Source organism: Haliotis cracherodii, unplaced genomic scaffold, assembly GCF_022045235.1.
Source record: "Haliotis cracherodii isolate W230 unplaced genomic scaffold, xgHalCrac1.p SCAF_2, whole genome shotgun sequence".
Taxonomy (NCBI): Eukaryota; Metazoa; Mollusca; class Gastropoda; order Lepetellida; family Haliotidae; genus Haliotis; species Haliotis cracherodii.
This window is the reverse complement of record NW_027266275.1, coordinates 55,078,109-55,150,197: the sequence shown is the minus strand read 5'-3', so window position 1 is coordinate 55,150,197 and position 72,089 is coordinate 55,078,109. Positions and strand designations below refer to the sequence as shown.

The following is a 72,089-nucleotide window of genomic DNA, read 5'->3' as shown; positions in this document are numbered from 1 at the left end:
CGTCGAGCACGAGCAGAATCAGTAGCAAATGTAAACAAGGGCGAATTTGTGAAATATTTCTCGGCTTCATGGCTTATCGTCAAAAGTGTATTACATTCAAATCTAGTACTAGATGATAACGTATAAGTCAATTCTTGGCTGTACGTATCTGTTAATCTGGCTTGACTAAAGGTTATTAAAATCAAATATACATCCAACATCTTGGTAAACCCAGGGATACTCAAAACCTGAACTAAACAGAATAAGTCTTACATTACTTGCCCAGTTCTGCTTACCTCCTCAAGTCTAATAGTTTGCGTATGAAGTAGTTAATGCTTTAACCAGTATTTAATGCTTTATCCACATTCCCCCTAGGACATTACATTTGGAGTGTTCATACTAGTACCAAAGATACTCTCCAAGCTAGATATTGGACCCTTTCGCTTATCTCAAATATTTCATTTACTTATATGTCGCATCATTAAACTGGATGGGGTTAATTTGGGAATAAAATATATTGAAAACAAATTCAAATTGGGATGATGAAATATGTGAAAACAAATCTTAAATCATTTAATAGTCACCTGGAGTCAATAATAGTCGAAGGTACTCATATTCTGATACAGCATCTATAGTTTCAATACGATTTCCTTTTGCATTTCTAACAAATTTGAACAATTTCACCTTTACGAAAAGCAATTATTTTTGTTTTCGATTGGATGACATTTAACTTCGATGCTGAACAATGATCACCTGGGATATTCAGTTGCTTTTGTAGCCCACTTACTCGGCAGAAATACAAATAACATGAGCAGCAAACATCAATGGAAACAGTTCATGTCTTCAAGTCTTCTAATATGATGCAAAGATTGTTCTTATAGTTTGACAATAGGTCTTAAATGATATCTTTCTAAGCGATGTATACCATTTCAATCTGGTTGTCTAAAATGGCGAAGACTTCGGAGGTATATAAACACACGAGTGGAATGTATATATATTTATATAGGATAATGATTTATCACGCATTAAAATATATCTAAAGTGCGTGTATACATTGGGATGATAATATGACTAATTGTTTTTCTCACTAATGCTGTGACCCACTCGAACTCTTCCCAACTTGTGCTTTACGTCAAAGGTTAGAAATACATGTGAACAGTCTAGTTGCTGTGGCCGTGCTTCCGCACAAGTCCTACGAAATTATAATAAGAAATGTACTCCATGAAGTATCTAGTATCTAGTTTCCAATGGAGTCCTTTTATTGCCATAGTTACAAAACGTGCCTTTGGATAATCAGTTTATGTGTCTGGTTGTGAGCATGTCACTTTGTGTAAGAAAACAATTGTGTTTCCTCGGAATAATAACACAGGATACGATTTTTAAACTGACAACTTCTTTTGAAATATACAGAAGCGGCGCTGAACCTTTTGTCAGGTGGATGATAAAAATATTTATATGTCTGCCAGGGTCTTAATGGCAGAATATCTGTTTGTCTTAATCTCCGGCTACACATTGTCAATAATGATCATTGACTAAAAATGGTGTAGATCCTGTCGGGGTACCATGCAGACATCTTCCAGAGTCAAGTGAGTTAACAGACTATGAAAGTCCAGTTTCCACCCTTCCCGAACTAGGCTGGTATTATGGAGGTACATTTTGGCTGGACAAACGAGTCTATGCATAGTCCAATCAAAATCGCGCACCGAAATCGAAATCCGGTTCGTAAACTGTCGTGCAGATTTCGGTCGATTGCAGGATTTGCAAAACATGTGCACCGCCAACTCATTGTCAACAGATATTTTCGAAACCTTTTCATGTTTTTAATCAAGGTGCTCGCGTGATTTGATGCACATCGCGATGTTAGACCCGGTTTATCACAATATAGATCTTGATTATCGATCAGATCGTCTTGACCGGGCGCCGCCATTTTGTTTGAACCTAATGCAAGTGATGGGATGGGATTGGTCCATAGGAGAGGCTCAGAAGTGACATAACTCATAATAACCACTGGTGGCGCTACGATCGATTCAAGGAATTCCAGCCTAGTTCGGCAAGGGCCGAAACTGGCCTTTTTAAGTCACCTCTTGCCTCGGGAAGATGCATGCAGGTAGCAGGTACTGTAAGTCCTAGTGGTACTGTAAGTCCTAATGGTCCCTGGCATGGTGGCCAAACTTTGGTTGCTGGTGCTCTATAGCCCGTTTTTATAATGTTTTGTTATAAATAGTCATGTTTTATGGTTACGTGCTAGTTTTAAGTACACATCTGTGATACTCTAGTTGTATTACTGCCCACCGACGACAGGTTTAATTAGTCTTAATGTATTTATTATTAATGTATGACTTCTCGTGACGATATGGCTGAAATATTGCCGATGTGACATTAAGTTTTAACTCACTTACTCACACCAGGTGTATGGTTAAGTTCACCAAGAAGTAAAGCACTCTTCACTCGAGCAACCTACATGCACGTACGTTAGTGGTTAAATCGTTCGATCGACACTCCGAAGACCATGGTTCGATTCCCCACATGGGTCAATGTGTGAAGCACATTTTTGGTGTCTCCCGTCGTGATATTGCTAAAAGCGGCGTAAAACCATACTCATTCACGTTATGTGTTCGAAATGATAAAAGAAACCAACAATGTCTCACGTATTTTGTTCACATATTATTCATAAAATGCATCTACACATATATCAAACCTACAGTATGTAAGTTTGTCCGAAGTTAATAAAAGGACCAAAATGAGTTGATTGTACAATGCCGACCATATCATGAGCATACGTCCATGAATAACTATCAAAGGGTGATGATACCAGGTGTTCGCGAAGAGATAAGTGTATAATATCCCACAGGTGATACCCGTCACAGACACATGCAAAAGCAAGTCAATTGTTCACATAAAAACAGGGAATTGAATCGAACATAATTTTTGTCGCTGATGCCTCAAATTTGGTACGTCATCCACATGACTACCATACATCCTTTTGAAAGTTTACCGCTAAAGGACAGGTTTCATAAGTGCAAAAGTTTTCATTATAAGACAGATTAGGCATTAGTGCGTTATTATTTCATAGAAGCCAAACAGGAAATCAAAAATGGTTTTATTGTTAATGATTCACGTTTCGTGATCATTCATAATCATTGCGTGAACACCTTGAAACGTTCCAGGACCTATGTACTCAATATGTAGTACAGACGAACGTAATGCGATAACGATATATCGCAGACTATCGATCTTTCTGACACACGTAGTGTTGTCTGATGCATATAAACTCTGCTCTTTGCGTTTACTTTACATGAAGGGTTTCCATTTTCGTTTTAACGGGAAATATGTCTGTCAGTGGAATCTGCACAAGCGTACCTGGTACAAGCAAGAGCCCTCAGACACACTGTATTGTCACTCCGGTCCACTCGCCCTTATTCCGATACATACATCTTGCCTCAGACAACTCTGTAGTTCGTATAACGTGACCGACGTTTTTGAAGACAGATTATTCCGTGCTTACTTAGATAATGTACACACTTTGATTTGAAACAGATAAAGCAAAAAGCTGAGTGATCATGTACATGTTTTTATCACACACAAAACAATAATTTGTCAAAATTGAACTCGGTCGTGTCGGGTTAATAATTTAAATCCTAACATTAATACTTTATTATTGTGTCATGTGTAGACTAATCTGAAAACATGTGATAAAACACATAATAAAAAATACGGTACATCGGACAAATTGCGGTCTAAAAGACACTGTTTTACATGTCCTTTCGTATACACATAGTGTGAAGCTGTCTGAACACAGTCACCCATCCACCTCCTCTCCGCGACCGCCTGATTTGTGACCTGTGCGTTCACGGGACCACGTGTTTCCCCTAAGGACAAACGTTAGTTAGATACCTACACCCATTTGATTGTACATAGATGCCATGCTGGTCAGACAACACAGGGTATAAAGTACGAACAACGTATATTCTTCAAAATTAGCTGGGGATGCTCGGAAATAACTAAGTCTTAATATTCCCAAACTTGTATAACACATGGTTCAAAACATTTTAGAACCGGTAGTGAAAAATGACAGTAGATGTTATTATAGCCAACAATTTTGAAGGACTCTAGGATTAAGATTGACAATTACAAAGTTGACGTTTTTGGATCAACAATGAGTGAGTGAGTGAGTGAGTATGGTTTTACGCCGCTTTTAGCAATATTCCAGCACTAGCAAGGCGGGGGACACCAGAAATGGGTTTTACACATTGTACCCATGTCGGGAATCGAACCCGGGGTTTCGTCGTGACGAGCGAACGCTTTAACCACCAGGCTACCCGACCGCCCCTGGATCAACAAACTCGACGAGGCATATTGCGTATGGGGCTCCCAATAGCGATTTGAGGGGGTCTGTCCCCCTCGCCAGTCAGTCAACGTGGTCGGCGGCCTATGACGTTGACGCACACGTCTCCCTATCATGTCGCAGACGTGTTCCATTGGGAAAAGGTTTGGATTTATTGCTGGCAATGGCATTTTATAGATGTTGGGCTTCTGGAGGTGATCATTGATGATTCTTGCACGGTGAGCACGGGCATTGTCATCCTAAAAGACAAAACGACGGCCCACTCGCCTTGCTAACGGGACAACAAAAGGTGTCAGTATGTTGTCGCGATAGTACCGTCCAGTGACCCATCCTTGCACAATATGGAGTGGGGTTCAGTCAGTCAAAGTGATGCCACTCCACACCATAACCGATCCACCGCCTAATCTGCCATGATGTCTCAGGTTGACATTGGCTTGACGTTCATTTCAAGGTCGCCAGACACAATCACGCCTATCAAGGAAGGGCAAAGCGAATCGAGACTCAACTGGAAACAAGCCACGTGACGGTTAACCTAATTTCGACGTTGTGTACACCATTGACGTCTGTTTGCAATAAGACGATTTGTGAGGGGCGGCACAACACGTGGCCGTCGTACATGGGGTTAATCTGCATGTAGTCGGTTTCTAATCGCCCGACCCAAAACTCGTACAGTACCCTGATAAAAGTTTGCCTAATTCGCCGTTCGAGCTCGATGGAATAGAGCCTGCTTTCGGATCAATTGATCCTGTACTCTTGTCGTTGACCCGGGACGCCCTGAACGGGGTCGATCGTCAACCTCTTGGGTTTCGTGTACCTGTTCCATAGTCTGCTGACTAAAACAGGGAATGTATTGGCCACTGAACGCTGACTTCTGCCAGTTTGCAGCGTGACAACAGCCCGTAGGCGTTCAGAGCGTTGTATACAGGAACAATGAATGTAATTAGGTAAATCACATCTGTATGATAAGCAGGATTGATAGGATTGATAGAAATAATGGTCCACAGAGATTAATCGACTTTTCTTGAAAGTATTGCAATCAGGAATGAAACCCCACGCACGTCTGGCGCTACTGAGCGAGGCACATGCAACCTCCATGTGTTTTGGTGTAAAGTGTAACAGGCATGGGGTGTTTGTAGTCAACAGGTATCTTTGTTCTAATACTTCGTATTTACATTTATATTTCATGAATCCGTACTATTTTGATAGAATATATAGCACAAACGTTTTTATCTGACGGACGCCGTTATTATTCGGAACCTTCCGAATCAAATCATTTTCGATATACAAAGATAGAACTCAGATATACCGCCCCGACTTCTTCGCTCGCTCCACAGTGATTCGATAATAAAAAAAAAGGTTCAGGTGACCTCCTATCGTTGGTGTGTCACATCCTGATGGAGAGACTTTAATGACGATGTGCTGTGAACAATTAGTTTTTAGTCGCTCCCAAAGACCAAAGTCCAAAATACTCCAATATTCCAACTACATCACGGCGACCTGTAAAAGATCGAGTCTGGGGAAACTACATTTAGAGACCGAGCGTTTTATATTCTGTGTGGGTGGGGGCTGAGATTATATGTAAAAAAAATAGTCACCGAAAATGCTTTGAAAAAAAACTGTGCTTACTGTTGATAAAAAGAAAATACATTGCTGCAAGCTCTCTCTCTACGATCCCTGGCCGCGTCATACCAAAGCATCTTAAAAGATGGTACCCCTTGTTGCCCTGTCTTGCGGGGCTTAAACAAGGACTGGTCGGTTCGGAGTCAGTATACTGTGGGACATTCGTGTTAAGCTGCATCATGGTGTCTCAGTGGGCACACACACGCACGCACGCACGCACGCACGCACGCACGCACGCACGCACGCACACACACACACACGCGCGCGTCGCTATATAAGTGCTACCTCACGTAACATTCCAGTATGTTTATGTCAACATAGGAAGCTCATCGTGACCAGTTGCTAGAATCGAATCCACATATCACTGTTTTTCTATCCAGGAATACATTTCTATCCCGGCTTTCATTTCAACGGGAATGAAGAAACATTTTTTTATTGAATATTGACGGATATTACCGTCAGTATCTCGTCTCATGTCCATCTGTTGATTATTCATTGAACAGATAGACCGAGAGACGTAAACATTGAGAGTAACCTTATCATCTACTGGTTTCACTCCAGAAAACCCCATGACTATCAAACATGGCTTTTATCGATTCAAACGCTCATGTCATTTTGAAACGGTTCTTCTGTTGAATGTTATGGGTTGATAGTCGATTATACAGTCTTTTACCGCTATGACGTCAGTCGCATCCCAATTTAATACATGCTATCAAATATTTCCTGGCTAATATTGGTTCGTTTCTTTTCATGAGGTCACTGGTCTTGAGAGGATGTGGAAATGAAGTAAGTTTCAATACTAAGAGCAGCGAAGTGAGCCTTTCAATTATATACGAGTGGGTTTAACGCCGCTTTGAACAGTATTTCAGTTACATCACGGCGTGTCTGTTTAATGTGGGAGGAAAGCCCGAAGTGATGCAGGTTTTGTGAACCCCACGAGCACGGGTATAGATCTAACAAACCTGAAAACACATCAGGGCGACCGGGGTTCACACCCATGATTATATGTTTCGGCGCCTCGGTGCGTGAGTGAGTGAGTGAGTGAGTGAGTGAGTGAGTGAGTGAGTGAGTTGGGTTAAACGCTGCTTACAATATTCAGTTATATCACAATGTGTCAGCTTAATGTGGGAGGAAAGCCCAAAGTGATGCAGGTCTCAGACCTTGGTAAAAAACACACGAGCAGGCGTATTGTGCGGACAAAGGTAGAAACATAATGGGGGTGAACCGGGATTTCACCCCCCCTACCCTCGCGCGCCTTAGAATACCTGTGCCCCTTTGTTATTATAATACGACCCAAGTACACATAATACAAACAGACAATAATTACACAATGAACAAAGTACAATGCTTATGACTAAGAGGTGTTGACGTCAGTATGACCTGTGAAGATCCGGGGTAGAATAGGTCTTCAGCTTGTCGTAAGAGGCGACTAACGGGATCGGGTGGTCAGGTTTGCTGACTTGGTTGATGAATGTCATCGTATCCCAATTGCGTGGATCGATGCTCATGATGCCAATCACTGGATTGTCTCGATTATTTACAGACCGCCTTCATATAGCTGGAATATTGCGAAGTGCGGCGTTAAACAACAAACAAACAAACATCATTATTTCTATCACGTAAAAAGACGGAAAAAACCAGCCATGGAGGAATCTAAATACAGTATGTATGACATCTTACATAGATCTTGGTTATACAACATGGAATTCAACAGAACACACGCACTTACACATACACAAACACTAAAGCACGTGCCACATGTGTTGTCCCCCCAGACAAGTGCCCCTGTCCACTCAGCAGTGAATGGGGTACGCGGTAGGATGAGCTCGAAATGGTAATGATAACCTTCTACGCCTAATAAGACAGCTTGGGTTGTATGGTCCACAGGGAGCTGAGAATGAAAATCTAGTACACACTGATCATTGATCTGGTAATAATGGTTTTCCGCTTTGAGCATACACGAGTTTACCCCCTATGTAGTATCATCATTATAATCATTTATTAGATTTTTACGCTAGTATATATTTTTGTGCTTTTGACTCCATCAAATTTTTGCTCGGTTAAGAATGACATGTGACTAAAGGGATCATTTCATTTGAATATGGGGGTGGTCGGGTAGCCTGGTGGTTAGAGCATTCGCTCGTCACGCCGAAGACCCGGGTTCGATTCCCGACATGGGTACAATGTGTGAAGCCCATTTCTGGTTCCCCCGCCTTGATATTGCTGGAATATTGCTAAAAGCGGCTTAAAACCATACTCACTCACTCATTTGAATATGAGCAATGACTTTTCTAATTCCATTGAAAATTATGGCACTGAGTAATTTCTAAGCTGAACTAGATAATTACACTTTAGGCCCCGAATTTAATATGGCTGATAACATATGCCCTTTCAAAGGTGGACTTTACTCCACGGTAAGGGGATCATTTGAAAAACTAGTTCAAGGCTTATTAACGACTACTGTCGACCTGAGATATTGTATGCATGACAGTTTTGTCAGTAATGTTATCAGAAAGACACACATTTTAAACTGAGAGGCAAAAGACAGAATACTGAATTTGTTTTTTTATGTTATTGAAAGTTGGGAAAAAAAATGTTGTTAAATTTGATTATGTCTATTTTACCATCGCTCATGCCTGCAACGGTTTTGTAAAAAAGTAATCTATGCATTCATATGTTTGCGTAAAATTAAATGGGTTCATTGAAGACTGGGGTAAGAAATAAATATGAAACCACATGTTTGAGTGAGCTAAAATGAAACGTCACATCGGCAATATTTCAGCCATGTCGGGGCGTAACATGATCATGATCCCTTCCATTTTTTAAATGTTGTAAAATTGTGCCAAAAAATGCAAAGTTTTTTTATTTTCAAAGACGTCTAAGATACACATCAACAGTTGTGTATTATACGATTGTTTTTTTATATTTAAAAGTTTTAATTCAAATTATATTGAAAAACATTATAACAAAACATGTAGAAGTATTCTTTGAGTGCTGATTGAGCGCCAATACAAATAATTATTTGGATATTATATCGCTAACGTAATATATTTTCAATTGAGAATCAAACATATTGATAAAATCAACTGAGAGGTATAGGTTTTTTTTGCCCCTCAGTTTACAATATTAGATTAAAGATAAACGTTGGGTTTGAATGAATTTGAATTAAGTTGGCCAGGGTAGCCAACTGGTCATCTTCCCAAGGCAAGTGAGTTAGTTAACTGACTATAAAAGTCCAGTTTCCACCCTTGCCGAACTGGGCTGGTATTTTTTTAGGTATAACTTTCCAAACACAAGGCAAGCCTACACACGTTTATGCTCCTATCACAAATGGCCATTTGATGGAATATCGAAATGGATAGTATGAACTGTAAATAACATTGAATGCAGTGGGAGATCGTTTTTTTCGATACGTCTATACAAGTTCGTGTAGGTTTTTGTATGCTGCGTGATTATCACGAACATGATCTTGGATCCCTTTATGCCTGAAGACTACGATAACCCACGTGTATGCGACAGTGCATACTAATCGATATGTCTGTTTGGTCGCCTTTTCAGAAGTACTGAGTCTTCAAATACGTGTTGTCATCACGGATCCTCAGTGACCCATTCATAATTTTTTCCCCGCTGTTGTTCTTTTACGCGTAATGGAATCGGCTTCGGTGGCTATCCCAGACTGGCTATTCTCTGGTGTTGACGTGTTATATTTAAACAAATATGTTTACATGACACGATGGCGTATTTATGAGTAGAAGCCAAAGAGTAAGAGACAGACGTTGACATTTGGCGCAGTCATTGTGTTTATGAACAAAAGAGTCATGCCTTCTTGACAGTTCCTGCGTGATCCCTGGGAAAGAGATTAGCTCTTTTTTCCATGTGTTCAATATGCAATTTCTAATACGAAATAAATACTTTTCTTTTCTCCTGTTACCTTCAACACTCCCTCGTAAAACAAGGGCGAAGTCATGTATCATGTAACCAGTGTAGATTCGGGTTAGAATAGATCTTCAGCAACCCATGCTTGTCGTAAGAGGCGACTAACAGGATCGGGTGGTCAGGCTCGCTGATTTTGTTGATGAATGTCATAGTATCCAAACTGCGTTGATCGATGCTCATGATGTCAATCACTAGATTATGTGGTCCAGGCGTCATTATTTGCAGACCGCCATCTTATAGCTGGAATACTGCTGAATTCGGCGTTAAACAACAAGCAAAAAAAAAAAAAACAACACCCCAGAAACATATCATATATCATGTGGGCACTCAGCGAACTTTGACCACCCAATCTGAATGAAGGATTCGTGTTTTTGAGCCAATCAGATCTCAGCTTCCTTAAACGATTCGGCTTCATGTTATTATGCAAATTCTGTGAGTGACGGATGCTACTACTACTTGGCCTTTAAGGCCTATTGGAAACGGATGGTAATTGAGACTATTATTCTAAGGCGTTGACGTTTTATATTTTCCACCTCGATTCGCAAATTTCGATTTGTTTAATCTTGTATAGTTTGTATAAGATTTGGTTGACTTGTTGTTTTATGCCGCAGTCAGAAGTATTCCAACTGCATCACGGCGACCAGTAAATGATCGAGTCTGGGGAAACTAAATTTAGAGACCGACCGTTTTATATTCTGTGTAGGTGGGGGATGAGATCATATGTAAAAACAAATAGTCCCTGAAAGATACTTTGAAAAAAATAACTGTGCTTGCTGTTAAAAAAAGAAAATACATTGCGTCAAGCTTTTCTTGTCAACAAATATTTAGGCTTACTTAAATAAACAGGGCATAAAAATATATTTAGTGTTGCAGATGTAGCTGAAAAAATAGCTAGTCTCTCTCTCTCTCTCTCTCTCTCTCTCTCTCTCTCTCTCTCCCTCTCTCTCTCTCTCTACTTCATGTCAAAGAGCTGTGTCAGACCAGTACGATCCCCGGCCGCGTCATACCAAAAGATGTTAAAAGATGGAAGATGGTACTTCTTGACTACTTGTTACCGTGTCTGGCGCTCGGTATTAAGGGGTTTAAACAAGGACTGGTCGGTTCGCAGTCAGTATACTGTGGGGCATTCGTGTTAAGCTGTATCATGGTGTCTCAGTGAGCATCAGTCCGGACGAGGGCAAGCTAACACACACACACACACACACACACACACACACACACACACACACACACACACACACACACACACACAAGTTCTGTCTCTGTGTCTGTCTGTCTCTCTCTCTCTCTCTCTCTCTCTCTCTCTCTCTCACACAGTATTTCTATCACATCACTGCGTGTCAGCTTGATGTTGGAGGAAAACCCAAAGTGACGTTGTATTACTTTGGCGAAATCAAAGAGCACGGAGATGGTGCTGATATTGGTATTAGGGCGAACAGGGACTCGAATCCACGATCACCGGATCCTAACACGCCTAAGGGACGCAACTCTGCACAACGAAGTGCACTGCGCATGAAACGAATGAACCACCTGTGCCCCGACACAGCTTATGACTTCATTACTGATTACAAACACGCAATCTTGAGAGTGGGATTCCTTAGTACGCACTGGCATTTTCTCCGAGTGAATGCGTTCGTTGCGAATCTCTGGCGATATTGTACTACATAAAATGCAATTTATCGGATATAAAGGAATTTGCTGGCTTGGTAAAGCATGATCCTATTACGAACCTGCACGCAATCTTGAAATTCTCCCAAACCGTGGCGCTACTTACGTGTTGCTATACGTCAGTTCATTCCCTATATATAATCATTATCATCAACGTATTGCAGTAACATATTCGAAGCGAAGCTTAAAACGTTACTGTGCTTGATAGTCTGGAGTCTATTACAAGTCAAGGCCTAGACGTTGTAATTCGTACTGTATGTGAACCTTAGACACGTGTCTGTATGATTAGCCGTGTAATCATTAACTGATTTATTGATATATACTGGGGGAAAAACGTTCCTGTGCATCACTGACATAATAAATAAACTCAAACAAAGAACGATTTTGTAAGGGGTAGAATAAGTCTTCAGCAACTCATGCTTGTCGTAACAGGTGACTATGCTTGTCGTAAGAGGCGACTTCCGTGATCGGGTGGTCAGGCTCGCTGACTTGGTTGATGCATGTCATCGTATCCCAATTATGTGGATCGATGATCATGATGTCAATCACTCGATTGTCTGGTCGACTGGATTACTTACAGACCGCCGTCATAAAGCTGGAATAATGCTGAGTGTGGCGATACAACATACAAACAGACACCTGAGGCTGAAAGTGGCGTGGGGTCAATTTTCAGTCTGGCCAAGGGAATATGGGGATGCTATTGTCCAGTAAAGTCTGAGGGCGCGAGGGCGTACATTGTCCTGCTGTAAAGTGATGTGACGTCCATGGGTCCGCAGCAACGGAAGAAGGTGAGGATTGACACCTTTACACGGTACTGCACACCTGTCAAATTGCCATCGATGAACACTAGAGCTGTCAGTGATGTGCAGACATGCCTCCCAATCTCCCACCATCGAATGCAGAACGTTGAACAACACATGCGTCAGATTAACATTCCATCCGACGTCGATAAACACACTGACGGCCATCACTGCTGTCAAGATGAAACCTGTGAGCAGGACTGACCTCCATGCCGGGCCATTCGTGACCAACTCGTGTTATTCCGGGACAAGCCGAACAAGGTTACGGAAAGGGGCGAGTGGTGACGAATGCATGCCGGGCGTGCAGTTCGATGACGTGGCGGCAACACTCGACGTACAGCTGGACGTCGCGGTCGGGTGTTGTGCGCTCGTAATCGATTTCTCACAGTACTAATCGGGCGTAAGCTAGGCATAATGTGTGCTGTCAAAGTTGCAGTCTGAAACCGATTTCGCAGGTGAACAGATGATTATTATCTTGACGACGCCGACGTGACGTTACCCATGGACGTCTAGGACGCGGTCAGTCCCTGCTGTTTCCAGTCTGTTGCCAGAGTGACCATATAGTTTTACGAAGAACACCAAAACGCCAAGCAACATCATTTTGTGCAATTTCGGTTTAAACATTCCAATTGCACGCAATTGTTCAATTTGCGATACTTTTTCAGTAGGCTAGGCAAAACGTCAAAGAGGTTTGTCCGTCAACGGAGTTGCTTTTCACAGTTAAAATCCTTAACGATTTACTCTCTGTTTGAGACCGCCTTCGTGGCCTAGTGGCAGAATGACCGCCCGGAGAGCGGAAGCTCCGGGGTTCGATCCCCGACCGCGTCATACCAAAAGACGTTAAATGACGGTACTTGTTACCCTGTCTGGCGCTCGACATTAAGGGGCTAAAACAAGGACTGGTCGGCTCGGAGTCAGTATACTGTGTTTGAGTGGGATATTCATGTTAAACTGAGGCATGGTATCTCAGTGAACTAGCACTATAAATCGGCATTATCCCGGACTAGTACAAACAACCACACACACACACGTGCATGCACGTCGCATGCAATAATCTTGGACGCGACGTTAAACCCCATTTTACTTTCACCTGTGTTTGAATCGACTCGGTTCCACGTGGACTGTGAATGTGTGACGAATATCTTACTCGTTCGATTCTGTGCATGCAGTGACCGGGATGCAATTCCTGGGTCATCATGAGTAACCATGACCATGTTTTTGTACATGCGTTTATCATGCATGATTCTAAAAAAAATCCAGGGTATTTGTATTTTAATGGGATTTTTATGGTGTACAGGAGTTCCCGCGAGTATACATAATACAATTTAGTGCTAGAAGCAGACAAACCAAATGGTGTTTGAAGGGATCGAATTAAACGTGGCAGAACTGCCACCTGACCCGAATATAGCACTAAAGTACACTGTTTAATGTCAGCTGAAAATAAGCAGTCTCGTCATCAGTGTCGTTTACGTCATAAAATGTATTTATAAACTCCCGTGTAATTAAGAAAAGTGTATAAGTGTGGAGAATAAGTGATGAATTCACAATGCCATTAGAATAAGTGCGTTGTTAACAGTACTGTAGTTACATCACATTATGTCTGCTATAAAATGGCCCCGTCGTCTAAGGCGCCGCAACTCGTTGAAACGTGTGACCATGGGTTCGAATGCCCTGAATCTGTTATACATCCAGGTTTATCTAACAACTGCATCGCTTTGGGCTTCCCCACATCAAGCTGACACGCCGTTATATAACCGAAATAGTGCTTAACGCAGAGTTAAACCAAACTCACCCTCTTATGTTGTCTCCTTGAGCAAGTGACTTTGTTCGAATTGTGCCTCTGTTCACCCAGCAGTGAATGGGTACCCGGTAGGATGACCGGTTGTTTACCTTCTAGCGCCTAACAGGTTTGTATACTCCCTAGGGAGCTGAGAAAGATTGTTGAGTTCACACTGATCCATTGACCGTGTTAATACATGTCTAAGTGCTTTGAGCATGCTTATGATTGGAGTACAGTGCATATAAATGGAATATCATTATTATTATTATTGTTATTATTATTATTATTATTATTAGTTGTTCGAGAGAAGCTCGGATTCGAACCGTCGATCATAGGATCCTGGTACAACTGCCCTGTCCAGCACCTTGCACACTTTGTAACCTGTCCCCCATTTTGGACGTTATCGTAGCGATTTACGATCCTTACCGGAAATTGTAGACTTCAAATTTAGAAATTTGTTCATTTTTAAACATCTTATGTGTTTGGAAAATTAAGATAAAACAAATAACACTGCTTTTTCTTTTTATTGTCGCCAACTTTCTTCTGCATGTACAATTATGCTGACGTAGCAGCATGAATGCATGTATGGCGTTTGGAATTGAAATTTAAAATGAAATATGCGTTGCACGTTGCAAATGCATAAGATCATATTGTACTGATGAACACGTCAGAAGATGGTTCCAGTTGACAAGATACCACGATTCAATGTGATTTCTATAAAGTTGGTCATCCAAAAATCCAAATCAGATCCTTCCTTTGACATTACTAGGTCGCAAGTTTACAAGTGACCTCATTCTGGGAATTAATCGATAAACATTCTGCGGCAGTGACGATTTGCACTAAATGAACCCGAAAGGGCAATGTTCTGAGGCCCGCCATTGCTGATCAATAAAACAGCCGACAACAAGCTGCTTCGGCCGCGATATGTACAGACTTAAAAAAGTCTTAAGACGAAGCAGATCGATTGCGTCGCCATGTCTGTATGCTGTCTGCTGTTGGATGGGGAGTGAGGCCCTCAACCTTCAGTGATTAATTAACCTAGATCACGGGAACACTTTAACCTAACATTTTTATGTAGTTCTCTGTTGTGTGGAAGTTTGTCGGTAACTACACATGTCTGTTTCAGCGTCGTCGGTAAACAGCTTGCAACGTCCTCGACACATAATGTCTGTGGCAATAGTATTATGACATCGCTAACCCTTGCTCTTTAGCTCCATGAAAGCTCCGGGCATTACGAGGCCTGGATTAAAGAAAGTTGAAGATCTAAGGAGGGCGCGGTACGGATACCCTATATAACGACGGCCCTATAGCACGTTTGACGTGACAGATGTACTTACTAATGGGTGTGAACGGGTGGACGGGTACAGTATGTATGTATGTATGTATGTATGTATGTATGTATGTATGTATGTATGTATGTATGTGTGTGTAAGTATGTATTTTTTAAATGAAATGTTTGTTGATTAATTATTGTCTTACATCAAATTTTGAATACTTTCTGAACTCCTCGATAATCCATCATTACATCTCCATGTTGATAAATAGCCTGGACTCATCCGTCACCAAAGCGTCGTAACTTTACCACCAGCCTCTCTCCAACACCAATACAGAACACATGTACACGAGTCAAAGTATCAGAATCACCTTCACCTGGGATTGTTCTTCCTGAGTATAAAACGTTTGAAAATCACTTCACACATACACAGTTTGAAATTTGCTGTGAACCCATGTTGGGGCCTGAAGTTAGCAGCGGGTTCGTTATTCGGTATTCAAATGCTTTAATCTCTTCTTGTTGTGTTGTGATACGACTTATTTTTCACAAAATTGTACACGTGCACATCTCTGTGCATACATGTCTGCATTTTTATACTTGTATATGTACAAAATTGTATATATATAATGTTATTGTATGTATATGGGCCTATGGCCAGAATACAATAAATGATGATGATGATGATGATGAACAACGAAAAACAAGCCAGCACCGGGTTCGTTATTCAAAAGCTGTATATTAAACAACTGCAGTAATGTGGTCAAATACACTGAAACTCATTTAATATATAACAGCAGGTTCGTCTTACATAATCATCCAAAAGCTGTTTAGTTATTCGGTACCTTTGAATAACGAAAAACAAACCAGTACCGGGTTCGTTATTCAGTTGATGTCCAACAATTCTATTAAATATAAGATAGTGTCACTCTATAGCCTATCGCCCAGCAACTGTTAAGCTATTCAGTACTTTTGAATAAGGGAAAACTAACCAGCACTGGGTTCGTTATTCAGTTGATGTCCAACAATTCTATTAAATATAAGATAGTGTCACTCTATAGCCTATCGCCCAACAACTGTTAAGCTATTCAGTACTTTTGAATAGGGAAAACTAACCAGCACTGGGTTCGTTATTCAGTTGATGTCCAACAATTCTATTAAATATAAGATAGTGTCACTCTATAGCCTATCGCCCAGCAACTGTTAAGCTATTCAGTACTTTTGAATAGGGAAAACTAACCAGCACTGGGTTCGTCATTCAGTTGATGTCCAACAATTCTATTAAATATAAGATAGTGTCACTCTATAGCCTATCGCCCAACAACTGTTAAGCTATTCAGTACTTTTGAATAGGGAAAACTAACCAGCACTGGGTTAGTCATTCAGTTGATGTCCAACAATTCTATTAAATATAAGATAGTGTCACTCTATAGCCTATCGCCCAACAACTGTTAAGCTATTCAGTACTTTTGAATAACGAAAAACAAACCAGCACCGGGTTCGTTATTCAGTTGATGTCCAACAATTCTATTAAATATAAGATAGTGTCACTCTATAGCCTATCGCCCAACAACTGTTAAGCTATTCAGTACTTTTGAATAGGGAAAACTAACCAGCACTGGGTTCGTTATTCAGTTGATGTCCAACAATTCTATTAAATATAAGATAGTGTCACTCTATAGCCTATCGCCCAGCAACTGTTAAGCTATTCAGTACTTTTGAATAAGGGAAAACTAACCAGCACTGGGTTCGTTAACGAATAACGAATAACGAACTGCTGCTAACTTCAGGGCCCTAACCCATGTATACACTATATAAGAGAGAAGTTGTATGATATCCGGCATTCCCAGCTGCATAACTGGCTATCTGAAGTAAGGAATCTATTATTTACATGTTTTTTTTTCTTTTGTATGGATTGCAAAGGATATAGTTAACATTCAAGTGTTTGTGGGAAGATTTATGCAGCGATTGAAAGATATATTTGTACAAAATGAAATTAACGGTCACTCCATACATGCACAGATTGGAATTATCAGTCACTCCGTACATACAACATTTATCGCTCAAACCTATAAAGTTTAGAATCAACGGTCACTCATACATACAGAGTTTGAATAAGCAGCTCTCGTAAACATCAAAGTTTGAATAAGCGGTCCTCGTAAACATACAAAGTTTGAATAAGAGGTACTGGTATACATACAAAGTTTGAATAAGCGTCTCTCGTCTAATACAAATTATGAATAAGCGGTCTTGGTATACATACAAAGTTTGAATAAGCGGGCCTCGTATACATCCAAAGTATGAATAAGCGGTCCTCGTAAACATCAAAGTTTGAATAAGAGGTCCTGGTATACATACAAAGTTTGAATAAGCAGTTTTGGTATACATACAAAGTTTGAATAAGAGGTCCTGGTATACATACAACGTTTGAATAAGCGGTCCTCGTATACATACAAAGTTTGAATAAGCGGTCTTGGTATACATACAACGTTTGAATAAGCGGTCCTCGTATACATACAAAGTTTGAATAAGCGGTCCTGGTATACATACAACGTTTGAATAAGCGGTCCTCGTATACATACAAAGTTTGAATAAGAGGTCTCCGTAAACATCAAAGTTTGAAATTTGCGTTCACTCCACACATACAAACTTTGGAATAATAACTCCATGTCTCGTTTCAGCTTGGAAAGAGAGCCTGTTCTTCCGGCGCGACGCATAAAGAACACCAGGCCACGCATAATCCGAGTATTCACATTTACCCAGCATTGTCACGACTTTGATCTTTGACATACTAAAGAACTGACAATCAAGTACGAATATATAAACATGTACTGGTATCAATATCCTACTGATAAAAGTTAGACGTGAGTAAGGGGCCGATACTTTAATCCTAATGTAGATTTTGGGGGAGTGGGCTGTTGGATGTATGTAACGAGGCGCTGTTTAAAAGGTTCTAACCCTGACCAACTTTCAAGTATAGGCCATAACAAAGTGAACTAGTCAGTGTAGAACATTGTTCCAGTAGTTCATTGCAAGTGTCTTTGGAGAGTGAAGGCCGTCTGTTTATATTAGTGACAGACAGTTGAACGTGATAGGGGTCCAAATGGACACAGAAATGGAAAAGAACAAGTACCGAGCAGTCATCAAGTTTTTGACTTTAGAGATAAGCAATTCCCAAGAAATTCATGACTGCATGTCACATTGATGGGGATAAGTGGCCAAGCTATTCCACTGTTAAACGTTTGGGAGCTATGGCTGGGAGAACAAGCCTTGATGATGACCCTAGCTATTGGTCTGGACGTCCCTCAACTTCCATCAATGAAGATTCAATCAAGGAGATTGAATAGCTTATACTGTCAGATAGACGTATTATCATTGCTGGACTTAAGGAAGACACAGATCTAAGCCATGGACCCTTCGAAACTATGATTCATGAACATTTACAGATGAATAATATATCTGCTCGCTGGGTGCCAATGTTTCTAAATTCTGATTTTATAGAAAGAAGAACTGACATTGCCAGGGAAAAAGTAGAGCTAATTGAAGAGGATTTCGTTAAATTCAAACAGAGGTTAGTAATGGGTAATGAAACATAGATCTGCCACTATGATCACGAATGAAAACGTCGATCAGTAGAATGGCACCATTCCACTTATCCGACACCAAAGAAATTGAACTCTTGTAGATTAGTGAAGAAATAAAGCGACAAAACCCTTTCCATATCCAATAGAAATCTCTGCACAAAGCAGAGTCGATTGTACGATTCCGTCTACATCATGATCATGTGTTTATGAATCAAATACATAGTAAAGCTGAGCGTCTCCTGCCCCATAGGTGTCACCCGTCACAAACACATGCAAAGGCAAGTCAATTGTTCTGAAAAAAACCACACGGGAACATATGGTACAAGTCAAAATAGGGCCACTGTATTCTAGGATGCAAAGACTGTGATCTTTGTTGAATACTTAGAAAGTCAAATGACGACTGCAGGTGCCAGCTATGCTGATTTGCTTCATCGTCTGAGAGATTCTATCAAAGAAAAGTCGCGAGGAATGCTGACTGCTGGAGTTCAGTTCTACTACTTCATGACAATCTTGTTACACCTCTCGACTTGCAAAGGCTGCTGTGCGACAATCTCCATACTCGCCAGACCTGGCACCTAAACTGAAAGAACACCTTCGTGGAAAGCGCTATAACGACAACGATGACCTCAAAGCTGCCGTGAGTGGGTTTTTCAGGGTGGCTTCAGAAAACCTCTTCCTGACTATAATTGAAAAGCTTTACTATCGATATGGGAAATGTATTGATAAGCAGGCAGATTATGTTAAATTAAAAACACTTTGTTTTGTTTGTTAAACTTAGAACTTTTTGACCAGCCCTCGTACCCACCGGAACTGGACATAAAGGAGACCATATTTAGATCTTCAGAGTGTCAAAACACTCTCCACAAGACTGTATGGCAAGAGGGATGACTTCAACTTTCCAACAGTCAACTTTTCATTTATCTCGATCAATATTCCTGCAGCTTCCACCACATGCGTCTAGATTTCAAAACTTTTGAGGTAAAACAAACCATGACATTTCTACCAAGGTTTCAAATAACGCCATGCTCAGAAGTTGTTTGATCAATGTTACAACATTTAAGGCCTCAGTAAAGCTTTCAAAAAGTGTATGGGAGACATGTGGAGGACACATCCAAATTTGACGTATCAGTGACAAAAATGATGTCGGATGCTATGCCCTATTTTTATTTTCACCATATGTTCCTGTGTTTTTTCAGGTGAACAATTGACTTGCCTTTGCATGTTTTTGTGACGGGTGCCACCGGTGGGACAGGACTGCTTTTATCAGAGATTTCTTATGATTCTGATAGTGATTCATAAACACATGCTCATGATATGTTCGGAATCACACAATCGACTCTGCATTAGGCAGAGAATTCTTATTAATATGGAAAGAGTTTGTCTCTTTTATTTACAAACAGGATATATTTCTGTCAGTGTCACTGAAAATTTTATTTCTCTGAAAGGAGGAACAGAACATTATTTTTGGTCACCTATAAGTCCAATATGTTAACAGAGGAAGGCATCTGCCAAATCCACGCCTCAGCACCATCAACTTTGGCTTGACTCTACAACCTGAAGACGTGTACATTCCTCTTTTGTATTGGATTCCAAAGCCCCATAAAATCCGCTCAAAGAGCGAGATATTTCTGGGTCCAGCAAATGTGCCACCAAATTCCTTTCTAAAAGATTAAGCAAAATCCTTAATACAATCAAGGGAGGACTTTCTTTATATTTATAGAATGTATTTGAGACAAGTGGAATTCATAACATGTGGATTCTTTAAAACTCAAAGGATTTGCTTGAATGTTTGCAATTTCAGAAAAAGAATGTTCAATAATCACAACTATCCCAAACGATAAGGAAAAGACGTAATACTGTTAAACCTTCGGGATTTTGCCAGTAAATGCACTGAATATAGATACAGTTCAATCTTTACCTTCAAAGAGTCAGGGCAAATGAAAGCAAAGTGCATCTGCAGTGAAATTTGGGGATAAGACATTTTGTCAAGCAGGAGGCATCCTCTTGTGCACCAGTTGTGCTCCCCTCTTCAGTGATCTGTTTCTTAAGCACACGAGTCAGAATTTCCAGCAGTATTAAGGCAGCTTCAGCCCTTGGTGTGTACATTTCACAACCTTTAAGTTACAATCGATCATGCCCTTTCTACGAAGATTTCAAAGAACGTCATACGACTCTGGCTCAAAAGTTACAACATTCAAGGCCTAAGTAAAACCTTTCATGGTAGAAATGTGGAGGACATTTCCAAACTGGACGCATCAGCGAACATTTGACTTCCCCTAAATATTGTTATTGACGGATGTCACTGATAGGACAGGATTCTGCTTACATCAGAGATTTCTTATGATTACTGATATTCATTTTTTCAAAACTCATTTTTGTCCGAAAATCCAGCATGTTGGGCGAGCAATGTTCATTCTGGAAACGGTTGCGGAAGGGGTGCAGACTGTGTCTGCCATATATGCATTGGGTGAAGTATTCAGTGTCAAGTTCAGACAGTCTTAAAGTGAAACTTCTCTTCGAAAACAACTCACGCGTTTGAACATGAGCCATTTAAGTGGAAACGTTTCTAAAATCACTGAATCTGTATATCACTAAAACAAGGGACGGAAGAGGTTATGTTGAAGATTAAATGAAACACAAATCCATATACATTTGGAACATCAACAAATATTATTAGACTCGGTTATAAAGTCATTATTTGATATTTCTTTGTTCCGCCGAACCTGAACATTATGACAAAGGTTTACTACAATCAAATATTGATGGTCCTATTTTTGTAGAAAAATCTCAACAGTTGGAAAGAACGATTCTCATTCAACATTAATAGTTATAGTATATAGTTATATTTTGTTATCAGTTTTGTATCAGAAGATATAGCGAACATTCAACTATGTCAACTGTCGTGAATGCCTTTTTCACCCCAAAAGGTCAAATATATAAAGGTGATGTTTGTTGTTTACCATGGCTTAGTTTCTTATTGAACGCAGAAACCTTTCTCCACGTTACATTTGAAAACACTCTTCTTTCTGCGTGACATTTAGGCTTGTTTGTCCAATCATATCGATTGCTGTCGAGTACATTCGATGTCCGACCTTAAGTGTAGTGACATGCAGCACCCAAGGCTTATCTTCCGGGTTGATGTTTGTGTGCTATCAAATTATCCATACCTATCACTGTTGTGTTCACCGACAAGGTGTAAGAGGCGTCGGAATGATAACTGTTTTGACATAAACATAAGGAGTGTCAGTATTTTCCGCACAGAGAAATTAGAGGAACACAGATCCCACGCTTACACGGAGTATTGACGTAAAGCGTGTGGGCTACCTAAAAATGGACGTGAGAGAACATCCAACCGACCTTTACCTGGATATACTGCGCAGATAAACATATGCTGAACAACAAGAATGAGTGTTTCTCCGCAGCCGTTATTTGCGTTGTATTAAAGACGCAAATGAAAAACAATGTTCAGGCCTACGCACATTTATATGCTTCTTATTCATTTCTGTGAGTGAGGTGGATTTAGTGCCGATACGTCTATAATCTTCACGTCAACTCATAGGACGTCAAAAACTGACGTGTTCCGGTTCGGGGAACCCATCTCGAGTTTGATTTCCCAAACGTGTAAGGTGTTTAATGCTTCCTCCTTGTATCCCCTGCGTTATTTTGGTGAATAAAGCTAAAAGTAATTCAGAATAGAAACAGATATTCTCATTTTGATTTCGTTATGTCGCAGGATTAATATTGTTATTGACAGATGACCTTTATATCAGCGACGGACGCCGGCACCTGAAGGAACAAAGCACGGAGACAACAATTTAGCTGTTAAAGCTCTACTTTCAAACTTTCACGTAAAATTTCGAATATATGTATGTTCACAAACACCTATCAAGATGAATAGCCCCTTTTCCTGGTTGATAATTACGTGTCATATTAACTCATTCTTTTTCCAACATGGGTGCATTGTGTGAAATCCATTTTCGGTGCACCCCGTTTTGATATTGCTAGAATACAACGTTCAGTCCCTCACACTCACTACAACTACTACTGCTAATACAACCTCTACTACTGCCTACACGACCACGTTTCCTACTAATACCAAACCTAACGCTACAACAATTAAAGCAACTACAACTACTACTGCATCCACTTATACCTCTTCTACAACTAGTAGTACATTAACTAAAACCTCCTTCAACTTCTACTCCTTCAACTACTACTACTACTACTACTACTACTACTACTACTACTACTACTACTACTACTACTACTACTAGTAGTAGTAGTGTTCACTATTTATTGTTGCTGCCACATATGTTCGATCATCAGTATTAGTATTTACAGATTAAAATAAAAATATGCAGCGAAGAGGGTTTAGGTGATCCTGGCACAGTCAGGCTGGTTAGGGTCGTCGTCAGCTCAGGGCCCTTGACGGCTCTTCACGCAGCCGAGACAGCGAATGGGACTTCTACCCAGGAAGCGCTGCCTTGTCAAACCCACCCAGAAGAATCCCCAACACTGCAGCCTTCTGCATTACCCAGATTGTCAGAAAGGAAGTATTCCTGGCAGCACACCCGGGTCTCTCCCAATGTCCGTCAACATATTGGGAGGTACCAGACCTAAGGCACCGAGAACAATTGGGAGTCGGACAACTTGGTACCTGAGATGCAAGCGTGACATTTCGAAATCGAGGTCCGCATATTTGCCATGTTATTCCTCAATCTTGTCAATCATATTAGTGCCAAAAAGTCAATGATATACATGATTTCATTGGAATTGTCGAAAAGGACAAGATCAGGTCTGTTGGCCTGTATACGTCTGAGGCTGTGAACGGGCCTATTCCAAAGAATTTTGTATTTATCAATATCCATGGCGTCCTTTACATATTCCGGGTCGTACGGCTGATGGACCTCTGTGTCAAAACCACAAGCATGGCGCAGACGGTAATTAAATGATCATATCGTTTAAGATACTGTGTTACTGTGTTCGTGCATCCACTGACAATGTGTTGGACAGTCTCATCTAATTCATTGAATAATCTACATTTCGTATTTACATTTTGATGTAAAATCTATCAATTACTACTACTACTACTACTACTACTACTATTACTACTACTACTACTACTACTACTACTACTACTACTATTACTACTACTACTACTACTACTACTACTACTACTACTACTACTACTATTCTTAGTATTATTACAACTACCATCGGGGCGGTCGGGTAGCCTAGTGGTTAAAGCGTTCGCTCGTCAAGCCGAAGACCCGGGTTCGATTCCCAACATGGGTACAATGTGTGAAGCCAATTTCTGGTGTCCCCCGTCGTGATATTGCTGGAATATTGCTAAAAGCGGCGTAAAACCATACTCACTCACTCACTACTACCATCAGTACTACTGCTACTACTACTACTACTACTACTACTACTACTACTACCACCACTACTACTACTACTGCTACTACTACTATTTCCACTAAACATGTTACAAGCTCAGAGCAATAGTTTGTAAGAAACAAAGATGTTTATGGCAGAAACACTACACTCTCACATTTAAACATAGTCTTTTTTAAATCTCAGCGATAACGACATGTAATGTGAGAGAACATGGCAAAGACTAACATGACCCACTTGACATCCATACGCCAAGCTCACAGATGATTGAAGACTCAATGTCACAACGGGATCCAGCAGGCAACAACCGATGTTCCTGTTGGAAGCCTTGCCTTGTTGTCTTTGATAATGTACTAGGATTTTTGAATGACGATGAATAAAACTGATGTTTGTTATTGATATCGGTAACATTTAAAGTTGTAATCTATTAATTTCAACCTTGTGTCCATATACCTATATCCGCTGCTGAACGGTACAGCTCGTATCATGACATTAATGAAACGCCACAATACGTGTATTATAGTTATACAAATACTGTTTTATAGAACCAGCTCAAAGGAGATATCCATTGTTGTTTTTTCGGTTCCATTAAAACGGTTGTTCCTCTTGCGCGGTTTACATAACTACATATTGAACCAACTGTGAAGATTCGGGTTAGAATTGGTCTTCAGCAACCGTTGCTTGTCGTAGTAAGGCTTGCTGACTTGGTTGATGCATGTCATCGAATCGCAATTCCGTGGATCGATGCTTATGATATCAATCACTGGATTGTCTAGTCCGGACTCTTATATTTACAGACAAACAACGTGAGTGAGTTCCGTTCAACGCCGCTTTTAACAGTATTTCAGTTATATCACGGCGTGTCAGCTTAATGTTGGAGGAAAGCCAAACAACAAACAATCTCATTAAAATCAGATCTTAGTTCTCGCGAGAACTAAGATTTGATTTTAATGAGATTGAACAACAAAGGAACGAACAAACGACACGAACAAACTGTGTTTTTTTATCACCACAGTCATCAACGTTAAAAAACCCCATGTCAAACCAGTGATTGATATTATAAGCAACGTGCCACGCCGTCTGGGTATACAGCCGCACAATGCACCAAATTCCGAATGCCTGGCCACCGGGTCCATTTTACCGCTCCTCATGATAAACAATGATAATCTTGAATCCCCAAGTTAGAGTAAATGAATATGGTTTCGTGCAGCTTTAATCAATATTACACCTCCTCGAAATTATACCTATTGTACCCAAGTTTGGAATTGTTTTATATGTTGTTTGTTTGTTGTTTGAGGCGGTCGGTTAGCCTAGTGGTTAAAGCATTCGCTCCTCACGTCGAAGACCCGGGTTCGAATCCCAACATGGGTACAATGTATGAAACCCATTTCTGGTGTGTCCAGCTGTGATATTGCTTAAAATATTGCAAAAAGCGTCGTAAAACCATACTCACTCAATTGTTTGTTGATTAATATTCAATAATTCCGGCTATTTGGCGGCGGTCTGTAAATAATCGAGTCTGGACCAGACATCTATCTATCTATTTGTATATATCTACATATCTCCTCCAGAGCCACTCCTCCAGAGCACTTTTGTGCTAGAGCGTTCATCAGCTCATCAACTCATCAACTCATCTACAGGATGTCTGTCTTGGTCTTCATTTAATTAACAGGACGTGTCTCGAGATGTTTATGCACGACAAGTCCAAATCTGTTCAACGTTTTACATATTTCGTAACCATCACTTATGTTTTTCTAACAATTTTCAACAGCAAGTCATGTCGAGGTTAACACAATAGAACTTCCTGTGAACGGGAACGTTATGGGAACGGAAGCAAATATATTTAACACTTCAAATACGAGCATTGATCTAGTGAAACACTGTCGGAGTTCAGGTAGCAAAGTGGCTTGCACATTCACCTTACAAACAGATGGTATTTGTTCGATTCCAAGTCCAGATAAGCAATATACCAAAAATCGGTGTCGATGGATTTGTGGTGAGTATATTTGAAAAACAGTGGATAAGTGTTGTGTATAAACGGGAGGTTATCAATGGTTAGTTCATAAGGGCAATGTTGTAATAGTGAGTATATTCGTGTAATGGTTGTATTTTCGTAAGCCTGGTATGGTGGTTAGTTTTTCAAGATATTGGAGTCATCTTGAGAGACCGCCTTGATAATTTTCATATTTAGATCTAAACATAAAGATTCAGTGACAGAACACTCTTAACAAGACATGACAAGAGGAATGACTTTAATTCCAACAGTCAACTTTCCCTTTACGTCGAGCAATATTCCAACAGCTCTAGCCTTTGGTGTCTACATTTAACAACTTTTGAGTTATAGTCGAGCATGTTCTATCTCATCTTCCCCAGAGAAAGGGAGTTAACTGGCTGTAAAAGTCCAGATTCCATCTTTGCTGAACTAGGCTGGAATGTCAGGGCTCGATGGTAGCGCCATCAGTAGCTACTACGAGTTATTTCCCTTCTATATCTCTCCTATTGACCAATCAAATTCCAACTCACACATGTCACTTGCATTTGCTTCAAACAAAAAGGCGTCGCCCGGTCAAGACGATCTGATCGATATCAAAATCAAAAATTGTAATGAAACGGGTCTTACTTCGCGAAATGCATCAAATCAAGCGAGCATCTTGATTAAAAACATGAAACGATTTAGAAAATATCTATTGACGCCGAGTTGGCGGTACACATGCTTTGCAAATCCTGCAATCGACCGATATCTGGACGGCAGTTTACGAACCGGGGGTCGATTTCGTTACGCGATTTCGATTGGACAAGCATAGACTCGTTAGTCCCCAAAATATAACTCCATAATTCCAGTCTAGATCGGCAAGGGTTGAAACTGGACTTTTGTCCAAAATAAATTTTACACCATGTTTGAAAACTTTCTTAACAGAAAAACGTATATAGAAATTCAATATGTATATAATTCATTAGAGTAATCATTGACCAACAAGTAAAGAAAATTTCATTTCATTCAATGATAAACTTCCGGTCTGACTGAGACACAAAGACACGTGGGGTCAAAAATGACAAAATTTACATTTCGACAGTTGTGAGAAAAAGCTTTATAAGCAGTAAAAGCGTGTCTAATGTCTAGTTAATAACGTGTGTGTCCACCTTGGGCATTCATACACGCCACAACACGTCGACGCATTCATGACATTGGACGTCGGATGAAGTTAGGCGGGTTTCTCTGCCATTCGTCAATGAGACATTGTTCCAACTCCTGAACGGTGGTTGGTGCCACGATTCGTTTTCTCAACTGTCGGTCAAGATGGTCCACATGTGTTCAATCGGATTCATATCTGAGGATCATGCGGGCCAGTGTAAGACATGCATGTTGACGTTATTCAGAAAGTTGGTTGTTAGCCTTGCAGTATGCGGCGTAGCATTATCATGCTGAAAAAGAAACAACACGTGGTTGTTGTTGAATATATGACTGCACTGCAGAACGTGGTCCCTATATCGCTGAGCAGTCAGGTGTCCCCGAATAACACTCAGCCTCGTTGACAGATCACCGCAGATGAGATGCCAGCCCAGATCATAACGCTACCGCCTCCATATGCTCGAACATGTTGGACACAATTTGGCGCTAAACATTCACCCTGTCGTCTGTGTAAACGAGCCCTACCATCCTTTCTGTACAGACAAAATCGGCTTTCATCAGAAAACGTCACTCGACTCCAGTCACGCATATGCCAACGTCGAATTCGGCGGGCCCATATCAACCGGTTATGTCGATGTTGATGTGTTAGTTTTACCTCGTGGTACGGTCGACAAGCAAGAATACCGTATTTCCTTAATCGTCGGTATACAGTCTGTCGACTGACCCGGTACCCCAGTGCCGTCGCTGCCGTTGACGTCGCTGTGGTGAACCGGTTGCGGAAATACGTTGCCCGGATGTGACGGTCTTCAGCGGGCGTAGTCACGGGTGGTAGACCGCTTCGTGGCCTGTTGTAAACGTTGCATTAAATTGCTGACGGTCTTCTGGCAATGTCGGCGTTGGAGGCGCCTTGTTGAGACATTCCGATTGCCCCCCTCTCCTTTCTCTCTCCCTAGATTTCAAAGAGCATCATACGACTTTTGCTTAGCAGGTTTACAACATTCAAGGCATCAGTGGAGCTATTAAAATGTTTTTTGGTAGACTTGTGGGGGACATTTCCAAATGTGACGCATCAGGGACAAAAAAAAGATGACATTCCTAATTTCGACTTGTACCCGTGTTTTTTCAGGTGAACAACAGACTTTCCTGTGCGTGTGTTTGTGACGGGTGCCACATGTGGCGCAGGATACGTTCACCTTCTCGCGAACACCTGGTTCTATTTGTTAGCGATTCATAAACATATGGTCCTGCTCGCGAACACCTGGTTCTATTTGTTAGCGATTCATAAACATATGGTCATGATGTAGTCGTAATCGTACTGTCCACTCTTTTGCAGAGATTACGCATGGCTATGGAAAGAGGCGACTATGCTTGTCGTAAGAGGCGACTAATGGGATCGGGTCAGGTTACCTGACTTGGTTGATGCATGTCATCGTATCCCGAGATGCTCATGATATCAATCACTGGATTGTCTGGTCCAGACTCGATTATTTACAGACCGTCGTCATACAGCTGGACTATTCCCGCGTGCGGCTTCAAACAACAAACAAAAAGGACATGGAAAGGGTTTTGTCCGTTTATTTATTAGTATAGTGGTTAACGTATACGGGTAACTGTGTTTAGTTTATTCGGTTTTAAGTATACTCGGGTCTTGGAGTTATTATACTCTGGAAATATTGGTTTCATAGTTAGTATATTCGGGTAACGGCGGCATAGCATTATCGGGTCAGTTGGCTATGGTGGTTAGTATATTCGGACACAAAACACAAGGCATGATAAATTAGAGTTCAACTTTATTATTCATTGACTTCAATTACAGGGACTACAACTGAGGCAACGGACAGAATGACATATTGGTGGTAACGTAACGAAAATGGATTATTCTCACACTGGAGGCTATGTTGTGGCTATAGTTCACCATATCTGAACAAAGTCCAGCTTGATATAACGAACCCTGGATATAACGGAACCCTGATATGACGATCTCGTGGACATAACGAACCCTGGATATAACAGAACCCTGATATAACGAATCCCTGATATGACGATATCGTGGACATAACGAATGCTGGATATAATTCAATCCATGGAACCTTAACACTAATTTCGCTAAAACCAAACCTCACTATTCAAATTAACAATAAGCGCTTTGTCCCAGAACGCCTCTCATTCGTCACCACTCGCCCCTTTCCGTAACCCGGAAGAAGTCTCCCCCCCTACCAATGAATGTTATGTGCGAAAATACGACAAATCAATGAGAATGTGCATATGAATTCAAGTACTTCGGTCAAAGAATCCCTCAGGAATAATATTTGCTTTTACAAGTCTTGCATTTAAATATTCTATATATCCCCAAGATACAGTTAAATGTGTTCAATCATACACACTAATACTGTAAGACTCGACATGTTTTCAATAGCATCTTGAATATATATGATATATGGGGGGAATATATGTGAATCATTACGCAACAGGTTGACAATTCTTTTAGCTATGCCCGTTGGCGATTAGGCGGAACCCAGTTGCAAAAATGGCTACGAAAGGGGAACGAGTTGCTATTCGGCCTGTCCCGGAATAACACGAGGTGGGCACGAATGATCGCCTCGTTTTATGAAGAAAACACCCATGACCTGCGCCCCTGATACCTTGATACACCCGAAATGCTGTATAAAATGAGCGTTAAATCATCTTTCATTCACTCGCTACTGAACAACCGCGGACAAACACTTTAGAAAAGGTGTAAACTCTACACTCATTTGTATCGGCACTAAAAACAGACATACTGGGACTTTCGCCGGGAAGTAATCTTCGTTTGTTAGCCAAACCTAAGTTGTCTAATTGCTATTTCTAATGCAAACACGACACCAAATGATTTAGTTTCATGTATATTCTTTTTATACGTCAACATGATGAATTCTTAAAAAGGGGTGGGTGTCCCTGTTCCCTCTTCTTAATGCGTGTGACTGAAGCAACGTAAACCAATATTGAGGCACTATCTATGGGTTTGTGTCCTATGAGCTCTGTGCCGCGGTGCCAGCGTAAATTCTGCCTATTCGCAGTGTCTGATCAAAGTAAGTGAAATGTTTCAATTCTGTTATTGTGACAGAACTCCAACATCAGAGCATGTCAATGCAAATGAAATAAGAAAGAACGTAACAAGTCAGAGAAAAGTTCAGTAGTGATGTGTTTCAAACCATTATCAGTGTATTGATGGGTTGAATAAGGCTCAGAGGATATACGATATTAGGGGTTAGCGTGCAGCTACGTTTCAGCATGTGGAGGGTCCAAAATATAATTAGCGCACATTGCTCATCAAGAAATACAGACAAGTAAGCGTCTTCTTGTGAGAATTCTCAAGTGAACAGAGATGTCTGAACGTTAGAGTTACTGCCTTAATGCGTTCGATGGAAACCATAAGAAAAACGACGACCACCATTATTTTGCCGGAGCTTTCTTGGTTTCAAAGGAAAAGAAAATGTTTTGATTACAACGCTTCCTCTCTCTAGAGGACATAGAATTTACTGTATTGCCTTGTACAGAACAACTGCCTAGATTCTCCCTATAAGTATATACGATGTCAATAATTCACCTTGAAAAAAGCAGTATTGAGTGAGTTTGGTTTAATGCCGCTTTGAACAGTATTTCAGTTATATCACGGCGTGTCAGCTTGAGGTGCAGGAAACCTGAAGTCACACAGGCCTTAGACGTTAAACACCTTTGGTGAAACCCACGAGCACGGGTATGGCGCTGACAAACCTGGAAACATAATTCTGGCGTGCCTAAGGGACGCAACTCTGCACAGCGAATCGCGGCGCCTTAGACGACTGGGCCACCCGTGCCCCCTTATAAAATTATTAATGGTGTTTAACGTGAAAACCGACAGCCGGGTATGGTGCTGACAAACCAAGAATCTTAATCAGAGAGACTCGGATTTGAACGCTCGATCATACATTTTGTTATTCTGACTCGGATGTTGTACAAGACATCGATGGGGCGTTTTTCAATCAAGGAGGAAAATACCAGATGGCACAAGCAGGTGAATGGCGTGTAAAACCGTCAGAACAATCAAATCTATGTAACGCAAGGCGATTCGTTGGTTGACAAAATTAGCAACGATCAAAGTCGTCAAGTCGCGATGACCTTGGCCTCATAATGCGAGTTGCCGATCCCCATGAGTCGAGTGTTACAAGAATTGGGATATATTCGGGGGAATGAAGTAGCTTTTTTATTTTGGTACTCTTGATTTCAGTCCAGTAAACTGGATATCGCATGTCGTGTTGCGCGAGAATAGTTAAACAAATGAGCATTCCCAACACAGTTATAGTCCGAAAATAGATAATTCATATTGCAGCACAGAGACACGGGAAACAGTCATACACGGCTGAAATCTGTGTGACACGTTCACTCTATTGGTTTGAAGCAAGATAAATTCTTCACAATTTGTGCATACAATCAGCCTACCCCATATCAAATGACGCTTGAAGAGGTGAGGGGAGGTGACATTGGGTTTAACGTCGCGTCCAAGATTATTGCACTTATATAGCGACGTGCATGCACGTGTGTGTGTGTGTGTGTGTGGCTGCTTGTACTAGTCCGGACTGATGCCGACTTATAGTGCTTGCCCACTGAGATACCATGCCGCAGTTTAACATGAATACCCCACTCAGACACAGTATACTGACTCCGAGCCGACCAGTCCTTGCTTTCGCCCCTTAATGCCGAGCGTCAGACAGGGTAACAACAAGTACCATCTTTTAACTTCTTTTGGTATGACGCGGCCGGGGATCGAACTCTGGACCTTCCGCTCTCCGGGCGGACGCTCTACCTCTAGACCACGGAGGCGGTGAGACGCTTGAAGAAGACGCGATTAATTCAATACATTAAGTGATCGAGAATGAGTAAGAAGAAAACCCCAAATATATTGATGGTATAAACGCCAGAGCTCTTTCTTTTGTTGTTTAACGCCGCACTCAGCAATATTCCATATATTCTATATGACGGCGGTCTGTAAATAATCGAGTCTGGCCAGTCAATCCAGTGATTGATATGCGATGACATGCATCAATCAAGTCGCGTTAGTCGCCTTTTACGGCAAGCATAAGTCACCTTTTATGACAAGCATGGGTTGCTGGAGACCTATTCTACCCCGGATATTCACGTGTCTAAAGATATGTACATAATACAGCAAAGACAAAATATGAGGACAAATCCGTTGTTCCTCTTTCAGATGCTCTGTGTTGATGAGCGGGGATTTAAGATATGGACAATTCACTCAACCTGACGCTCCCGGGTCGTACGTTCCAAGAAACCCCTGCTATGAGAATCTGTGGTAGGGCGGTTGAGCTCACTCTTTACTGTTATCTAATGCGGGTAAAAAATATTTTGCCTTTGGTTTAAAACACACAAGAAAACATTGTTCGCTCGACATACTGGTCTTCCTGACAAAAATGATTTGTGAAAATAATAATAAAATCAATAATAAAAGCGAAAAAAAACCTTTCTATATTCATAAGAAACCTTTTCCAAAAACAGTCTCCGACTATACCATGAACATGTGTTTATGAATCATTATCAGAAACTGATGATACCAGGTATTCGCGAAAAAATGTGAGCGTACCCTGCCCAAACGACTGCACCCGTCACAAACACATGCAAAGGCAAGTCATTTGTTCATCTTAAAAACAGCGGGGAACATATGGTACAAGTCAAAATAAGGAATTGCATCCGACATAATTTTTGTCACTGATGCGTCAAATTTTGGCATGTCCTCTACGTGTCTACCATAAAACCTTTTTTAAAAGCTTAACTGATGCTTTGACTGTTACCTTAATCAAACAGCTTCTGAGCTGTATGACGCTCTTTTGAAATCTTGGTAGAAAAATCATGTTCGATTGTACCTCAAAAGGATTGAAATGCATACACCAGGGGCTGGAGCTGCAGAAATATTGCTCGACATAAGGGAAAGTTGACTATAGGAAAGTTGAAACCACCCCTCTTGTCATACAGTCTTGTGGACTGTGTTTTGTAGCTCTGAATCTTTATGCACAGATCTAAATATGAAATCCTTGTTTCGTTTATTTCTAGTTCAGGTGGGTAAATCATTGGAAGGGTATTGGCTATTGTTTATTGAAGGATATCATATCATGGTTTTACCTGAAGCTTTAGTTAAACTTCTTGGCCAAATTACCTTGTTTTGACTTGCCCAATCCGAGCAGAAATTATGATTCATATGCATAAAGAACAGATCAGCTAGGAAGGGAGCTCACTTGGTGCCCATGGGGATACCTACTTCTTACCTAAGTGGCTTGCTTACCCCCAGGTTTCACAAAGACGTTATCAATGTGGAAGTCCAGTATTTCACATATCGTTTTCTCAGTAAACTTCAGATGGCATTTGCTTTCATTTTTGACAAAATGACCTGAACCCCTGAACGTAGATATGTAACTATAAGAGATATCGGCTGAAAGGAGAGTCTATTGTACGATTGTGATTATATCATGAGCATGTGTTTTTGAATCACTATCACTTTTTAAGTGATGACACCAGGTGTTCGCAGAGCGTGCCATGCCCCACCGGTGGCACCCGTCACAAAGACATGCAACATTTGTTATACTTCTTTATATGTAAGAAACATGCTTCTTTACATGCTCAAAACTATTGGAAAACCTTTTTCAATACTCGTACACAAGAGTGGATTGTAAGGTAAAAAGGTCCACATGTACAGTGTCAGTACTTATTGCAAAGAACCGATCATTTGGGGACTCTTGTTAGAGACAGAATACTTTTTCAGTCAATCCTGCAAAACATACAAACAATTTCCTATAGGGATTTGATTTTCATTACATCCACGTGCATCGAACCTGAGGCAAAGGTACTTTTTGAAGACATTTTCTTTTTCAATTTCCGCCTTTCAAACGGTCATTCCCTAAGAAGTGAACAAAAAAGAAGCGGTGTAAAAACACATCACCCCCCCAACCACCCCCCCACCCCCACCACCACACACACACACACCCTGTACCTATGGCGCACGAAATTGCTGTCATCATATCTGTCACACTGTCATTCAGTAAATGATAAGTATCCATGTTGGCTAGCTAAGTTGCCGCACTGGTATAAAAGTAATTCTTACACGACTTACACGAACACCTTCCCATCAATGCGACTAACGGGATCGGGTGGTCAGGCTCGCTGACTTGGTTGAAGCATGATCATGATCATGATATCAGTCACTGGATTGTCTGGTCCAGACTCGATTATTTACAGACCGCCGTCATATTGCTGAGTGCGGCGTAAAACAACACACAAACCAAAAATCTCACAAAAATCAATCGCATGCGTGGTGCAATGGATAGAGCGTATGCCTTGAGAGCGGAAGGTCGGTAGTACGAACGCGACGTCAAACCCCATTTCACCTCACCTCATAGAAAGCGGTCTTCCCCCAACGTTACTAACTCAGTGATTTTACTCCTCATCGGTATATAAGGTTCAAAATCACATGCAGTGAGACCCGTGGGGATCCGGGTCAGAAATGTCTTCATCAACTCGTTTTGGTTTTGTGTTTAACGCCGCACTCAGCAATATTCCAGCTATATGACGGCGGTCTGTAAATGATCGAGTCTGGACCAGACAATCCAGTGATTGATATCATGAGCATCGATTCACGCAAGTGGGATACGATGACATGCATCAACCTTTTACGGCAAACATGGGTTGCTGAAGACCTATTTTACCCTACCCAGGAATCTTCACGGGTCTCATCAACTCGTAAGAAGCGACTATTCTTGTCGTAAGCGGTATTAAGATAATAATTTATTGAGATATAATAATGATGAAATAAATAACACATTTTAGTCATCATCCACATAGATTCGACTTAATGTTTCTGAGTAAGCGTGGGGCACGGGTGGCCCAGTCGTCTAAGGCGCCGTAATTCGCTGTGCAGAGTTACCTATGTTTGTGGGTTCGAATCCAGGTTCACTCCGATTATGTTTCTAGGTTTGTCAGCACCATACCCATGCTCGTGGGTTTCACCGAAGTGGTAAACGTCTGAGACCTGCATCACTTCGGGCTTTCCTCCCACAATAAGGTGAGACGCCGCGATATAACAGGAATACTGTTAAAAGCGGCGTTAAAAACTAAACTCACTCACTCTGAGTAAGCGCATACATATACACAGTATAATCTTTCAAGTCACTAAGTTTAATTAGAAGGCCTACAGATCCACGAATTGGGTGGGTGTATTTAGTTCCTGGATCAGTTGTTCCTTCATCCGACACAGACGAATCTCTGCCTCACGGTACACGCGTTTTAGACTTCTGCTCAGTGTATCATTTCCTCTGTACAATGAGGGGCGGTCGGGTAGCCTAGTGGTTTAAGCGTTCGCTCGTCACGCCGAAGACCCAGGTTCGATTCCCGACATGGGTACAATGTGTGAAGCCCATTTCTGGTGTCCCCCGCCTTGATATTGCTGGAATATTGCTAAAATCGGCGTAAAACCATACTCACTCACTTACTCTGTACAATGAATGGTGTTTGTCATGTATATTTAGCATGAACATCTTTCATCACAGCCAACAGATAATAGCCTCGGTTTATTCGTTCTCATTTTATCTGTACTCTCGTGGGTTAATTAGCTTTATCCTTCATTGGACTGTTCTGCTATTACAAAACATAAATACCCTTTGTTGTTTTAACTAAGCGTAGGGGTATTGAGCTGTAGGGGTTTTGAGATGTAGTTTTCTTTTGACAATCCATATTCACGATTATTTCCTAAAAAAACATAGATCTGGGGGAATAACTAAGTTTGTTTTCTGTCGTCTGCTATAAATGCCTAACTATGGTATTCTTAGCGATTTGGACCAAAACATGTATGCATGAGACATACCTGCATCATTAGTGCAGCCGTTACGTGGCAGATATAAGGTAAATAGTGCACGTGTGCTTAAAGCATGAAACTTGGCACAGTTGTAGGTATTGACATTCCAAATATTTTCAGGTATAGCGCCATCCCCAAAAATCCAATATGGAGGAATACAATTTAAAATTTAGTATGTCCATGAGAACATGACCCAGAACCTAAATATATATTGAAAATGAACATTTTGGAATGTATTTACTCCACATTACTTCTGTAAATTAAATAAATTTATCATAATAGATTATGTACCTTGATTTAGGTCCTCGAAAGTGTAAAAAAACAAACAAACAAAATGTGCATTTTTTTCTTCTTCGGCATATCTTTAAGATAAACATAATTAAAGCTAATTAACTATACAAGTACTGTGTATTCATATGGGGAATACAATGACTACACATTATTGAAAAAACCCAACAAAATTTGTATTTATTGAAATATGCTGTAAATGGATAATGGTTTGGTTGGTTATTGACAATTAAATGTGATCAAAGTCGACACAACATTTGCAAAGTGGTGTACTAATAAAATGTGGCACGACATAGTTACACTTTGCTCTACACCCACTCTCTTACAACTACATCTCATAAGACCCGTGAAGATCCGAGTTATAACAGGTCTTCATCAACCCATGCTTGCCGTAAAAGGCGACTATGCTTGTCGTAAGAGGCGACTAACGGGATCGGGTGGTCAGGCTCGCTGGCTTGGTTGATGCATGCCATCGTATCCCAGTTGCGTGGATCGATGCCCGTGATGTCAATTACTGGATTGTCTGGTACAGATTCGATTATTTACAGACCGCCGCAGTTCATTTTTATGATATATTTACGTTGTGGGTAATGATCACATGAGATATACTAGAATGTCATTCCTCCACCACGAAACGGCTGCACTATATAATTAGGTGTGAGGTAAGATATGGGACCACCAAATAGAGTATGGATATGGCTGCCAAATTGGGTGACCCCGTATCAGAAAATATTTGGAATGCCATTAATTACAGCTGTGCCAAGTTTCATGCTTTTATCACAAAGTGCACCATTTTTTTCACAAAACGGCTAAACTATACAATTAGGTGTGTGGTTTGATAAATTCGTTGTCCACCGGTCCCTGGGGGGACTTGGGGTTATGTACCCTCCATGTCAGCTCGTGTTCGGGCTCGAACTCGGAACACTAACTTACATATTCTGACACACAGGTCACATCAACCCATGTTCCCCTCTAGACCGGCGGACAACTTACATTATCTACATCAATCTGTGAACCTGAAACATTCCTCATGTGCCCTGATTGACGGTGTCAACCCGGCCCCGCTAGGCATTCAGCATACCACTCAATATATTTTGTCATCCAATTTAAGAGCTCTTGAGTTAATAAGTCTACACATCTGGTGCAAGGAAATAAGACTTTTATTTTCACATAGACCGATTATTTTACAAACCGCCGTCATAAAGCTAGAATATTGCTGAGTGCGGCGTGAAACAAACAAACAAACAAACAAACAAATAATACGTGTTTTCTTGTTTGATCAAGTTCAAAGTCCCGGACCACAGGGTTTCAGAAGATATGAAACTCCATCCTACCCAGAATCCCGAACACCATCCACGTTTTTTCTCTGAGTCGCATTTCATCACCTCTGAATCCCGCATACTACACAAATCTCAAAGGCATTGGGTAAAAGATGCGATTAGTCAAGTAAATGTACCCAAAAAGGGGAGTTGGTCGCCTCAAGGCATGACCAATTTTAGTCAACCGAGATTTTGCGTAAACAGTTAACATTTAGCAACAGTGGCCAATCAAAGTAAACTTGTGCTATCCCTCGGTCAATTCGGATTAGGTATAAAAATACCTGCCCAGGTGAATCATTGTATTTGTTGATAACTTTATACATTCATATGATCGTAGTTGCCTTCACAGTTAAACAGAGCAGCACGTTATTAATCACCAAAAAATTATTAACATCCAGCTTATGATGGAACATCTGTTGGAGGTGTCACTTGATAGTGTGCTGCTGGAACAGGATGTTTACTAGTCTGTCTCACAGTCCCTGAACCATATTATTTTCCCTCCCGCCCATCCCTTTCTGTACTGCAAAAGCCCGAAATGAAGTAAGTCTAGATTTTCCTCCCAACTCACTGGGGCTCCTTTTGAATGTGAAAGGAGTTAATATCAAAATTCTATATTTCAGACACTAAGAGCTAGTCGTCTTGTTTACCAGGTGTGACCAGCAAATAACAAGTTATATAGCTTTCCGCGTATCGACGATGTGTGCTTGAATCTGTCACGCGTGTCACGTGACAAACATCACGAGGTCTGTTTACATCCGTGTAACGGCGAACTTGGATCTGTGTGTCTGTGACAGTGTATCCCCCGTTTAGGCAGACATGTTAATCTCCTGGTAATAGGAAACGTATTGTGGATATTGACAAGGATAGAACGATGTTCGTGTACCTATTTACCAGCGTTGTCGTGTCCGTTGTATATGGTAAGATATCTTACATTCATATTGTGCATCAGAGACATAAAATGATGTCCTATGCAGTTCCCTATTATCACTTATGTACTATTTGTTCCCGTTATATTTGAGATCAATTGACTTGCCTTTGCGTGTGTTTGTGACGGGTGCTATTGGAACAGTATACGCTCACCAGTATGTAAACACCTGTCATCATCAATATCTGATGGTGATTCATAAACACATGATTTAGCCGGAATCCTTCAATGGTTATGGCTAGGGATTTGTCGGTCTTATTCACATTATCGTGCCATTAATTTTCCTCCCACAGGTTGTTCTACACATACGTCCTTGTGCAAGATGTTAACAAACAAACAGCAACTGGTGTCGTGGAATTCCATTGTGACGCACTTCGGTCACGTGTTACTATAGGTCTTCCAGCCTTTGGGTGTCGTTCGATGGCTTCCTTTAAGGCATAACACTAAACGAAAAGGCGTCCACGCATCGTCACCTTGAAAATTAGAGATCCAAAGACACATCATCATGTTTGGGAAAATATACTTTTGTATATATTGTGAGTGTGTTGTTTCAGGTGGGGATGTACTGTCAGGCAGTGTTTACTGTAAACACCGTGAATGCGCCTTTACAAAGGGGCTCTCGGATAAACAGGGGGCCACAGCCTATGGTGTGTTTAATGATACCCTGGAAGAAAAGGGGTGGGCGCAGCTGGACATCCGAGCAGGTTATGGTCGCCAGGCAACCGATGCTGACGTCATGTTTGCCGCAGGGTATCTGGAAGGAGTCTTAACATCACGGTAAACCAGTCATTATGTATAGCTCAAGACTTCTGATACTCTGACACAGTTCACTCGGTAAAGAGCGAGATATTAGTACTTCAAACCTACAACATCAAGGGGTATTCAATATGGGACATTCTCGAATATCCAGTGTGTTATCTCCGTGGACTGAGGAACATCTTGTCAACAACTCCATTAAGCTGTCATGACATAGTTGTCATTGTGTTGTTGTTATTGTTGTTTAACGCCGCACTCAACACCATTCAAGCTATATGACGGAGGTCTGTAAATGATCGAGTCTGGACCAGACAATCCAGTGATTGACATCGTGAGCATCGATCTACGCAATATTGGGATACGATGACATACATCAACCAAGTCACCGAGCCTGACCACCTGATCCCTTTAGTCGCCTCTTACGACAAGCACAGTCGCCTTTTACAGCAAGCATGGGTTGCTGAACACCTATTCTAACCCGGATCTTCACGGGTCTCATTATCGGGTAACGGTGGACACTCCCTACACACCCCATCACTCCAAGGTATCGAAGTTTAATGTTAATGTTTTTTATGCAACATGTGCATTTACAACATTTATTGGACTTTGCTGCCATTTGTAGAATTAGAGATAGGCGAACGTTGGTCATTGTCGCTGCAATCGATTTCACTGATGTTACCTATACCGTCAGCTGTATGAGCATCAATAGGTATCATCCATGTTATTCGTTGTTACAAAGATATTAACGTCACGGGATTGGGAGCCCTAATTAGTTTGTAACAGCTGGGAATTCATCATACAGAGACGTTCTCTCTTGTGTTTCATAAAACACACTTGTTCCAGAAAATACTGGGACAAATATATATTGTCCCAGGTTTAACAAAAACAAATAGTTCACTTGACATGCTGGATGCTCGAGGTATTTATCAGGATATAATAGGGGTGACGGTTGGTCTGGAAATCACTATTGCGATAACGAGTGATATTGAAAGAAACTATTGCGATAACCATTGATATTGCAAGCAACCATTGCGATAAATATCGATAGTTTTTTTTATGAATTTAAGCGTTGAATTAAACCTTGAAACTGAAGTTTTCTTTGAATGTGATTACCATAACAACAAATAAAAAGTAAAGTTTGTGATATGACTGATTTGTTTTTTCTTTACCCTAATAATTTAAGAAAAAGAAACTTCCACATTAACATTTGTAAATTACTACCTCTCATAATCAAAAGAAAATCAAATTTGAACAGCATTACATTATTTTATTGAAATGGTAAATACAACCGAAACTATCGATATTCCTAACTACTATTGATCGGAAACTGATTTAACAATCGATTTATTGACTAAAAGTGCCTACCAGTAGCAATATATCGATATTTCGATTTATCGTGACACCACTAGTATGTAAGGGATATTATACACTAAATAATCGTGTGTGTTCCATAGTGAACACTCCAAAAGTATTTAATGGTCGGTTCCTTACCATTCCATCGCATATTCATTTTGCCTTTTCTATTTTCAGGAGAATATACCAGCACTTCCAGAATGTGCAATACCCGTTCTTCCTCTCGCAGACCGAAGCCGCAGTTGCGTTTGCGCGAAAGTTTTTGTACGAACAGGACAGGTGGACACGTGACATGATCTTACAATTCTCCTCGACGGACTCATTTTGGCGACAGGTTGGTCACGTGACTGCCCAGCTTGACGGCTTGTACACTGGCTACAGTTCAGTGTCCACGACCGAAGAAGAGGTGAGAAGTAATTAATAGTTTATTATGGATTCTCTTGGGATTCAGGTTGGGGTGAGGTGAAATCGAGTTTAACGTCGCGTCCAAGATTATTGCACTTATATAGCGACGTGCATGCACGTGTGTGTGTTAGTCAGCAGTTGTCCCCCCCCCACCGCCCCTGGATTTTTTAAATATAGGAAACAGATTTATTTGAATCATGAAAATACAAGTTGGCGACAAGTGATACCTGTAACAAATATTTGCCCCCCCCCCCCAACCCCCCCCCAACCCCCCCCGCCCCTGTCAAAAAAAGTTGACTACGGCCTTGCTTGAGATTTATTTGTTCAATCTTACTCCATGTAATTTATGACATTACAGGTCAATCCTCGAGTCTGAAAATGTAGGATTTGACCATGCTTACCTTGCTGTGACATGTTTATTTGTTTGTAATTAACTTATGTCAAATGGCTATTAGAGTATTTTGGTATCGATGTGTCGCACTGACCTCTTAATAGTTTTATGTCTCCGGGAGCGTAGTTCCGGGATTTCCAGTTTCATCAAGCACAAGAAATGTTTTTTAAAAATTATTTTCTCCCAGTAATTCCTTGCATTTTCAAATATAGTAATCTCTTTCAGTTTCTCATTTTTGACAAAAAAGAACACATGATGAACTTCATGATGATGAAACATTTTTATTTTATTAATGCGCATCGAAACGAGTGTAGTGACAAAGTGGGTGAGTATTGTTTTAAGCCGCCTTTAGCAATATGCAAGCAATATCACAGCGGGGAACACCAGTAATGGGTCATATGGGAGATTCGAACCCGGGTCTTCGAGGTGACGAGCGAACGCGTTTACCATTCCCCCACCGACCCGAAACAAATGTAATTTCATCGCGGATGTGTCATAAAGCAACATTTACTCACCACTGAGGTTCAGTCTGCTGTAAGAATGTATCTTAAACCGTTTGTAGAAGCTGGATTTCTTCATCTTCCAAGCCCTCAGCGCATCGGGAGATCTTTCCGACATCATGACTGCCAGCAACTCCTCACAGCGCCCTGACTGGAGAACCATGACGAGAGCAGAGGTTGACCGGTTCCTTCTCATGGGAAGTCGTTGTTCAGCCTTGGTGAAGGTGAGATAATATGTACATATATTCTACCAGTTGGACTGGGTTATCAGCATCTCTTGCCATGCAACATAATATCACTTCGAGCACGGATGGTCAGGCTTCAGCAGCCCATGCTAGCCGTAAAAGGCGACTATGCTCGTCGAAAGAGGCTTACGGGATCGGGTGTTCAGGCTCGCTGACTTGGTTGATGCATATCATCGATCCCAACTGCGTGGATCGATACTCATGATGTCAATCACTAGATTGTCTGGTCCAGGCTCGATTATTTACAGACCAACGTCATATATCTGGAATATTGCTGAGTGCGGCGTTAAACAACAAACAAACAAACGAATGGTCAGGTCATGTAAGATTCCAAACTTGCTGATCGGAGTTACGTCCCTTAGGTGCCTCAGATTCGTCTCAACTACCGTCCGTTTGGCTCTAAATGAGAACGATGAATTACAAAATAACTCAAATTTGGAATAGTATAGTAAATGTCAGTACACGGCAATGAATACCCTGTACCAAACAATATCTGATTGTTGTTATTTTTATCCCAATCACTGTAAAAAACTGTTTAAGAAACCATGTTGTGATGTGTTGACATCTTGAACGGACGGGGAGCACAACTGTCGTAGGAACAGTGCGCAACAGCAGATATTGTTGATATTGGAAATGGCTTTTATAATTTTCAAACCATTTTATTTGCTATTTCCAACATATTCATCAGATGCTCTTTGCATTCATACTGAGAAAACTAGACTGTTACTTTAGCCCCGCCATCTTTAAAGCACGGGATGATTGCCTAAAGCCAGACACATCTGTGACTATAGTTTCTATTTGGACAAATATTTGCAGATTGCTTTAATGTTATTCATAGCAAGGAGCGGACTGCACATCATGAAATATTTTACGCCGCTTTTAACAATATGTTAGCCATCGCATGGCAAGTGACGCCAATACATTGAACCAATGTGGGGAATTGAGCTCCGAAAACGTTTATCAATAATGCCACCCACCACAGCTAGGTTATACATAGCTCAGTTCAATAAATCTCAAATACTGTGCTCACCGACAGGTATATATGGATAAAATAGTTTGAGGCTCTATATATTTCCCATGTAATATTTTAGTCATCACAGTTGAGCAAGGTCGTCTAGTGTATAACCGTGTACTGAACTTATTTAAGGGGCGAACAATTGATATTTTAGGTAAGTGTGAGGCGAGGCTTTTTTGTTTTGTTCTCAAAAGAACCCAAACAAGGTGGAGTAGGCCGTCTGGTTCCCTCTTTCAGAGACAAAGATTGATTAAAAAGCCTTGTCCCTTGACCCGCTTGGTTTAAAATAAAACGTTTTAATAATAGTGCCATGGAACTCTGTGCAACAGCTACATCCCAACTGATACGTGTTACACACTGACATCTATTTGTTATGTCAATAAATTATGGTTGTGATTGTATTTGTCTTGGCAGTTTGGTCTGTTTAAACTGAAATCACAGTATGAGCTCATTGTAGTCTTCTTTAAACCATAAAGAACATTGTTATCGTAAAAAAACATTTACAAATGGTTACATTATAGTAGCTTGCCTGAAAAACGATTTATTGTTATCTACAAAGTAATTGAATATTCGGGTAGATTTAAAAAAAAAAGTAACTTAAAATCTAAATAAAATGATTACACATGAGGCACATTATAGTGCTACACGTGCTATCAGCATTTCTGCTGTCTGAACTGTTTATTTCTGATGTAACGATGCTTTCCCCAATTAAGAATTATATTTCCGATGAATACACAAAATATGTTCTTCAATTCCATGCCCAAACTCATATAGTGGTCCTGCACATCAACTTAAAGGCTCAGCTCTCTGGACCGTATTTTTCTTACGAAATAGATTCTTAAAGATCTTTTTCATTTCATAACATTTTCATTTTACTGACAATGCATTGATTGTGTTGCTACACATTATTTCAATGTTTAAGATCCCACGACTTTATGGTGTCGAATGTTCTTAAAATAGTCAATTGTTTTAGCCACATTACAGTGAAAGGCATCCTCCGGAAGCGTCATCCTCTCTGAAACCCTCTGTTGGGACATCTTCCCGAGGCAAGAGAGTTAACTGACTTTAAAAGTCCAGTTTTCACCCTTGCCGAACTAGGCTGGTATTATGGAGTTACATTTTGGCTGGACTTACGAGTCTATGCATAGTCCAATCCAAATCGCGCACCGAAATCGAAATCCGGTTTGTAAAGTGTCATGCAGATTTCAGACTACAGAATTTGCAGAGCATGTGCACCGCTAACTCGTTGTCAACAGATTTTTCCAAATCTTTTCATGTTTTTAATCAAGGTGCTCGCGTGATTTGATGCACTTCGCGAAGTAAGACTCGTTTTATCACAATATAGATCTTGATTATGGATCAGATCGTCTTGACTTGGCGCCACTGTTTTGTTTGAAGCAAATGCAAGTGATAAGAGAGGTTGAATCTGATTGGTCAATAGGAGAGGCATAACAAGGACATAACTCGTAATAGCCACTGGTGGAGCTACGATCAAGCCCGGGAATTCCAGCATAGTTCGGCAAGGGTGGAAACTGGACTTTTATAGTCAGTTAACTCTCTTGCCTTGGGAAGATGCTGTTGGGAGCGGTCGGAAGGAAGGCCTACGGCTATGTCAGGAAAATAATGTTCATTCGAATGAACGCTAGCATATAATTTTAATTATAACACCAAATGTAGGACTAAGGCTAACATTAGCTTGGTTTAGTTGGTTGCTAATAAGTTGGAGTCATGCCTAAGTTCTGATAAATTCAAACCAAGGTTTTACCTTGTAACAGTAACATTTGATGGGTGTTGTGAAAACTTCGGTACTATTTACAGTTTTGTTTTAAAGGTGAGTTGGTAAAATCGTCAGTGGATGTACAAGAGTTACATCCCTTCAACTAACAAAAGATTGCCCGCCTTGACTGAGTTAGTGGCAGCTGAACACCAGTGGGGAGTTCGGGTTAGAGTCACTGACTGCGGCGTAAAACAACATACAAATTACAATAATTACAATAATTTCATGTTCCTCTCAAGTATCTTTGAATATCATACCCAATAGCATGGCGTCTGTCTATTCCACCATGCTGTGTGTGTGTGTGTGTATATGTGTGTGTGTGTGTGTGTGTGTGTGTGGCTGCTCTTTCTAGTCCGGACTGATGCCGATTTATAGTGCGAGCCCACTGAGATACCATGTCGCAGTTTAACATGAATACCCCCTTCGGACACAGTATACTGACTCCTTGTTTTAGCCCCTTAATGCCGAGCGCCAGACAGGTTAACAGCAAGTTCCATCTTTTAACGTCTTTTGGTATGACGCGGCCGGGGATCGAACCCCGGACCTTACGCTCTCCGGGCGGACGCTCTACCACTAGACCGGCGGTCTCGGCGAAACCATTGATCTTTGGCTCAAACCCAGGATCCTTGGTTTGTCATCATAATATTCGTGGTCTTGGGTTTTACAAAAGTTGTGGCGCCCAGGACCTGCATTACTTCGGGCTTTCCTCCCTTTCCTCAAACTGACACGCTGAGATATAACTGAAACACTGTTCATTCACTTGGTAATCTGTAATTTGAGTAGTATGTAGGGGTGTTTACTGCCGCTGGGAACAGAAAGTCTGTTAGCTTTAAATCACGATGTGACAGCACAACTAATGGGCAATTAATAGTGATGCCTTAGACCACGAGGCAACCTGTGTTAGCGCGGTGTGCATGTATTAGCACCCTTGTCTATAGATCTAGCTAGCAACATTGCATTGGCTTTATTAACTGACTTCCCGCATACGTGATACGAGTATTTGTACCAGCAGGCACGGGTGTATAGTGTTCAGGCAAAGTAATCACAGGATGGGGAGCCTAACCCGGGTTACGCATGATATCATTTCGTACCGTCACTCGACAAAAACTTCAACATCTGAGTGAGAAGAGTAAGAGAGAGAGTGAGTGAGTGAGTGCAATATTCCAGACAGTGATGTCCGTGAAATCAAACTCGAGCCTTCGGCGCCACAAGCGAACACTTTAACCACAATGCCTCCACACCGCCCGTCAGTACATAGACAACACACAATGCAACTTGATTGACAGGAACTATATTTATTCCCTCAGGTAACTGACAACTTCGATGACATTTTCATGGGCCATTCGACGTGGTTCCTTTACCAGACAATGTTGAGGATTTACAAGTACTGGACCTTTAAACTACGGGACGAAACCACCAAGATGTCCTTCTCGAGTTATCCGGGTTAGTCTGCCTTACTTACTGGTAATACCCCCCTTACTCCGACTTCCCGAGGCAAGAGAGTTAACTGACTCTAAAAGTCCAGTTGCCACCCTTGCCGAACTAGGCTGGAATTCCTGGGCTCGATCGTGGCGCCATCAGTGGTTATTACGAGTTATGTCCCTTCTAAGCCTTTCCTCTGGACCAATCAGATTCGATCACTTGCATTTGTTTCAAACAAAATGGCGGCGCCGAGTCAAGATGATTTGATCGATAATCAAGATCTATATTCTGATAAAACGGGTCTTACATCGCGAAGTGCATCAAGTCACGCGTGCATATTGCTTAAAAACATGAAAAGGTTTGGAAAATATCTGTTGACAACGAGTTGGCGGTGCACATTCTTTGCAAATCCTGCAATCGACCGAAATCTGCACGACAGTTTACGAACCGGATTTCGATTTCGGTGCGCGATTTTGATCTATGCATAGACTCCAGCCAAAATGTAACTCCATAATACCAGCCTCGTTCGGCAAGGGTGGAAACTGGACTTTTACAGTCAGTTAACTCTCTTGCCTCGGGAAGATGCCCTTACTCCTGACAGTACCTTCTTTACAGGCTATCGTAAATACGGCCGCTGTACGGTGTAGTAGATATACGTATCTATTGTTAGTAAGGTAATGGCATGAGGTTTGGAATATACCTCAAATGAGCCCTTCTCCCTGTCAGAATATGACACTGAAGCAAAGTGTAGAGAGTCGATGGCTGCACAACTTTGTAACCCATGGTGCACGAGAAATATTGCCGATATTATTTGAGGGTTCATTGGTATGGACAATACGATGGTGTCACTTCCGGAAGTGAAAATAGTGACTTCACCGCAAAGCGGCCGTGAACGTTAAAATATAGTCTTGCCGTTAGACACAGTGTTAATCTCTCTGTTTCCCTTTGGTTTCTGTGCATGAAGACATATGTCTCGAATTTCATCTGACATATCTTTTTAGTTTTATGACCAGTGAAGACCCGGGTTAGAATTAGTCTGAAACAGTTAAAGTTGACTAACTTAATGAATTTCACTGACCACTCAGACACTTACATGTTACTTGACTTTATTAATCAGTTAGTATTTGTTTTACTATGTGGGAAAACTAACACGCAACTAAAAACGGTTAAGCAGTAATCAGATCTACCATCAATGTCAGCTTCCTGTAGGAGAAAATACTGTTAGTCATACACCAACAACACATTGATGAAAACAAAGAATTTCTTACCTCGATGGGATTCGAACCTGCAACCTCTTGGTTTGTAGTCCATCATGCTACCATCTGTGGTACGGGGACTGTTGTCGTTACAAGTGTCAATTTCCTAGTCACTGTTCACTTGGTTTGTTTGTACATTTTAATGTTAATATTGTACCAAGTTCGTTGTAAGCCCTGGTGGTATATGTAATATGGAAGTGCCTGTGAATCGGATTTGAACATCTAATTTCAATATATATTTTAGATCTCAGCCATGTTTGAAGTATAGCCTGATGGTATGCACTTTATGTAACATGTTTAAAGATGTTTAAATTCTAAACATGTTTAAAGGTGTATACATTCTAAGCACGTTAAAGGTGTTTAAATTCTAAACATGTTCAAAGGTGTTTCCATTCTAAACACGTTAAAGGTGTTTAAATTCTAAACACGTTAAAGGTGTTTAAATTTTAAACACGTTAAAGGTGTTTAAATTTTAAACACGTTAAAGGTGTTTAAATTCTAAACACGTTAAAGGTGTTTAAATTCTAAACATGTTTGGATTATGGGGTTGTTTTGTTTAGGTGAGGTTTAAGCTATGAGGCGATAGCTCATTTCATGTGTTTAGACCCTAAGCGTGTTTAGATGGAATGTGCAAACCGTTTCGTATTGAAACACATTCCTAAACATGTCTTGTATGTTTACATTCTTAACACAATTTAATAAGTGATATTTTCTAATCCTCAGCACCTTCGTACAGTCTACCAGACAGGGTAGTAAATTCGCTGTTGACCAACTTTCTGACCTTTGTTACTTATTAAGTTACGAGAATTTACTTTGCTTTTTCATACGTAGACTAACGGGATCGGGTGGTCAGGTTCGTTGACTTAGTTGATACATGCAATCGTGTTCCAGTTGAGTAGATCTTTGCTCTGGATGTCAATGACTGGATTGTCTGGTCAATATTATGTACAGATCTTCATCATACAGCTTGAATATTGACGAGTTCGTCCTTAAACAACAAACATCAAACACCGTTTTAGTTATATTTGACTAGTTGCCACATCAGTGCCCACTTACATAAAGCGAAACCCGTGAAGATCCGGGATAGAATAGGTCTTCAGCAACCCATGCTTGCCGTAAGAGCCGACTATGCTTGTTGTAAGAGGCGACTAACGGGATGAGGTGGTCAGGCTCGCTGACTTGGTTGATGCATGTCATCGTATCCCAACTGCGTGAATCGATGCTCATGATGTCAATTACTGGATTGTCTCGTCCAGACTCGATTATTTACAGACCGCTGTCATATAGCTGGAATATTGCTGAATGCGGCGTTAAATAATATACAAACAAACAAAACATAAAGCGACATCAGTGCTACGACGACCGTCAGTCACTGTTAAAGTATGGGATGATCGTAACGCTAAGACTGCTTTGTGTAACACGATCCATGTTGCTTGTATCCCATCCTTTATCGTAATAGAAAGATGTAATAACCGGCTGTTCAAAACGTGTGAACCTCATTGGGTGTGTGTCATCATATTGTATAAAGTGCACGTGCCACCTTGATATAGCTATAATATTGACGTTTATGAACAGATACACTTACCTTCATACGATAGACATGCATTGTACCACAACTGGCGAGTGGGCTTATATCATCGCCAGTTTATCCGTCACCCATTGTCCGTAGCCGTCATTTACTCATTTAGCTGTTAGAATCACGAAGTGGAGATTTGACATGCATGTTCAAACCCCTAAAACAATATACTAATTCTTGTTCAAATTACGTATTCATTAGTTCCAAATAATTATAAAGGTGTAAAGAGACGTTCTTTAATTCTGTCAGATGTTTCAGTGCCAGAAAGATGAGTATTTTATTTCAATGCTAAAAAGCATTTCAGGTATCAAGACCATAGTCTGCTGATGAAGATAATGACGTAAAAAATACCTATTTCTTTTCTCGCTTGTTCAGCTGCTTAAAGTGAACCCGTAATGAAAGTGTGCCATCGTGAGAAAGTTGAACTATAAGCAGGACTGCAAAATATCAACTTTCTTTTAAACTTTACGAAAATGATATGATGACATTTAATAAGTTGATGTGTAACCAAAGCATCATGATCTCCGTTTTAATCTTTTCTCAATTTTCCTCTGAACCAACATGTGCTGAATGGAACCTTACACGTATACACTAGCGGGAAATATGTAACTGTGCTTCATATAAAGTGGGATAAATGATATAGTTTTGAAAAAAACCAGCATGATATTTGGTCATTCGTCTGATCAATTTACAATTCGATTAACTATGTCAATATCGGTGTAACCATCATTTGCCTTGATTAAAGATTGATCAACTGAGCTAGCTGGGTCAGATTTCGACTGGGTCTGGTCCTGTCGTAGGCGTCCTCTATCCCATCCCTGACATGTGCTATAGAAGCGCGATCTGGAGAAACACCAGTCATGGAAGTACAGCAATGTAATGCTGCCTCAAGAAGACTGTTACAACTTACACGTGGAAAATGTTGGCGGGCAATGTCCTGCGGCAAAGTGACGTTACGTCACTGAATTTGTAGAACAAAAGTGCTGAACGATCTGAACATGATCTCGAACGATGTCGTCACGGTAGCGTACGCGATACAAATTGCCATAAGCAATGATGAGTTGTGATGCCATCCCATTTCATTACACTTCCACTCCCAAATTGACGACGTTGAGTAAGACAACCTTCGCTAAAACGTTCTCCTGGACGCCTAGCACGACCACCAGGGCTGTCCAGATGAAACCAGGACTCATCTGTGAACAGTATACTGTCCCAGTCAAGTCTTTTGAACGTCATATGTCTACACCAAGCTAGGTGTGCCTGACTGTGTCGTGGGTGCAAAAATAGGGCGTATCGCTGGACGTCGGGGTCAGATGATGTGCTCCCTCAACATACGGTTTGCCAGTTATTGATCTCCACCCAGGACTTATCCGAGCTATTAATGTGGCAGTTTTCGTAGATGCACAAACTGGTTGTCTTGTCTTGTGGACGACGAGACCGTGGCAAGTCACGTGGTGCCAGGCTGTAGATAACGTATCCAAAGAGATGATTGTATTTCGATGAACATTAAAATGTCTGGCACCTTCGTTTTTCGCCATTTCTGTTGGCAGATTCAACAAGTCGTGTCATAGTTCAAGCGATATTTACGGTCAAACGAAAGTATTTTTGTGAGCACCTGATAGCTGTACAATCATTGTGTATGAGTATCATGCTCCAAACCAACACTCCAACATCCAATTTGTGCGTCATGCATTAACACGTGAATCACGACAATAAAGTCGAGGAGAGGACTTGAAAGATGCATTCAGACTAAATTTATATTTGTTTAACTTTATATGAAGCACAGTTATTTTTTTCGTTCCCATATGGGTATTTACATCAATATTTGTTTACAAACTTAAACATTTGAATTTGTTCAACAGTACGGTACCCGTAACAATGCGCGCAGAAATGGCAAAATGCAATGAAGCATAGCCAAAACATCACAGGTAATGAAAAAGTGCAAAATATATGCCACGTTTAGCTGCACAACTACCGTCGAAAAATGGCCTTGACTTTTGAATATCAACTGACAAGACGGCACTGAACAAGGACAGTAAAACGCTGGCAGATTGGCGACTGACAGAGAGTGCGATTTACCGACGAAAGCAGGTTCTGCTTATTCCATAATGATGGTCTAAATTGTCGTCTTGGGTGGCAAGACTAGCGCCAGACTGGTGTTCCATTTGGTGGTGGTGTGATAACGGGTTTGGAGAGGAATTTGTGGCAACCAATGGACGGGTTTTATCATCATCCGTGGCAACCTCAACCGCCAGATCTACAATAATGACGTTGTTCAACCCGTGGTGTTACCATTCCTTCGCCAACAGCAACAGGAACACTCTCACTTCTGCAAGGGTCGTCCAGGATTTCTTGGCTGTGCACAAAGTCGCCGTTCTTCCAGACTTAATCGCCAATGAACAGTTGCCGGATCAGGAGGCGTACTCATTCACCTCACAACAGCTGGACGCCGCACTGAGGGACGAGTGGCAACGGATCCCCAATGACGTCATCAGGCTTTTTTTTGAAGGGCAATCTATAAATCTACAGCAAACAAGATACTGTTTGGTAAAAAACACCACACAAGTTATTTGTGTAAATTAATTCAGACGTGATTGCAGGCACATTAGTGTTCTGCGTGAGATGATTTATGTGAGGTAATGCTGCTCTCGCGCAGGAAGGAACAATCATAATAGTATCTGAATATAAATATTCTACTCACTGACATTTAGATGTAGGAGACTTTGTGTCTTTCCTTATGTTACTTAATGCTCCAGTGTTTATGTGTGTTCTTCTTTAAGATCGATTTTAATATTTTGTACTCGCATATTTATAGTCGATTTTCCTGATAGTAAGTATGCATATCTTTGACATTTTCTTTGATTCTTTGACATGATAATCTCCTATCTTTGATCAACGTTTTCTCCGATACGCAAATAGCACATCAATAGGAAAAAAAGGCGACAAGAACATTTCCATACTCCTGAGAAATCTCTTCTCAAAGCGATTTCGACTACTTCATACGTATTCGTTTAAAGGTGAGCATCTGCTGCCCCACCGGTGGCACCCTCACAAACACATGCAAATGCAAGTCAAGTGAAATGGGAAAAGTCCACCCACATGTCTACCACAAAACATTTTGAAAATATAATTTATCAATGCAAGAGAATAACCTGTCCAGATTATACCAATAACATACCAATACCTTACATGCTGATAACATCCATTTTCTTATCACAAATAAAAGGATTTTTTTACATATGTGGGGTCCCAGACAACAATATGACATACTTGTATATGTACGTTCAATCTAAATCACGTTTTGTGATCCATTTCAAAATTTGGTATGGTTTGACTGTCACGTGACAGTATAACTCAGAATTTGCTCAAGGTATTACCGGGAAAAAAGTCCTGATTAGTAGCTATCATCATCATCATCATCATTGTGAATATTAAGCTGTGTTTACATACAACGTGTATAAAGTTATAATATGCTCGGATTCCTTTGCTATTTTTCATCCTGACATCGGACCTATTTCGGCATGGTCATGAGACCTTTGACCTATTTCTAAGTAATTTAAAAAAATCAAATTTAACAAAACAAATAACAACAATATTTCATAGTAACCTTACCATTTCGATACCAAAGCGGTTTACATGACGACAAATGGCAACCAGTTGAAGTAATAAGAAGAATATGTCGTGTTAGGCTAATAGAGCATATTTCTTGGGTTAAGCAAACCTGATGCCATGGTTCTACATTTGTCCCACTCATCTTCTGTTCCACTTGGTTTTCCGGATTTGAATAGCCCCTAGCAACCTATGCTTGTAGTACCAGCCAACGGAATGGTTCGGGTGGTCTGGCTCGCTGATTCGGTTGGTTGCGTGTCATCTTACCCCGACGGCGTGGATCGTTGAACATAACATCAATCATTTGTGTGTCTGATCCAGACTTCATTATTTATTGGCCACGGCCATATAGCTGTGTGCGGCGTTTCACAACAGACAGTCAAACAGACAGACACACAAAATACTACAAAAGAACCAACCAACATATTATCTCTATTATTATACGAGAAAGACAGCGAACCCAGGTGTGATGAGGAAGCAGGAACGAGACATGTTAGACTACTGCATCTGACCCTATTCACTCACAGCCCGTGTTTGCCATGCAGTCTATATCTTATCCTCGCACAAATACTTGTTTCAGGATTATTGGTATCCGTAGACGACTTCTACGTGATGAGCGACACGTCAATGGTGATGCTGCAGACTACCAATGACATCTTCAACACATCTTTGTTCAGCCTCATACAACCTCATTCCCTTCTTGCCTGGCAGCGAGTACGAGTCGCCAACATGGCGGCAACATCAGGACCGGAGTGGGCCGAAATGTACAAGAGATATAACTCGGGTATTGATCATGACTGCACTCAATTTGCCGTGGGGATCCAGGGGCACAATAACCCGAAAGAGTTGATTATATATATTAAGAAGAGGAGCTGCTTGTAAAAATTGTTTGGTCTGGTTGATTGTATGTTATCGTACCACGACGTCATGGGTCGTTACTCACACTGTCACTGATCACGTGGTTGTCTGTCCCAAACTCGATACTTAAATCGTTATAAGGTTGTTATATTACTGACAGGGGCGTAAAATCATTCAGTTTAATTCGTATTAAGTATGCTTGTCGTCACATCCAGAGATGACCCCTAAATGTTTCCGGTCAACTTGCGTTTGAGGGACATGCATCTGATGTAAAATAAATGAGTCAACTTACTCTTGACGAGCACCAAGATCTCACATAACAGTATAGTAAATCATGAACCTAGTCAAATAAAGGAGTTTCTACTCTTCGCTCAGACGCCATAAAAGAGATAATTTTCAAGACGCACAAGAGGATCTGCCACAGAGCAGCTCTTGCTTCCCACATAGAACATGAAGTCAAAATGGGATGACCTTCCAAACCATGTGTGTATTTGTAGGCACTTACATGAATCAGTACATGGTGATCGACTTGAAGCGCTACCAGCCTAGGAAACACCTTGAGGACAACCTCCTGTGGGTAGTTGAACAAATACCTGGACTGGTAATTGCAGCTGATCAGACAGCAATACTGAGGAAAGGTACGTCCATTATTCTTCAAAACAGTCTCTAAGGTGATTTCATGGCAGAATATGTCACAAAATATTGTTCTGGGAGTCGACTTAATAAAACTGTTTTTTAATGTTTCATTTTTAATGTTTCTATGCATGGAAACGTAAGTATTGACGTAATCCAAGTTCATATGTAGCAATATTTTTATGACACTTCTTAAATATTCAGCCTGATCTATAAATCGGAATTTCCGAAGGGTCATTAATTTAATATACATCCTACATCCAACCCGTGAAGATTCCGGGGTAGAATAGGTCTTCAGCAACCCATACTTGCCGTAAAAGTCGACTATGCTTGGCGTAAAAGGCGACTAACGGGATTGGGTGGTCAGGCTCGCTGACTTGGTTGATACATGTCATCGATCCCAAATGCGTGGATCGTTGCTCATGATGTCAATTACTGGATTGTCTGGTGAAAACTCGATTATTTACAGACCGCTGTCATATAGCTGGAATATTGCTGAGTGCGGCGTTAACAACAAACCAACCAACCAACATCCTACATCCAACAAATTATTTTATCGTTAAATCTCCATAGGCTACTGGGCGTCCTACAACGTCCCCTTCTACGAGTCCATCTACAACATCAGTGGCTACCCTGAATTTGTGTCTGTACACGGCTCCGACTACTCGTATGAGATGGCCCCCAGGGCTAAGATATTCCGTCGAGACCACAGCACCGTCCATGATATGCTGACCGCCCGACAGCTGCTCAGATCTAATGGTAAATTCACATGCTGTTACCATTGTGTGTTTCTGTCCTACCCAATTTACTAATTTAGTCTAGCATCGGAGGCAACATGCTATAGTTACAGGGATTAAATGGTCTTGTATGTATGTCGTAATTCAAATTATTTTCGACTCTCCGCTCCTCATAATATTTTCAAGGATTTCAAGCTTCAAAACCTTTAAAGACAACAACAGCCATGCTTGCTTGAAAAAGGGGAAAATATCTTCCGTCACCTTTCTTAGTCTTAATTCTCTATAAACTGATGAGGTGTTTCGAGATAGCCAAGTGGTAAAAACATTGACTCACTGCAAATACTGGGTATGATTCCTCACAGTGCTCGAGGGGGCGGTCGGATAGCCTAGTGGTTAAAGCGTTCGCTCGTCAGGCCGAAGACCCGGGTTCGATTCCGATATTCACTCACTCACTCACAGTGCTCGAGGGTTTGAGGCCGTGATATAGCTGTATCTTTTAAAGAACTGAGTACAACCATACTTACTTTCTTGGACACATAATGTAGTGTGATAAACTACATTTGAAGAACTTATTCTGCTTCAGATCAATTCTAAAGGTTGTATTTATATGCTTTCTTTGAAAGAAAATGTATTTGCTACTGTGTTGAAATAAACACTGATCTATAGACGCCATGTTCTGTGTAAATCACCTTCTCCTACGCAATGCTGGCACTTCGGTGCGTGGTTACGAATGGCTTGTAAGTTTAAAGATTGAAAGCAATAATTATATTCAAGAATTCATAGAACTCTGCCCCCCCCAAAAAAACCCAATGAAAATCACACGTTTAGGCTGTTAACCTCAATACAGAGAAAATATGTGACATGTCAGAGATACGCAGGCTATGATATTCTATTTGGACTAGACTATGGATTACAGCTGATATAGGCACATATATGTCATTCTTTGAAAATGGACAGGGATAAAGTGCAAAGCCCCAAGACTGTAATGCATCGGGATGAGCTTAGTTTCGGCTTGGCAGATGACGGCACCTAATGCCTTTAATCTTTTAAATTCTTTTTTTGCCTTTCAGATTATGCCCATGACCCTTTTTCGGAAGATAATGCCTGCTATGCAGTCTGTTGTCGGGGCGATCTGGTGACGCCGGTACCTATGGCATTTGGATGCATAGATACCAAGGTAACATAGGAATGTTTTGCAGAAAGAGTTGACAGTTCATAATGTCAATTCGACTCTTTGTAGCTGCCAAGCTATATTCCTAATGGTTCCAACTTGTTGGTCATATAATCACAGGTGACTTCTCTATTTTTGAGAATAACAAAGTTCTTCAGTTATTCAAATATGGGCCAAAATATCGTGAGCAGCATCCAATCAATTGGGATCACAGCTTTAAAATCAGTATGGATGCTGTCGAATCATATGCCATTAAATTGGTCAAAAGAGAAGATGAACCTTTTGAATATGTTTCAGAGTGGGTTAAGTCAGTGCGTGATTGGGTTGTTGTGAAAATGAGGAAACATAATTGGAATACACGTGTTCTGTCCCAGTCAGCTGTCTGGCTACCCCTCACCAAAAGCTTGTGGTTGTTCCCCCATTGGCATGGTCTCGAATACCATTGCTGTTAAATGTAAGCCTCACAACATTGATTGTTTGATCAAAGAACTTGGTACAAGTGATAGAAAATCTTTTAACTGAGGAAAAAATCTGCAAAAGCAACGCAACTGTACTATCAACTTTTGACTTGACTCTAAACCCTGAAGACAGGTCTATTCCTCCTGTGTACTAGATTCCGCACGAACAGCAAAATATTGCTGGACCCAGCAATTATACCACTAAATCCGTGTCACAGGGATTAACCATGATCCCTAATACTATCAAGGAAGGACTTTCTTTTCATTCACAGAGAACGTATTTAATATCATGTGGTTTCCCAAAGACTCAATGGATTTGCTTTGATCGTTGCAGTATCAGAAAAGAACCAAGCTCAATTATGTCAAATCATTCAGCATTCAACTTTGCACACCACAATCTCACAAGATAAACTAAAGGGAAAACATCTTCGATCCATGTGGCATTTGTCACTAAACGATGAGACCATAGACAGAGTTAAATTTCAAAGATTCAGGACAGTTTGTAAAAAATGGAAGGAAAGGTTACATGATGTTTATTGAGTAAACAATATGTAAACAAGCGGGACGTCCTTAAAGATAACATCTATGTGAAATTTGGGGATAAGACATTTACTCAAGAAGAAAACATCCCAAACGGGCACCAATTGTGTTCCCCTGTTGCTGATCTGCATCTGGATCAGAATATCTGATGGGATTGGCAAAGCCAAAACAAGGTGATCTGGCCAAGAAGTTTATTTTCAGTTTTCATATTTAAGTTTCAGGTATGTCGATGGCCTGATAACCATGATTCACCATGAAATAGCCAATCCCCCACCTAAATTAGAAGTAAGAGAGACCAGTGAAACCGCCTCAACTGTTTCATATTTAGATCTATGTATAAACATTCAGAGTGGCAAAAATCTCTCCACAAGACTGTATGACAAGAGGGATGACTTCAACTTTCCCTTTATGTCAAGCACTTTTCCAATAGCTCAAGCCTTTGGTGTTTGCTTTCACAACTTTTGACGTACAATCGAGCACGTTTTTTTCTGCGAAGATTTCAAAGAGCGTCATACCACTCTTGCTCAAAAGATTTTTGATCAACATTCAAGGCCTCAGTAAAGCTTTTAATTTTTTTGGACAAAAACGATTCCGATGAAGTTCAGTATTTTTACTTGTTCCCGTCATGTTCTCATGTGTTTTTCAGAATAATTGACTTGCCTTGTCATGTGTTTGTGATGAGTGTCATCGGTTGGGTAGGATATGCTCACCATTTAGCAAACTGATGTCATCAGTATTTGTTATTGATTCATAAATACATGCACATGATACAGTTGGAATCGTATAGTTGTTTTTATGATTTATGGAAATCACATACACATGAGGATCACATACATTTCAAATCCAATGACAATAATATCCTACAGTTATGAAAACAGAGTCGATGTGATATTTGCAACGTCTGAAACGGGTTTTTTATTATGATTTTTAATCAGGTAACAGATTTCAACCTTGCCTTGAACAACTCGGCCTCCATCATAAATGGTCCAACTACAACAAACCACATGGAACCATTTGATTGGTCGAAAGAGTTCAAGAATATATCGCACATTGGATTGCCCCAAAGATATGATTTTTCTTTCTACGACGTCTATGCCATGTTGTAGGAGACCAATGTACTGTACATTAAACAACACTGCTGGAACAGCAAACACTCGTCTCATAAGGTATTGTTTTATATACATAATGCAATATCAATGTATATGAATAATTGTTTTTCTTTTATTTACTCAGTGCCGTTGTTTCGGTTTAAATTTTTCTTTGTGGGTTTTAGTCTTCGGCGTACTTTTGAATGCCCTCAGATATTATTTAAAAACCTAATTTCAAAAGGTATAATAGTAATACCATAATACAATACCGGACTGCAAAAGTTAAGCACAATTCATAATTTTAGAAGTTGACACGGGTGGCCCAGTCGTCTAAGGCGCCGCGATTCGCTGTGCAGAGTTGCGTCCCTTGGGCACGCCAGAAACCCATGATTGTGGGTTCGAATCCCGGTTCGCCCCAATTATGTTTCCAGGTTTGTCAGCGCCATACCCGTGATCGTGGGTTTCACCGAAGTGGTAAACGTCTGAGACCTGCATCACTTCGGGCTTTCCTCCCACATTAAGCTGACACGCCGCGATATAACTGGAATACTGTTAAAAGCGGCGTTAAACACATGCCGTCGTGGTCGGTATGTAACAGTTTTCTAAATTTGTCTATGGGACTTCTGGGTCATTGAATGGAAAGTATATGTATTTCTATTTTCTTTTAAATCCAACTCACTCACTCACTTATAAATTTATAAATGTGTTATCTTTACACTGACTGTAAATCATTTCCCTTGCTTGTATGAAACATTCCTCAAGTGAGAAGGTAGCATTGATGTTCAGTTGCAACCACACCTAAATAAAACGTTACCTGACCAGTATTTCACATGTTGTTGATCTTTTAGAGAATGTTACATTTTCCATTTTTTTCCACCCAATTAATGTATGGGCCCATGCGTAATGGTTGAGTCCTATTTGCTGTCAGTCACCGCAGTTTCCGAACCTTCTGACTGTGTGTCGTGTCAGTAGCTGGTGTAACACGACGGAACTAATAGCGTTTACAACACAACTATGGAGTATTGGCAACAAGGATATGCTGTTACAATCTTCATAAAGGGCATGTTCGTCATACTGTTTGTGTAGGTGGGTCCCTGGCTATCACACGACGACTCAACTGATGGCACAATGCTCAATTGTGTTGAAATCTGGACTGTTTTCTCCCTGGGCAGGCGTGTTGTAAACACAATGTGTGTTTGTCAGTTTATTATTACAAAAGCTTTTTGGCAAATTTTCGTAGTAGTGACAACTGTTTATATTGACAATTTGATGTCCGTATCATCTCACAAAAACAAAAATCGACATGCTGACTCGCTTTGATTATGTATCAAGGTTTGTCATCGCCACACACGTTTTAATGGGTTTATTCAATAGTGGTTGATATTTGACACCTGCATCACTACGGTAGAGATACACTCTTCAAAAATGAAACGCACTGGTAGTATGTAGTTCATTGAACCTGACTACGCAAAAAATCCGGTATATAAATTGGATATTTGTTGTTGGTGGCCTGATATTCGACAAACGGTGCGTCAAAACGCAGCCATTGTTGATATGCAATGTCTTAAACGGCCTTGTTTTCACACTGTTAAAAAATGTCATGGAGGAAAAGAGTAAAGCAAAATGCACGTGCAAGTTATGGCATTCGTAACTCGTGGTAGTGGTTATACAAAGGCAAGCATAAGCCAATAATTTGTCATTCAATTGTCAACATTTTTTTAAGTTCGAAAATGCCGAGACTCGGCGCTGCCGATCGAAACATCGCCATAGGACGTATCCAAAGAGGGCAATCGCAGTCTTCTGTTGCACGCCACTTCAACGACCACCACAGCACCATTTGCCGCCTTTGTGGCCGATACACACAGTTCAATTCCACTGCAGATCGTCCGAGAACCGGCCGACCAAGAGTTACCACCCCTGCACAGGATCGCTACATTCGACTGTTCCAATAACGTCATCGCAATGCCACAGCTACGGAGTCTGCAGGATGCATCCCTGGTTTGAGGAGGACAGATAGAAGAAGCTTCACATGATAGGCCTTCACATCCGTAAAGTACTATATTAATACCATATCCATTTATGAAATATAAGAAATTGCTTCTAATTTGATCATAATTGCAAAAAACAAACAAGTAGTGTAGCTGGTCTTCATAGCATTGACCACAGGAACAACCTGGGCTGTCAGTTATGAATCTGTCGAATTTGTGTCCTCAATCTGGATTAACGACAACCAAGCGATGAGAAGCATGATACGTGCTATAGAGTAATGAGCAGAAGATTAACATTGACAACAACAGGTAATAGCTAACAAGCAGCACAAAGATAATTTGTAGGAACAAGATGTTCCAGTAAGACTGACAAACAAAATACAAACAGGTAGTGAAGCCAGATGTACAGCAAATGCAAGGATTAGGAAATTCATAGGCAGACGGGATGTAATAGCCGTGATCTCTGTTGATCAAAGGTTTGTGGCAGTGTAAGACTCTACATTGAAACGTCACTAAGTGCAATAAACAAGAAGTTGTTATCCATAAAGTTGTACGTTTTCTTTTACACACCAACTTCTGGAATGTAAAAAAACATCCATAGGATGTGTTTGTTGCATGGTGTTCAGGCTGAACATTGCGACATTGCATAATGCACATAACGCGTGTTTAAAAGAGAACCGATCAAGGTCATAGTGTTACGGAAGACGCCGACATATAGATCAAGGTTTGTAGGACAACGCATAATGGTGACATTCAGAATACAGATCAAGGTCAGTTAAAAATACAGGAAAACATGTTACTGGCACCAATTACAGTGGACCATTGTCGCCATCCTGTCGAAAACCCTTGTGTTATTGATCGAGCGCTTACTCAATAACACGAAATGTTATTTACTGTATGTTTAGAAAAATCTCCTGGGCATTTGCGTGTGTGCGAGAGAAAGAGATAGAACATGGAGGATGCATTTGAAGCGTAGAATTGAAAGTAGAATTGAGGAAAGCGAAGAACGAGAGGAGGGAGGTGTGTGTGTGTGTGTGGGGGGGGGGGGGGCATATGAGAGAAAGAGTAAAAGAGACAGAGGGTAGGGAGAGATGTATGAGAGAAATTGAAAGAGAGAGAGAGGGTAGGAAGGGATGTATGAGAGAAAGAGAGAGAGGGTTGGGAGGGATGTATGAGAGAAAAAGAGAGAGGGTTGGGAGGGATGTATGAGAGAAAAAGACAGGATAGGGAGGGATGTATGAGAGAAAAAGACAGGGTTGGGTGGGATGTATGAGAGGAAAAGAGAGAGGGTTGGGTGGGATGTATGAGAGAAAAAGAGAGAGGGTTGGGTGGGATGTATGAGAGAAAAAGACAGGATAGGGAGGGATGTATGAGAGAAAAAGACAGGGTTGGGTGGGATGTATGAGAGGAAAAGACAGGATAGGGAGGGATGTATGAGAGAAAAAGACAGGATAGGGAGGGATGTATGAGAGAAAAAGACAGGGTTGGGTGGGATGTATGAGAGGAAAAGACAGGATAGGGAGGGATGTATGAGAGAAAAAGACAGGATAGGGAGGGATGTATGAGAGAAAAAGACAGGGTTGGGTGGGATGTATGAGAGGAAAAGACAGGATAGGGAGGGATGTATGAGAGAAAAAGACAGAGGGTAGGGAGGGATGTATGAGAGAAAGAGAGAGAGGGTAGGGAGGGATGTATGAGAGAAAGAGAGAGAGGGTAGGGAGGGATGTATGAGAGAAAGAGAGAGAGGGTAGGAGGGATGTATGAGAGAAAAAGAGAGAGGGTAGGGAGGGATGTATGAGAGAGAGAGAGAGAGAGAGAGAGAGAGAGAGAGAGGGTAGGGAGGGATGTATGAGAGAAAGAGTGAAAAAGAGAGGGAAGGGAGGGAGAGAGTAACAACTCAGTATGTGGTATCATGGTGATCACTTGTAACCTTTACAGAAGCTGTTATCCAAACATTCATGCCTCTGTGTTTCATGAGACTGTGATCTACAGACAAAATCAAATATTAAGGGTTCTCTGCAGGGACATCTAAAGGTCCATGATGCTCAACTGACCAGACCTCAAAGAGCTCTAGTAGACGTCGAAGAGCCTTGATAATAAATTCTGACAGTTTTCGAATAAGTAGAGGATGGTGTGCTTATGATCCATGTATATGAGGAGCACAGCGAGGCTCAAACACAACTAGTTCTAAACCCCGTTGTCAACTCCTTCTCCAGGGTTTGATTCGGCTATGTAGTGTCTGTTCGCTGTAAGGTTTCGTTTGTCCACCCTGAAAATGTCCTTGATGTTTAAGCACCACCTATTTGCATCAAAAGGTCAAGGTTAACGTCAATTAACACCATCCTGTCCCCTTTATTTTAGGAGTTGACTTAAATGCACCAGGTGGTCAGACAACATACCTGGGCAAAGTACATATCGCCGTGTCTAGACAGCATAGGTCGTCCACCAGGCTTTTAAAAATCGTCTGGCTTTTGTCTTTCATGCTGAAATATGACTAGAATATTGCTAACAGCGACGTTAATCAACAATCTATGGTGTGTAGATGTTCCAAAATAAAAGCGAAACCTGACTAACATGTGCAGTTCTTTCGATGTTAAATGGTGAATGGAAAACAAGTATGGCCGCGACTTGCCATCATAGCATGATTCAGATTGTTTGATTAAACTCATACTTGCAATTTATAGGCACCGTATCCGACGCAATAAGCGCCCAGAGGGCTCTCAAAATTAGAAAAAGGGGGCTCTTATTAGATTATAGATTTGGTAAGAAGAAAAACCAAGCTGAAAGAGTTAATATTGTGGTTTATGCTGACAGCCTAATATGATACAAAAGAAAAGTCAGTGCGTATTATGCACGACAGATATATTTTCCAGAATTTAAATGCCCATAATTAATGGTGCATATTACACACGAGTGCGTATTATGCACGAATAAATTGTACACTGATCAATCGGAAGGGGTGTTAATTGGAATTGTTCACTAGCCAATATATTAGCAAATATAGCCATGGGCGCCTATTAGAGCGGGCGCTTATTACGGTATTTATAATAGCCATTCCTCCTCCCTTAAGACCAGCGAAACCCGTTCTTCTGTGTCATATTTAGATCTCTGCATGTAGGTTCAGGGTGCCAAAAACTCTCCACAAGACTGTATGGCAAGAGCGATCAACCGTATAACAGGCTCGAGCCCCTCGTGTCTACATTTCACAACTTTTAGGATACAGTCAAATCGAAGTTGTTTAATCATGGTAACAACATTCAAGGCCTTGGTAAAGACTCTAAAATGTGGGGGACATTTCGAAATTTGGAGCATCGGTTCAGGGGAACAACTTACGTTTGAAAGAGGTTAATGAACACATGCTTATGATATTTTCTTGGTGATGTGAAAAGTTTTTTTGATGTCTTTTATTTGGAGACACTTGATGAGAGTGCGAGAGCCAATTTTGTAAAGACTTCCGCCTTTTCCCCCTTATATGTATATGAATATGAATGAAAGAATTGAGCGGCAATGCCGATCCCGTTAGTCGCCTCTTACAACAAGCATAGTCACCTTTTACGGCAAGCATGGGTTGCTGAAGACACCGGATTCTACATTCTACACCGGAACTTCACGGGTCGAGCGGCAATGCATTGGACATACATAACTTTAGGAGGGGGAAGTCGTTTCGCCAATCTTATCCTTTTGCACCATCTTTGAACACCTAGTCACTTTAATGCCTGCAGAAATGTTGTTCAACCTTTCAACCACCCCTCGTGTGTGTATCGTATATTTCCTTGAATTGAAAACAGTCTTCTTTTGCAGTCCAAACTGCATCTAAGTTTTCCTGAATGATTGAGAGCACTATACACGCAAATAACCTCCAAAGTCAAAGTGAAAAAAACACCCCAAACAATATAGAAAGTCCGTTCTAAATATCGATCTCTTGTTAACAATCGAATCCAAACCATACACGACAGGTATAAAACCGTGTTGACATGCAAGCTGTCATTTAGTTGTTCCCAGTAGATTGTCTGAAATGTGTTTTTTGTCCTTTAGCACGGGTCATTATTAAAAAATACTTCGAAAACTCCCGAGAAATATCGTTACTGTTTAAATGATTCTATGCAGTACTATTAACTGTTCATGGTACACTGTCTTCTTTCAAATTCACTTTAACTATTTCGCTTTAAATAAGATTGAGTATACCGCACCTGAGTGGTAGTTGGGTCAACTTTCTACTCGCTGAAAAGACCAAAGAGTGAGTGATTGATTGAGTGATTGAGTGATGCGTGAGTGAGTGAGTGATTGAGTGAGTAATTGAGTGAGTGAGTGAGTGAGTGAGTGAGTGAGTGGATACTATTTTACGCCGCAGTCAGCATTAGTTCAGTTGCATCGGATCGGTCTGCAAACTCGAGTCTCATTCAGCATGAGAATAAAAAACTAACGCCATCGACGTGTAACGATGACATTCAGCCATGTCACATATTTTTGCCATGGGAAAAATCCTCATTCAATCGGCTCTTCCGACAAGCATGGAGAGGATGTTGGCCCAGAGAGGTGAAGTTACCAGGCATTTTCATCGCACAGACCTCGAAAAACAAACGATACAAATTAAAATCATATCTTAGTCGTGAGCTATAAGGAGTACGTAATTTTGAGCTCACGACATTGCACGGTATGGTGATGAAGACCCGGTCTTAATAATACCTAAAACCAGTTGGGTGTCTCCGTGCATGGCGTATCTGCTCTGTACTATGACTAAGCAGGTTCACTGAATTTGGAGGGCTTTTCGGCTTGTCTTCACGAGTTTGGCAGTCAACAGTATTACTATCAACATTTCTATATAATTCATTTATGAAGTAGGGGGCATCATAGGCGCCGCAAATGGCTGTGCAGAGTTTAGTCCATTGGGCACGTCAGAAACCTATGATAATTGGTTCCAATCCCGTTTCGCCCCGATTATGTTTGTAGGTTTGTCAGCACCATAGCCGTGCTCATGGGTTTCACAAAAGTAGTAAACGTTTGAGACCTGGGTTTTGCAACCACATCTAGCTGCCACCCGTGATACAAATGGCCGTGGAATACTGATCAAAGCGGCGTTAAACCCAACTCACTCACTCACTCGTTCATGAAGTAACTGTGGGCATTTGGCCTATAGTACAGAATAACATGTATATGATTATACCGTCAGTAAAATCGGATATACGAATATGCAGAAAAAATGCAGTTGCCATGAAACAACATATACAGTAAACTACGGTTATATCGAACTCGAAGGGACCACTAATTTTAATTCGTAATAACCGTAGTTCGCTATAAGCATGTATACAGCATTTATACAAATAATGGTCGGGACTAAAACATAAGTTCGTTATATCGGTCAGTTCGTTCTAAGAGTGTTCGTTATAAATGTTGTTTACCGTACATGCAGGTTATCTTCCCTTCGCTTATTACTATTAGGGCGAGGAATATTAATTAAAGCAGAATATGTCATAGTTATTTAAGTATAGGTATACACCCAATTCTAGCACCTTTCGAGGACCTTAAACCTCAGGTTCTCGATAACTTAAATATATGTTTATTCATAAAAAAATCGGCAATTAATGTACCTAGAAATACATATCCATGTTAGATTTGTGTAATGATTATGTGTATTTATCTGTATCTTGTGCATCAAACATAAAAGACGTATCTTTCATTTATATTTTTTAACAGTATGGTACATCACCCCTTCATTCATTAATATACATGTAGATGATGGAACGGAAGGGATTTTTGTCGGATATAATTAATCAAATGAAAATATTTTACAGAAAAAAAGTTAAATTCTCTTGATACAATATAATAGGAAGGAGCCCATAGGACATTCTCCATTTTTAGAAACTGCAGTAATCTATAATTGTCAACTTTTATAGACTTGAATGGGCTGTGTTGGATATATTTGTTTCAGAGTCTGTATGACAGACATATTTTGTCTGGTTTCCATGCCAATAAATTGGAATTAAGTGAGAAAAGGGTTCACTTCCAGAACATAACTGAATACTGTATTTCAACATTGGTGTACTCTTTAGAACAACGTCACAGGCACTACGAGTACTTCATGCTTGTGTTCTTTAAGGATAAAGTATTTACTACATGGAGATACTCTACTTGATATCAGGTTTCAGTACAACATACACAAAGGAATAATTTGCAATCATATTGTTCTTTGCCTACTTGGCAGAGTGTCATTATTTCGAGTAACTTTCTTTCTTAATTATTCATTGGTATATCTCTGGCTGTGTTCCTTTGTCGCATTTCTGACTCCAATTTATTTTAAGCATTCACATGGCAAAAGTAGAGTAACAAACAAAGGTCATTATTTCCGACTCGGCAGATCCAGAGCCTCCTCGTTCCAGCGTAACATCGTATAAAGTGCCACATTACTTCCCAGCTTCACATTTAATCTCAAGAACTAATGAACAACATATTTTTGTATTGTTTCACGACGTTTCAATTTTCTAGTGATGTCAATCTAAGTTTAAATACATGTATGGAAACTGAAGATAAATTATTTTGTTCAAAATCGGATGCCAAATACAGTAAACTACGGTTATAACGAACTCAAAGGAACTACTTATTTTAGTTCGTTATAAACGTAGTTCGTTATATGCATATATACAGCATAACTACAGCAAAAAGTCGGGACAAAAAAAGTAAGTTCGTTATATCCGTCAGTTCGTTATAAGCGTGTTCGTTATAACCGTGGTTTACGGTACTCGGATTGTATGAGCATACATATTCCGTGACTCTGACACATAAATTTCTTCAAGTGACATTTTAGAAGATGCAGTATTAATGAAGACAGCGTTGACTTTTGGATTTCAGCTTCTTTATATTGTGAATGCGACGTTTAAGTTCAGTGTGTGAGTTGGGATTTACGCCACTTTGAAGAGCATTTCAGTTACGTCACAGTGTGTCGACAGGGCCCGATGCGCCACCGTATTATCTACAGATGCTCTGGAGTAAATATTTGCATCCAATTCCATACAGTATTTTTGTCTCAAGAAGAAGTGAGAGATATATTTGAATTAAGGGAATTTTAACCTAGCCATCCCCCGCAGAACACAAACGAAATATGAAGAGACGATCCCCACATATATACACAAAGGATATTATCATACCCCCCTTGTCTGAATGGTGAGATCTGATTGGTCATGATAAAATACTGTGTATCCCGCCTTGGATGAGAGTAAACTTCTCGGCGGTGGATACCCCGCCACTTATACCCCGCCACGAGCAAGTCAGACTGCACGTGGATTTTTGAGAGGCAGAATAAATCCCTTATACCCCGCTTCAAAGCAAAAAGCCGCACATCTGTTTTCTATCAGTTTTGGACTTGTTTGAATTCTTTTACCAGGTCATATTAAGACATGTCGGTAATATCTATTCGTTTTAGCAGGATCACTCGGGGGACATGGGGTTTTATGCGCGTCCGGCTCGTTGTACAAAACCTAACACGGGACGCATAAAATCCCATGTACCCCGAGTTATCCTGCTACAACTTGTAATACTCATGGCTAAGACAAGACGTTAGGCTATAACAAGACGTTAGGCTATAACAATCCGTACAAACTGAGATATATTGCTAGCAAATGTAGCACCAAATCCTCTCATTCAAGGAAGGACTTTCTTTATACTCATAGAATGTATTTGAGACTGGTGGAATCAAAACCATGTAGAATCTAAAAAAACATATGAATTACTGCAATCTTTAAAAATAACCAAGTTCAATTTTGTCAAAACACATGTACACAACATTCCATTCGAAAAAATTAAGGAAAAATTAATTCCTCGATCCTTGGGGCATCTGTCGCCAAACCTTTTTTTCTCACTATCTTCAAGCTCGAGGACAATTTGTAAAAAAATTAAGCAAAATTCATCTGAAGTTTACTGAAAAAATAATATGTGAGAATTTGGACTTCCCCACGGACACAATCTATGTGAGATTTGGGGGATAGGACATTTAGGCAAAAAAACAGCATTCCCATGAGTACCAGTTTTGCTCCACGTTTTGCTGATCCTATTCTTTACGCCTATGAGTCGGAATTTCTGCTCGGATTGACCATATCAGAACAAGGGAATTTGGCCAAGAAGTTTAATGTGTATGTCGAAGATCTGATACAGTTAAAAAATGGTCAGATAGGCAATTTCCTTCCACTGATTTATCCACATGCGCTGGAAATATTGGAGACCATTGATACCACTTCACTTGCTTGATATTTAGATCTTGCATCAAGATGCAGAGTGACAAAAAACTCCTCGATATTGCATGACAAGAGGGACGACTTCAACCTTCCAATGATCGGCTTTCCCTTTACGTCGGGCAATGTTCCAGCAGCTCCAGCCTTTGGTGTCTACATTTAATAACTTTTGAGGTACAATCGAGCGTGCCCTTTCTACGATGATTTCAAAGAGCGCAATTGGACTCAATTTGTTTTGATCAGGGTTACAACATTCAAGCCGTTGGTTTGGCTTTCAAAAACGATTTTATGGCAGACACGTGGGGGACGGCTGGGGCAGGATACGTTCACATTTTCGCGAACACCTGGTATCATCACTATTTGATAGTGATTCATAAAAACGTCATGCTTGTGATCTTGTCTGAATTGTACAATGGACTTTTAACTTTAATTTCTTATGATTCCTGGAAGGGGTTTGAATTGTCGCTTTTATTTATGTATCTATTTGTAAAATGTGATAGGAATATACATATGGGGTTTGCATCAATACATACACCGTTATCTAGTACCGTTACTTAATTTACTTAAACATGAACATCGTTACATCTTACATAATGTAACACGACATCATCACTGAACCTTTCAAACATTTGAAAATATTTAACCGATAGTTTGACAACGTTCTGTGATGTGTTGCAATAGCACAAGTCGATTCAAACACGTCATGAAATTATATAATGCGATTTGAGCCCCTCTGGAGACACACATTTCACTTCAGTGACAAAATGAAAATAGTTAATTCCATGTGAACATAACTGACAACCAACAGTACATTTGTGAACAATAAAGGATCGTTTAAACAAAGGACAGAGGACGTCACAGAGGTGATTTAAAGGGTAAGTTGGTGGGTTGGTGAGTCGGTGAGCTGTACTAAGACGGCATGTAAAATATCAACGCCATCTGGATGCAACGACACACGCTCGGCTACACAGTGTAACCACTCAATTGTCTCCAGTCAGCTCTTATGTCAGACAGTCAAAGATATCCACATCCACAGTAAGTCATGAAGCATGACAGTTAATCTCACCCTGGGAAAAGAGAGTGAGTTTGGTTTAACGCCGCTTTTAACAGTATTCCAGTTATATCGCGGCGTGTCAGCTTAATGTGGGAGGAAAGCCCGAAGTGATGCAGGTCACAGACGTTTACCACTTCGGTGAAACCCACGAGCACGGGTATGGTGCTGACAAACCTAAAAACATGATTGGAGCAAACCGTGATTCGAACCCACAATCATAGGTTTCAGGCGTGCCCAAGGGACGCAACTCTACAAGCTAATCGCGTCGCATTAGACGACTGGGCCACCCGTGACCCCTCACCCTGGAAATAAACGAGTAACCTCCCAGATATACAGCGGGAGATCGTCTGAAAACGTTGATGTGACCAGCGAGGATGATGCCATTGAGGTGGACTCAGGAAGTGTTGTGAGGGATACCGTATCTACTCAGTATGAACTGTTGTCAAAATAGACAATACCTCGACCTCCAGTATGAACTCTTTTGCCATGGAGGACAATTGCACTAACTATGACAAGACAACACAACGTTTGTCATATACGATAACTCCTGAATGACCACATATGGTCATGAACCTGCTTTTGGTATATAGACCAACTCTGCATTTTGTTTTCGACAAAATACCTTGTACATGTATATATAAGTCACCATCAGTTAAATTGTTACCTGGAACAGATTGTGCAAAACCTTAACTGGTATAATGTATTGTACTAGCATTTGTATGTGTAGATATGTTATAAGTTAAGAGTAGTATTAGAGTAGAGGTGTGAGTGTAGTTCAGTGGATGGTATTAGTGGTTAGTCTTAGTACCCGTAGTGGAGTGTTAGAAGTAGCATTAAGAGAACTTAGTATTGTAGTGGTAGGTATGATGTTTACTTTAAAATATTTGCTACAAAAATAAGCCTGATTCTATTGTATGGATCAGAAATTTTGGTCCTAGAACATTTGGAGGTTATTGAAAAAATACATTTATATTCATGTAAAACGTTCTTGGGTGTAAAATCTAGCACAGAAAACGCAAGGGTATATAGTGAATGCGGAAGGTTTCCCATGTATATCGATAGTTATTTTAAAGGTTATCAAATACTGGGTCAAGTTATCAAATATGCCATCTTCAAGATACCCTAGAAAATGTTAAAATATGATGCTTCTCTGCGACAGCCATGAGAAACAAAATTGGGCATCTGCAGTTAAAAGCATGTGATACGAATGTGGATATGGTTACATTTGGTTACAGCATCATGTAGATATGCCACAGCATTTCTTTACCCGTCTGACACAGACCTTAAAAGATATGTACATCCAAAAATGACATAGTTCTTTGTCCAGTTCTAGAAACGCAAATTACTACATACTACAATTTAAGACTACTGTTATACTTGAACCTTATCTATTAAGTGTAAATTTACATATGTTTAGAAGAGCTCTTTCTCGATTTCGTTGTGGCTCACATGATCTATTTATTGAAACAGGCGGATATGAAGGTATTGCAAGAGAACATAGACTTTGTAGGATTTGTAAAACTGATTGTATTGATGATGAATATAACATTTTATGTGTATGTCCAGTGTATAATGATTCAAGAGCAAAATATCTAAATGACTATTTCTACCACAACTCCAAACGGCAACAAATTTTGTAAATTAATGACTTGTGATTGTACAGAAACTATGAGAAATTTATCAATGTTCATTCATCATGCTATGAAAATAAGAAAATGTATGAATTTGTAACACGCCCCAGACAATGTACTGCAGGCCTTTGAATAAAGAGTGATTGATTGACTGTACTAAATTGGCAACCTACATTAGTAATAGCCAGAAAGCGTGTGGCTTGACATGATCGAAATGAAAAGGAAGACTACTATAAACGTGGGACAGTGTCTATATCTTACTTAAGACACAACCAGACATATGTTACAATTACTATTAAATGTACGTGCAGTACATAATTCTGTACGTCTGAGACACATTTATCTTGAGATTAATGTACGAGGGCTGGTCAAACAGTTCTAAATCTGACTAACTATCAACTGTGGGCCAAACCAAAGTTCATCGCAAATACGTTTGGTCTGTTGAGGCCGTTTGTATATTAGTGAAAGCCGGTTGAAAGTGATGGGGGTCC

At 40.6% G+C, this 72,089-nt stretch overlaps 1 protein-coding gene across 1 annotated transcript; it reads left to right on the top strand.

The window, feature by feature from the left end:
• Positions 1 to 38,859: 38,859 nt before the first annotated feature.
• On the top strand, positions 38,860 to 58,963 carry LOC139467690 (phospholipase B-like 1). The gene is made up of 10 exons (XM_071249206.1): positions 38,860 to 38,905; positions 39,468 to 39,690; positions 41,200 to 41,428; positions 42,381 to 42,542; positions 46,663 to 46,798; positions 53,799 to 54,002; positions 54,574 to 54,714; positions 55,283 to 55,468; positions 56,517 to 56,623; positions 58,551 to 58,963. The coding sequence occupies exons 1-10, from the start codon at positions 38,860 to 38,862 to the stop codon at positions 58,719 to 58,721; spliced, it is 1,605 nt and encodes a 534-aa protein (XP_071105307.1). The 3' UTR covers positions 58,722 to 58,963.
• Positions 58,964 to 72,089: the final 13,126 nt, after the last annotated feature.

Bases quoted from the DNA above. Each gene is read 5' to 3' on its own strand.
- LOC139467690 (XM_071249206.1), top strand. From the start codon at position 38,860: ATGTTCGTGTACCTATTTACCAGCGTTGTCGTGTCCGTTGTATATG. The intron at 39,691-41,199 runs GTAAACCAGTCA...TTCTATTTTCAG, and splicing joins GAAGGAGTCTTAACATCACG to GAGAATATACCAGCACTTCC. The intron at 56,624-58,550 runs GTAACATAGGAA...ATTTTTAATCAG, and splicing joins TTGGATGCATAGATACCAAG to GTAACAGATTTCAACCTTGC.